This window comes from Oncorhynchus masou, chromosome 9 (assembly GCF_036934945.1).
Source record: "Oncorhynchus masou masou isolate Uvic2021 chromosome 9, UVic_Omas_1.1, whole genome shotgun sequence".
Classification (NCBI taxonomy): Eukaryota; Metazoa; Chordata; class Actinopteri; order Salmoniformes; family Salmonidae; genus Oncorhynchus; species Oncorhynchus masou.
In genome coordinates, this window is record NC_088220.1 from 56,917,349 (window position 1) to 56,989,437 (window position 72,089).

Sequence of the window (72,089 nt, forward strand, 5' to 3'; positions counted from 1 at the left end):
ATGTCTCCAACAAAACAATAAACATACAGAAACGACCGTGAAGCTCAAGGCTATAGTGCCAACAAACAAAGACAACTACCCACCAAGACAGGTGGGAGAAAGGGCTGCCAAAGTATGGTTCCCAATCAGAGACAACGATAGACAGCTGTCCCTGATTGAGAACCATACCCGGCCAAAACAAAGAAATACAAAACATAGAAAAATGAACATAGAATTCCCACCCTAATCACACCCTGACCAAACCAAAATAGAGACACAAAACGCTCTCTAAGGTCAGGGCGTGATAGTAACAATGTAAAGAAACAAGTTACTTTTTCCAAATTGGGTAATATTATTACAGCTGCTTTCTCAAGTAATGTGTGCATTACCTTTACATTACTTTCAGAAAATATTTTCCCACTGGTGTAACGGCCTTCTTCCTGGGAAAGAGAGGACCAAAGCGCAGCGTGGTGAGTGTTCACCTTCTTTCATAATAAATCCCAACTGAACACTTCAAATTACAAAACAACAAATGTGAAAACAGTCCTATCTGGTGCATAGACACAAAGACAGGAACCAATCACCCACAAACCCTAACACAAAACAAGCTACCTAAATATGGTTCCCAATCAGAGACAATGACTAACACCTGCCTCTGATTGAGAACCATATCAACCCCCCAAGGTGTGGACTCCGACCGCTCAACCTAAACCTATAGGGGAGGGTCTGGGTGGACATCTGTCCGCGGTGGTGGCTCTGACGCTGGACGTGATTTTCACTCAAAATCTCACGATACATGGCCCCATTCATTCTTTCCTTTACACAGATCAGTCGTCCTGGTCCCTTTGCAGAAAAACAGCCCCAAAGCATGATGTTTCCACCCCCATGCTTCACAGTAGGTATGGTGTTCTTTGGATGCAACTCAGCATTCTTTGTCCTCAAAACATGACAAGTTGAGTTTTTACCAAAAAGTTATATTTTGGTTTCATCTGACCATATGACATTCTCCCAATCTTCTTCTGGATCGTCCAAATGCTCTCTAGCAAACTTCAGACGGGCCTGGACATGTACTGGCTTAAGCAGGGGGAGACACGTCTGGCACTGCAGGATTTGAGTCCCTGGTGGCGTAGTATGTTAGTGATGGTAGGCTTTGTTACTTTGGTCCCAGCTCTCTGCAGGTCATTCACTAGATCCCCCCGTGTGGTTCTGGGATTTTTGCTCACCGTTCTTGCGATCATTTTGATCCCCCGGGGTGAGATCTTGCGTGGAGCCCCAGATCGAGGGAGATTATCAGTGGTCTTGTATGTCTTCCATTTCCTAATAATTGCTCCCACAGTTGATTTATTCAAACCAAGCTGCTTACCTTTTGCAGATTCAGTCTTCCCAGCCTGGTGCAAGTCTACAATTTTGTTTCTGGTGTCCTTTGACAGCTCTTTGGTCTTGGCCATAGTGGAGTTTGGAGTGTGACTGTTTGAGGTTGTGGACAGGTGTCTTTTATACTGATAACAAGTTCAAACAGGTGCCATTAATACAGGTAACGAGTGGAGGACAGAGGAGCCTCTTAAAGAAGAAGTTACAGGTCTGTGAGAGCCAGAAATCTTGCTTGTTTGTAGATGACCAAATACTTATTTTCCACCATAATTTGCAAATAAATTCATAAAAAATCCTACAATGTGATTTTCTGGATTTTTTTCTTCTCATTTTGTCTGTCATAGTTGAAGTGTACCTATGATGAAAATGACAGGACTCTCTCATCTTTTTAAGTGGGAGAACTTGCACAGTTGGTGGCTGACTAAATACTTTTTTTGCCCCACTGTATGTATGTCCTGTGTGCCAGGTGTTTGTGGAGTTCTCACCCTCAAAAGCAGTCCCAGGGGAGGAGACCACCCTGCAGCTCTCGTCCCAGCCCGGCTCCCTCTGTGGCCTCAGTGCTGTGGACAAGAGCGTTCACATCATGGAACCAGGGAAGAGGCTGGATGCTAACAAGGTAACAGAGACATATAAACAAGCTTTTGTGGTGCTGGCCACAACAACCAGCTTCAGGGGAATTAGAAGTGACGACAGTAGACTTGGAGTGGGTCTGTTCGCAGTGGGCCATTTGGTGTACTTTCATAGGTAATTGGCACTCATTCTCTGCAATGAGATCCACTCTTTGATAGAATCTCAGTAACTGAAAAGCATCTCCCTATTGGTACTTAATGAGGTAATAGTCTAGGTTGTGTTTGTTAGTGCAATTTTAACCCTCCTACCAGAACTCAGTAAAATGCACATGACAGCCCTCTTGTAGTTTGTCAAAAGGCACTTAACGACTCTCAGACCATGAAAAACATGATTTTTTTTGGGCCTGAATGCCAAGCGTCAAGTCTGGCACCATCTGGCATCATCCCTACAGTGAAGCATGGTGGTGGCAGCATCATCATCATTTTCAGCGAAATTACAGTTATTTAGCATATTCTGTAAAGTGAAAATATAAAATGTTCCCTTAAATAATTTGCTGCTTTTTTCCAATGTACTAAAAAGACAACTTACCATAATTTTATTTCAGCATCATTTCATTTTTAAGATTTTTGTAGTAAATAGTACTTTTGTGATAACAACAACTGCCAGTTATAACCCTCTGAGGATATGTATAACTTAATATTATATCTCCAGAGAAACCTAGATTAAAGTGTTGTTTTTTAGATTTGAAGTATTGAATAATCCATCTTTGGGATATGATTAAAAATATGGCTCAGGGGACAAATGGACCCCAGTTAGTACTATGAGGGTTAAAAACGTTGAGCAATGGAAAACGAAATTGAGCATCCAAGTGGTCCTTCCCGATTTCAGTCTGTTGTCTTCTGTTTGGTGCCCAATGAACAAGGTCATTTCACGTCTCCTTATTATCTCATTCCAGATATTTGATTTGTTACCAGTCAAGGAGACAACATACATTCCCTACGAGCTTGAAGATCCAGTGTCATGTTTACGTGTAATACCAAGGAGATATGTAATACCATATACCCAGATGGAACATCCGAGGAGAAAAATCAACCTTATGAAGTTTTTCAGGTAACTTCTTCCTTGTTTTCTGTTTACTTGAAACCTAATTTCTGCTCTTGTAAGAATCAGTCAACATACTGTCACCATCTTCTTAAATTATGAATTGCTAAAATACCCTGTTTGAGGCAACAACAAAAAAATACATACAGAATAGAAACATAAAACTCAGAGGTATTAATTAATATTGAGCTCTCTTGTTTTTGATTCTGGTATTTCTAGAAACGGGGAGTGAAGCTGGCAACTAACCTGGTTTTAAGAGTACCTTCCTACCTCAGCTACAAGGGGCTGCAGTACCATTTGCGCAATGGTGGGATATCCTCCTTACCACCTCTTGCTCTCGTCATTGCCAGACGTATTCGGTGAATCTTGGGAAATGCATGGCTTTTAGTTTGACATGGCTGATGTTAACACCAGAATAATGACTATGTTTTGTTTTATTAGTAGGCTACTATCCCTACCCTGTAACAATGACCAGATTTAACCCGTGTCCAACGATTCTGGGTTTAGGTCAAGCTGGACTTGGTGGAGTACCCGATGCCGGATTTAGTGCCGCTCCAGCTCCTTACCCCAAGGCAAATGTTTTGAGTACATTAGCCCACACAGCTAAAAGGAAGCAAGGTCATGGTAGGTTTAGAACGTCAAGTTGAAGCTTATAGAGACCCCAACTGATGTTATGAACGATCTTTAGATACAAGCATCATGAAACCTCTAACACAATAAATTAATTTGACTTGGTGAAGTTGCTTACCACTTTTTCAATGTGGTTTCTTCCTTTACAGACTCCCATCAAATGATGACCTCTTCCTAAATAATTGGTCAAATTAATCATTTTGTGTGTGGTTTCCTAGAAACAAAGGTGTCTAAAATTACTCCATTTGGCTCAACTTGCCCCACTCTCCCCTATGCCTGTTGTTTCCCAGGGAAAAGGTCCTCAGAGCTGTTTAGATTTAAGCTTAAATACATAAAAATACAAATAAATAGTGTTCAAAGAATTTGTAAAGTCATACTCCATTGTTCTCTATGGGACACTTAGATGCATTCTGTTTGAACTCTGACCTCTGTATTACAGGGAGTCTGGATTAGCAGACGTGCCCCTTACAGTCCCAGATACCATTACCACCTGGGAGACAGAGGCATTCTGCCTGGCCCCTGGCGGCTTCGGTCTGGCTCCTCCTGTGGAGATCACTGTCTTCCAGCCTTTCTTCCTAGAGCTCACCCTGCCCTACTCCATCATCCGGGGAGAGCATTTTGAGCTGAAGGCCACTGTGTTCAACTACCTGTCCAAGTGTATCATGGTACGGCACTGCATCATGATCGTTTCTTGAGTTGTTTCATGAGTTTCTCGAGTTGTATAAAATGTTGTGTTTTTTTGCAGTTTGCCTAGTCAGGGTTTTTATTTTCATTACACCCAGTGTATCAGTCTTGGGTTTGCCATGTTATCTTACAAGTGTTTCTATTGGGCAGGTTTCTGTGACTCCGGCTCCTTCCTTAGACTACACTCTCACACCCCTGAATGATGTCCAGTATTCATCATGCTTGTGTGCCAATGGACGAAAAACCTTCAGTTGGACAATGGCACCCTCAGTGCTGGGTAAGTCACCAGTCTCCATTCAACTGTTCAAACAGCAGAATGGATGTTAATCTGAGTTGTGTACTCTCAGTCACCGCATTGGATGTTGTGTAACCTGTGTTGTGCTCTGTCTGTCAATGTGTGTGTAGGGGATTTTAACATCCAGAGCCTGTCCAGTCCCACGCTGTGTGTGACAATGAGATTGTGAAAGTAAAGGAGAGAGGACGCATCTACAGAGTCACACAGAGCCTGCTGGTGAAGGTATGTAGCCTATTGTTGTGGTGGAACTTAGTGTTAGGTTGCACATATACCATTTTGTGTAACTGCCTCTGACTGAAAAGAATCTCCCTCTCTATTCATCTCCTCCAATTCTCTCCTTTCTCTCCTCTCTCTGAGCTCTATCACTCTCTCTCAGGCGGAGGGAACAGAGAAGACCGACACCTACAACTGGTTGCTGTGTAATGCATGAACGTTGAATGTTCACTTTTATTGAACTGATCATCTCCATTCATCTTATCATCTTTGTCCACTGGAGAAACTCTGACAGGAGGTGGAACTGCAACTCGCCAACAATGTGGTGGATGGAGCTGATCGAATTTCTCTCTCAGTCCTGGGTAAAATAAACCCTTGTATTGTTTAGAGAGACATAGTGAGTTTAGAGAGGCGTAGTGGTGAGATGAGCCATGAGGTCAAAGGAATTGTACGTTCAGCTCCGAGACAGGATTGCGTCGAGGCAAAGATCTGGGGAAGGGTACCAAAAAATGTCTGCATTATTGAAGGTCCCCATCATTCTTAATACATGGAAGAAGTTTCGAACCACCAAGACACTTCCTAGAGCTGGCTGCCCAGCCAAACTGAGCAATTGGGGTAGAAGGGCTTTGGTCAGGGAGGTGATCAAGAACCCGATGGTCACTCTGCCAGAGCTCCGGAGTTTGTCTGTGGAGATGGGAGATACCTTCCAGAAGGACAACCATCTCTGCAGCACTCCTTGGCCTGAATGCCAAGCGTCACGTCTGGAGGAAACCTGGCACCATCCTTACAGTGAAGCAGCATCATACTGTGGGGAAGTTTTTCAGCGGCAGGGACTGGGAGCCTAGTCAGGATTGAGGGAAAGATGAATGGAGAGAGATCCTTGATGATAACCTGCTCCAGTGCGCTCAGACCACCGACTAGGGGGAAGGTTCACCTTCCAACAGGACAATGACCCTAAGCACACAGACAGGACAACACAGGAGTGGCTTCGGGACACGTCTCTGAGTCTCCTTCCAACCTGGCAGAGCTCGAGGGGATCTGCAGAGGAGAATGGGAGAAAGTCCCCAAATACAGGTGTGCCAAGCTTGTAGCATCATACCCAAGAAGATTCGAGGTTGTAATCGCTGCCAAAGGTGCTTCAACAAAGTTCTGCGTAAAGGATCTGAATACTTATGTAAATGTTTTTAATTTTAAAAACATTTGCAAAAAAAATTCTAAAAACCTGTTATTGCTTTGTTATTATAGACCATTCTGTGTCGATTGATGTTGGGAAAAAACATTTAATCAATTTTAGAATAAGGCTATAACATAACAAAATGACAAATGTCAAGGGGTCTGAATACTTTTCGAATGCACTGTATACTCACGAATGAAAGTAGATTAAATTTCTTCCCATTACGGGACCTTCTATGTACGCACATGCTTATGGGCCTAATCAAGTGTCGTGTCTTTACTATCATTTAATTGAAGTTTTATATTTATCAAAGACTCTCTGTAATTAGTATTACACGATCAACTTAATCATGTATCTGTAATTAACTAGGCAGTCGGGGCACCAAGGAAAAATATTCAGATTACAAAGTTATCATTTCCTAAAAAAACTTTTCAGATATTTTAACTGATCAATTAGTCTTCGAATTAATAAATTATTTACTTTACCTCACGTTAGTCTCATTCCAAACGTCGTAAATTGTTGGTTATCTGCACGAACCCAGTCTTCACTATGAGTCATCCATACATCAATTGTCTTAGTAATAAATAAATTATTTAACTAAGTAATTCACAGAAATGCATAAACAAACAGTAAATATGGTTACAAGAAATGATAGGAGAATGTTAGACAAAAGGGGAAGTGGCGGTCGACTAAGAAGTCACTACAGAGTGATAATTATAACAATTGAAATGCTAATCCTTTGCACATGAACGCTCTCTTATTCGGGAGAGTTTGAGAGTTTCGTCCTCTCTCTCTCTCTGTCTTGGTTAGAGGGGATAGTTCAGAGTGACATTCATTCATTTGTTATAGAATGCATGTTTCGGCGGTTGTCGTTCTTCGCATTCAATAATACCGAATTCCTAGCTGCAGACTAGTAATTAATATCAAAGACTTATTCTTATTCTGTCGGTATCGATAGTCTAAGAGTTTAACCACGTGGTATGGTTAAAAGATTCAGCAATGTTCTACAACCTTTGCCTTCTCCTAATGGAGAAAAACATGGTCTGGTTGATAATTTCTCAAAGTTGGGTTTTATTCGGAATTGCAGAAAACAGCTGACCCAGGATGCCAGTATAACGGGTGAAACGCTAGCTTAGTTAGCGGTGGTTCGCGCTAAATAGCGTTTCAATCGGTGACGTCACTTGCTCTGAGACCTTGAAGTAGTAGTTCCCCTTGCTCTGCAGGGCCGCGGCTTTTGTGGAGCGATGGGTAACGATGCTTTGAGGGTGACTGTTGTTGATTTGTGCAGAGGGTCCGTGGTTCGCGCCCGGGTATGGGCGAAGGGACGGTCTAAAGATATACTGTTACACCAGACCCTAACTGGGCTCAGGGGCGGTCCTCTCAGTTCAAATCAAAAGGGAATTGTATTTTCCTTCATTAAACAGTCCAAAATCATATTACACAATTTTACAAACAGTATCATACTCATTCATTCATCTTATACAACAATTAGATGTAAACCTCATATCTGAGGCTATTATATAAACAGCGTTATGGTAATGTGGCCACACCGTCTCCCATGAGCTTCCCCAAGTTGTAACAAACGGACCAGTTCGTAGCTGGATTCTTCACCGATCTTTTATACTTTCTTCGGAACATCACATTTGTTCGTACCTCAAGTTCTGTGAGGTAGAATAAATTCATTTGTTCTCTATGAAAATTTGCTCTCTCTATACTGTGTGGCCATGAGGAGATCCTCAGGAATTTACAACGTCTCTCTGACCACAGCGGTCCGGAGGAGAGGTGCTGAGTACCGGTGGGGGACATTCTGGACCCTTCACTCCTGAGAGACTTCCACCGCCTCCACCCGGATCGCCCGGCGTATCGCCCTCCGGGTCGCCCTCGGCGCTCTGCGGGAGCCGGGGGGGGGGGGGTTCTGTCACGACTCCCGCCAAAGTTGGCTCCCCTGCCTGCTCGGGCGGTGCTCGGCGGTCGTCACCGGCCTACTAGCCGCCACCGATCCCTTTTCCTATTTGTTTTGTCTTATTAGTTGTACCTGTGTCTAATTGTGTTTTCCTGATGTGGGCTGGGCTGTGGAGGCGTACTGGAGGTCTGGAGTGTAGAGCTGACACAACCCTTCCTGGCTGGATGGCTATACCTGCCCTGCAAATGCAGGGCACTGGCACAGGACGCACAGTGCTGTGCAGACTCACAGTACACAGAGCCGGCGCAGGATATCCTGGTCCATGGAGGTATACTGGAGACCAAGAGCGCTGAGCCGGCACCCTCATTCCTGGCTGGATGCTCATTCTAGCCCGGCCAATGCGAGGAGCTGGAATATAGCGCACCGGGCTAGAAATGCGCACTGGAGACACCTTGCGCATCTCTGCATAACATGGTGCCTGACCAGTTACACGCTCCCCACGGTAAGCACGAGGAGTTGGCTCAGGTCTCCTACCTGACTTAGCCAATCTCCTCGTGTTCCCCCCCATTTCTTTTTTATTGGGGCTGCCTCTCGGGCTTCCGTGCTTGCCATATACCCATATATCGTCGCCGTTCCTCCTGTGCTCTCTCCACCTGCTTACATGGCAGTGTCTTGTCCCCTGCCATTACCTCTTCCCAGGTCCAGGATGTTATACCGTCCAGTATTTCATCCCAAGTCCACGATTCCTCCTTATCATGCTGCTTGGTCCTTTTACGCTGTCACGTTCGTTGAATGGAGGTGACTAAGGCACAGCGTGATGTTACTTTTAATAAAGACGGACACTAAACAAACTATACAAAATAACAAAACGAACGTGAAGCTATCATACAAAGGTGCAGACACAGGCAACTAGACAGACAATAACCCACCAATTACCCAAAGAATATGGCTGCCTAAATATAGTTCCCAATCATAGACAACGATAAACAGCTGCCTCTGATTGAGAACCAATCCAGGCAACATAGACATACAAAACACCTAGACAGTACAAAAACACATACATCACCCATGTCACACCCTGACCTAACCAAAATAATAAAGAAAACAAAGAATACTAAGGTCAGGGCGTGACACATCTCTCTCACTAACTTTAAGCATGAGCTGCCAGAGCAGCTTACAGATCATTTTACCGGTACACAGCCCATCTGTAAATAGCCCACCCAACTACCTCATCCCCATATTGTTATTTTTTTGTTGCTCTTTGCAACCCAGTATCTCTACTTGCTCATCATCTTCTGCACATCTATCACTCCAGTGTTAATGTTAAATTGAATTGAAATTATTTCACCAGTATGGCCTATTTATTGCCTTACCTCCCTAATCTTACTACATTTGCACACACTGAATACAGATTTTTCTATTGTGTTTTTGACTCTACGTTTGTTTATCCCATGTGTAACTCTGTTGTTTGTGTCACACTGCTTTCCTTTATCTTGGCCATGTTGCACTGGCCTACTTGGTTAAATAAAGGTGAATTAAAAAGTCTGTTTACTTTACTCACTCTTATCTCACATAGCCCTGAGCTATCCCACCCAGACCCAGCTACCCCACACACTCACACTTTAATATTTAAACCCACACATATAAATGGTCTTACACAAACCAATAAATACATACATATTTAACCTGAGTGTGTACTAGACAAATAATCACACACATCTGTTTAGAATATACATATACAGTACATCAATCAACACTCACATTCTTGAGTAAAGAAAAATACTTTTCACCAAACACATTCGCCTGCTCCTCTATCTTCACCGTACACGTGTACATATATATCTATAACGTATATGTACGTACAGTTGAAGTCGGAAGTTTAAATGTATTTGGCTAAGGTGTATGTAAACTCAGTTTTTCACAATTCCAGACATTTAATCTTAGTAGAAATTCCCTGTCTTAGGTCAGTTAGGACCACTTTATTTTAAGAATGTGAAATGTCAGAATAATATTAGAGAGGATGATTTATTTCAGCTTTTATTTCTTTCATCACATTCCCACTGGGTCAGAAGTTTACATACAGTGACACATGGACAGACAGTCATTAGGCCAATAGTTGCAAACAGTTTCTATTGGACAAATTCAGGTATGTTGATCCCAGTTTCGTTCCGTTTGCTTTCGTTTAAAAAACATTTTACAATAGAATCGGAGGGATGAATACACTCCTGGTCACGCGTGAACACAGTTTACATTCATAGCAGCCATGTTATATTCCTTCTTGCATCTATGCGCTCTCCTCTCACCTTTTCCCTTAGTTTGTGGATTTCAATGCACAACACATCAGCTGTATGTGACTAGGCGAAAAAAGCTTTCCAAGTCAAACCATGTCATAAGCGCTACACACAGCCTACATCGTTGTCCCCATATTAGCTAAAGTAACGTCATAGTCAACATAGCTAATAGAACTGTGTTCATAAACCCGCTACAATCATGCAGTAACTTTACAGTGTATAGTTAGTTATCAGTTCAGCAGTTACACCTGTGCGCCCAGGTGGCAATAAATTAGTAAAACCAAAAGCTTACTTCGACTTGGAAGAGTTCCAGTGTTGTGTTGGATAGTCATAGCCAGCTAGCTAACATAGCATCCCTCTGAGGGTGTTGTGAGTAGGCTACATTAGCTAGCTGATTTGCTTGCTAAGTAAGTGAAACCTACTTGCTTCTCCTTCTTTTGATTAAGTTAATTTCTTCAAAACTGTTCAACTATTGTCTCTCTTTAAGTCTCTGATCCTTTGGTTGGGTCGACAACATGTCAGTTCCTGCTGCAAAAGCCCTGATAGGTTGGAGGACGTCCTCTGGAAGTTGTCATAATTACGGTGTAAGTCTATGGAAGGGGGTGAGAACAATGAGCCTCCAAGGTTTTGTATTGAAGTCAGTGTACCCAGAGGAGGACGGAAGCAAGCTGTCCTGTTGAGGCTACTGTGGACCTTCATTGCAGAACAGTGTGTTTTAATACCTTATTTGGTGACGTGAATATATTTCGTAACGTTTTATCTAAACAGGATAACTTTTGTAATGTTTTACCATTTTTATTTGTATGAAATTCCCCTTCCTCCTCTGGGGATTCTCCACTGGTGTACGTGACCTTTGACATTTAGGTCGTAAATCATGGTCATAAACCATTCGTGTGTAGATTCTGTTACTACTACAGTGGTTCTAAACTTTTTTGTTTACTGTATCACCAATCACATATTGCACTGCCCATGAGTCTTCCCAAGTGTACCCCCTGTGGATAGACCAAGTACCCCAGGATGAGACCCGCTGTCTCACACAAAGCCTTTCACTATTCACCTTGTCTCCTGAGCCTGCACTTTGGAACTCATTGCTTGCCATAGTGTGACAAAACTGTCTGGAAAAAATGCTCAAGAATAGGGTTATAATGTAAAACTTTAATTCCAGTTACATATTTTACTTTAGATCTTGAAAGATATGTCAAGGTTTGCAGGTGTGACCTCTGTGAATGTCATGTTCTTCTTACATCTGCAGAAGAGTGCATACATATACTGTACATGTAAGGAATGAATGCTTTAACAAACTGACCAACTTTTTGGTAGAAGGAATATCAACATAGTTAAACTAAATAATGTATAGTACATGTATAGAGTATGCATGTATAGTATATGGATCAGTTATTTTAAATCTAATAATTCAACATCAATATTTTCACAATTAAAATAGCTCACCAGTTTGTAACCCCTACTTGCAAGGGAAGACATATTCTGTTTCTGCCTGGTCACCTGAATGAAACCATAAGACAGATAAGTCTCAGTAAATGAATACAAGTAACCAAATGTTACTAAAAAGGAAAAATACATATTGGGGAAGGTTAGATTTAAACTTACTCGGCTGGTAGTAGTCGTAGATCTTGACCACCGCTGGCTTTAGATTTTGTACTGGGAGCTCCTGTATGATGTCCAGGGTGTGGTTGAAAGGCAATAGTGATGGTAACTGTCGGGAGATTAAATTATTTATTTTTTAAACACGAAAAAAACCATATTGATCACAATTATTGAAATGCTCTAAGCAGAAGTTTCCGTTTCAGTAACACTCTACTTGACACCCAGCGTGTTAATAGTATTACCCACAAAACCTACCACATATGGCAAAACATTCCATTACACTATAGCCTCCATGTCAACTGCATGTTTATGTTATATACTTTTTAATTGACAGTATTATTGTAGTTGTAATTGCTCTGTTGCTGATAACTGGGATGAATGCAGGAATAGGTTTCAAGAACAAGTTATGTAAAATATGATGAAAGTGGCTGTAAAGAATTCATTACAACAACAAAGGATTTAAGAAACAAACTTTAAAACATCTTGGCAGGGAAAACACTGAATAAATGTGTAAATGTATTCAGACCCTTTACTTGTTGAAGAACCTTTGACAGCGACTACTGCCTTGAGTCTTCTTGGGTATGGCGCTACAAGCTTGGCGCACCTGTATTTGGGGAGTTTCTCCCGTTCCTCTCTGCAGATCCTCTCAAGCTATGTAAGGTTGGATGGAGAGTGTGGCTGCACAGCTATTACCAAGTCTCTCCAGATATGTTTGATTGGCTTCAAGTCCGGGCTCTGGCTGGGCAACTCAAGGACATTCAGAGACTTGTCCCAAAGCCACTGTCATGACGTTGGCCTCTTTGGGTATAGCAACCACATCCCCCTCTCCCTGCCTCCTTCAACTAGGCTGCTGTGGTCAGAGGTCGTAAATTCCTGAGAGGATCTCCACATGGACACATAGTAGAGAGAGAGTAAACTTTCATAGAGGACAAAGGAAATCCTTCCACCTCACAGAACTTGAGGTACGAACAAATGTCATGATCTGGAGAAAGTATAAAAATCGGTGAAGAATCCAGCTACGAACTGGTCCATTTGTCACAACTTGGGAAAGCTCATGGGAGACGGTGTGGCCACATTACCATAACGCTGTTTATATAATAGCCTCAGATATGAGGTTTACATCTAATTGTTGTATAAGATGAATGAGTGAGTATGATACTGTTTGTATAATTGCGTTATATGATTTTGGACTGTTTAAATGGAGAAAAATACAATTCCCTTTTGCTTTGAACTAAATCAGAGGACCGCCCCTGAGCCCAGTTAGGGTCAGACATCCTGGGACAGCCTTTTCTGCCATTCCCAATAAAAAAAACACTCGGGTTTTTGATCACCAGACCGAGCCTACCTCAATTACGAGATGGCTAAAGGTTGCAGACCATGTTTTTCTCCATTAGGAGGACAAAGGCTGTAGACCATTGCTGAATCTTTTAACCATAACACGTGGTTAAACTCTTAGACTATCGATACCGACAGAATAAGAACAAGTCTTTGATATTAATTACTAGTCTGCAGCTAGGAATTCGGTATCATTGAACGTGAAGAACGACAACCGCCGAAACATCCATTCTATAACGAATGTCACTCTAAACAATACCCTCTAACCACAAATGAGAGAGATGGACAATTCTACGAAAGAAATTCACTTTTCACCAGTGATCAAGATGACACACGTAGCGTAAATATATATATTGATTGCAATTGTTCCCGAATGAGTGAGCATTCATGTGCAAAGGATTAGCATTTCAATTGTTATAATTATCACTTTGTAGTGACTTCTTAGTCGACCCCCACTTCCCTTTTAGTCTAACAAGCCGCCATGCCGGTTTAGCCCACTAGGGCACATTCTCCTATCATTACATTTACCTTGTTTGTTTATGCATTTCTGTGAATGACTTAGTTAGTAATAAATAAATGATTTAAGACAATTGATGACTCAAAGTGAAGACTGGGGTCAATGCAGATAACCAACAATTTACGACGTTTGGAATGAGACTAACATGAGGTATATAATTCATTAATTCGAAGACTAATTGATCAGATAAAATATCTGAAAAGTTATTTTAGGAAATGATAACTCTGTAATCTGAATATTTTTCCTTGGTGCACCGACTTCCTAGTTAATTAGTTACGTGATTAATCAGTTGATCGCACAGTAACAAATTACAGAGAATCTTTGATAAAAACTATCAGTCTTCAGTTAATGATGGTAAAGACACGACACACTCTTGCGTTGTCTTGGCTGTGTGCTTAGTGTCATTGTCCTGTTGGAAGGTGAACCTTCACCCCAGGCTGAGGTCCTGAGCAGGTTTTCATCTTTGCTCCGTTCATCTTTCCCTCGATCCTGACTAGTCTCCCAGTTCCTGGCGCTTAAAAACATCCCCAAAGCATGATGCTGTCACCACCATGCTCCACTTGTAGGGATGGTGCCAGGATTCCCCCAGACGTGATGCTTGGCATTCATGCCAAACAGTTCAATCTTGGTTTCATCAGACCAAAGAATCTTGTTTCTCATGGTCTGAGAGTCTTTAGGTGCCTTTTGGCAAACTCCAAGAGAGCTGAAATGTGCCTTTTACTGAGGAGTGGCTTCTGTCTGGCTACTACCATAAAAGCCTGATTGGTGGAGTGGTCCAGAGATGGTTGTCCTTCTAGAAGGTTCTCCCATCTCCACAGAGGAACTCTGGCGTACTTTCAGAGTGACCATCGGTTTCTTGGTCATCCCCCTGACCAAGGCCCTACTCCCCCGATTGCTCACTTTGGCCAGGCGGCCAATTAACAATGAGATCACTGTGTTCTTGGGGACCTTCAATGCTGCAGACATTTTTTGGTACCCTTCCCCAGATCGGTGCATCAACACAATCCTGTCTCGGAGCTCTACAGACAATTCCGTCGACCTCATGGCTTGGTTTTTGCTCTGACATGCACTGTCAACTGCAGAACTTACTATAGACAAGTGTGTGCCTTTCCAAATCATGTCCAATCAATTGAATTTACCACAAGTGGACTCCAATCAAGTTGTAGAAACATCAAGGATAATCAATAGAAACAGGATGCACCTGTGCTCAATTTCGAGTCTCAGAGCAAAGGGTCTGAATACTTATGTTATTAAGGTATTTCAGTTTTTAATAAATTAGCAACATTTTCTAAAAACTTGTTTTCACTTTGTCATTATAGGGTAGGAAAAAATGGCTGTAATAAACTGTGGAAAAAGTCAATACTTTCCAAATGCACTGTATGTCACCACAAGTACATCAAAATGTATATACAGTCACTAGTGAAAGTCTCCACACTCCTTGCACATTTTGCTGCCTTAAATTAGATTTTTTCCTAACCTTGCCAAATTTTCCAAGAGAGAGAGAACACATACACTAAAACAAAAACTAATACATTAAACTTTTTGTGCAGGTTTAACCTCTTTCTTGCTCTGTATTTTCTTGCTTGAGAATCTGCTATTTTCTAAGAAGCAATTATTTTATTGACCATTTTAATTGCAAACAATCACATTTCTAAAGTGAAAGAAAATTCACAACCAAATTTACTGATCTTGACCAATTTTGACAAAAACAATGGACATATGTTGCCCTAAGAGTTGTGCAAAGTTGATAGAATGGATATTTTGGTTTTGGTCTCACCTCTGTCAAGTACATTAACACATGGTCATCTTCAGTATCAACACGATCCACTTGAAATGTCCTCCTCAGCTGTGAAGACAAGCCATACATGTTATTCATCTTGCATTGACAACAAAAGTTAATTTTCATGTGAAAGAGGCAAGAGCTACAATACATGGAAAAAGGCCACAGGTAACACCATAAAAGTATGTTATGACAAAAAAAAAAAAAAAAAAAAAAAAAAAAAAAAAAAAAAAAAACTTACCCTCTCCAAAGAGTCTGGGTCTGGAGCAAATCCAGACAGCATTTTCAAATCCACAATAATCATATTGGTGGTCAGCTCCTTTCCAGAATATCTGTGAAAGAACAGAGGCCCCTGACATCAAAGTTTGATTTTGACAAGTGCTTGTAAAAATCAAATTAATGGATACTTTGATTATTTTACCAATAAAAATACCAGGTTTCCTGATATGTTTTCTTACTGTTAGGTACAAACTAGAATTTAATAACCTATACATATAGTGCCCTCTAATTATTGGGACAGTGAAGCATTTTTTAACAAACAATGACTATGAGGTTAAAGTGCAGACTGTCATCTTTAATTTCAGTGTATTTGCATCCATACCGGGTGAACCGTTTGGAAATTACAGCACTTTTTCTACATAGTCCCCCCATTTTAGCGGACCAAACGTAGGCTATTAGGAAAAATTTACATATGTGTATTGAAGTAGTATAAAGTTAAGTATTTGGTCCCATATTCAGAGCATATAATGACTACATCAACCTTGTCACAACAAATGTGTTGGATTCATTTGCTGTTTGTTTTGGTTGTGTTCCAGATTACTTTGTGCCCAATAGAAATGTATTGTGTCATTTTGGAGTAACTTTAATTGCAAATAAGAATATAATATTTTTCTAAACACATCCATATTACAGACACAAAAGTTACAGATGCTAAAATATCACAACACCCCCCCCCCCAACGTCCCCTGTTATTGTAATGGTGAGAGGTTAGCATGTCTTGGGGGTATGATATTTGTGCATCTGTGACTGTCTCACTCATCATCATTCACAATTCATTCAGGATTATCTGTAATCATGGTAGCATCCACATTAATATACACGTTTTTAGAAACATATTCTATTCTTATTTACAATAAAAGTGACTCCAAAATGACAATACATTATTTACCATTAATTTCTATTGGGCACAAAATAATCTGAAACATGTTTCTTAGTCGCAATAATTACAAATAATTATGAAGGGCACTGTAGGTATAAAAACACCAATAGAATTGGGTCAAAAACATTTTTAGACCTGCTCTATAATAACACTTTGGAGTGTCATCAATGACCTGATTGAAATAATGCTTCAGTAAACGCAAATGTGTCATTCAATCTTACTGAGACTTGAGGTTCAGCGTGACTCTGGGTCTCAAAGAGTTGCTGTTGCAGTCCACCTCTGTCTTCACCTGGATGCTGAGCGTTGTGCTGTCAGTAGGAGTAGGGATGTTGTAGTGGAGCGCCACCTGGGAAAGAGGGAAGAAGGGGTCAGGGGAACAAGGTTGTCTAAAAATATACATTTTACAAGCTGGATTTTTTTAAACTTTTCATAAACTAGATATCAAGCCAGACAAAGCTTCTTCTTGTTTGGACTTCACAGTAATATATAAATCAGATCATGCAACATAGGATTGGGAGGAGTGTCTTCACTGACCTGCACTGAGGCACAAGCACTGCCCTTCACTTCCACTGTGTACTTCCCTTCTGTGTCCTGCAGCGCACTCTCCTGGTAGAGAAGCTTGTTGTTTTGGTTCACATTGAAGAGGTGCTGTCCCCCACTGGGAGACTGTACTGTCACTGTGCTGGTGCCCTCTCTACTGAACACCCTGGTGGAGTAGAGAGCCAGGGCCTGGAGGGCCACCACTGTGTCCTAAACACAAACAACAGACAAATGTGTTCAAAATGAATGGAGCTATCCCATTTTACATGAAAGGTTCATTTTACATTAGTTCAGTTCAAGAGTGGCTATTTCTCATATCCATTCATTATCATTTATTGCCTCCATTCCAGCGGAAGTTAGTTTCACCTGGCTTGACATGACAAGAAGCACATACATGTGGTGAAATCAAGGTAATAATGCCTCACTACTAGTGCACAGCACAGATTGCCATTTCGGACCAAATGTGTTTTGGAAGTATACCTGTGTGGAAGAGAAGCCTCCGTAGGCGTTCTGCTGTCTCACCAGCCACCTGACGATGTGGGAGGCATAGCCCAGGTCAGTGGTAGACAGAGGGGAGGCACTGAGGGAAGCCAGCAGAACGTAGGAGCTGATCTCCACTGCCAGGGAGGCTGAGGTCTCTGAGGAGGTCTGAGTCCAGTGCAGGAGACCCCCTGAGGGATGAGGAACACACAGAGACAGAGAGAGACACAGAGCCTAGCTTATTCATCATTATACATAATATGACAGACACCTGAGTTCTTTGAAATACTAATTTAATTGAGACTAATGTGCCAGATTTGCGGATGGTTTGCACTTTTGTAATTACTCCATTGCCCAGGTAAGATCAATCAAGGAAAGACAGCACAAACCTCTCTGGATTACAACCAAATTATGTGTACTATATTACATATTTCATCCTTTAAAAAATACAACTTTTACATTACTGGGTAGTTTACCAATAAAATGGTCTGACGATGATGTGGAACTCATTCTTCAGATCAACCTCCAGTAACCACTAAAAAACATATACTCGGTATACATATCCAGAAAGAAAGAAATACTCACTCCAATAAATGTTTATAGAAAGTTTGCAAAAATAGACAAGATCTTGCTACAATAGAAAGGAAAATATCTGTCTATTTGTGGAAAAATTGTTGACAGTGCATGTCAGAGCAAAAACAAAGCCATGATGTCAAAGGAATTGTCTGTAGAGCTCCAAGACATGATTGTGTTGAGGCACCGATCTGGGGAAGGGTACCAAAAATGTCTGCAGCATTGAAGGTCCCCAAGAACACAGTGGCTTCCATCATTCTTAAATGGAAGAAGCTTGGAACCACCAAGACCCTTACTAGAGCTGGCTGCCCGGCCAAACTGAGCAATCGGGGAAGAAGGGCCCGTAAAGTGGCTGTTCCACTGGATGTCAGAAGGTGAATTCACCAATTTGTAAGTCGCTCTGGATAAGAGCGTCTGCTAAATGACTTAAATGTAAATGTGGTCAGGGAGGTGACCAAGAAACCGATGGTCACTCTGACAGAACGCCAGAGTTCCTCTGTGGAGATGGGAGAACCTTCTGGAAGGACAACCATCTGTGCAGCATTGAATGTCCCCAAGAACACAGTGGTCTCCATCAATATTAAATGGAATAAGTTTGGAACCACCAAGACTCTTCCTAGAGCTGGCCACCTTCCAGAAGGACAACCATCTCTGCAGCACTCCACCAAATCAGGCTTTTATGGTAGAGTGGCCAGACGGAAGCCACTCCTCAGTAAAAGTCACATGACAGCCGCATGGAGTTTGCCAAAAGGCACCTAAAGACTCTCAGACCACGAGAAACAAGATTCTCTGGTCTGATGAAACCAAGATTGAACTCTTTGGCCTGAATGCCATGCGTCACGTTTGGAGGAAACCTGGCAACATCCATACGGTGAAGCATGGTAGTGGCAGCACCATACTTTGGGGATGTTTTTCAGCGGCAGGGATTGTGAGACTAGTCAGGATCGAGGCAAAGATGAATGGAGCAAAGTACAGAGAGCTCCTTAATGAAAACCTGCTCCAGAGTGCTAACGACCTCAGACTGGGGTGAAGTTTCCCCTTCCAACAGGACAATGACCCTAAGCACGCAGGAGTGGCATCTGGACAAGACTCTGAATGTCCTTGAGTGACCCAGCCAGAGCCCGGACTTGAACCCGATCTAACATCTCTGGAGAGACCTGAAAATAGCCGTGCAGCGATGCTCCCCATCCATCCTGACAAAGCTTGAGAGGATCTGCAGAGAATAATGTTAGAAACTCCCCAAATACAGGTGTACCAAGATTGCAACGTCATACCCAAGAATACTCTTGCCTGTACTCGCTACCAAACATGCTTCAACAAAGTACTGATTAAAGGGTTTGACTACTTATGTAAATGTGATATTTAATTCATTTCTATTAGCAAAAATATTAAAACATTTGTTTTTGCTTTTTCATTATGGGGTATCGTGTGTAGATTGATGTGGGTGGGAATGATTTAATAAATTTTAGAATAAGGCTGTAACCTAACAAACTGTGGAGAAAGTCAAGGGGTCTGAATACTTCCCGAAGGCACTGTATATAATGAATATGAATTCGGAGGGCAGAAATGATTAAATATCAAAGCATCAAACCTCTCAGCAAAGGCGTCAGTCATACAAAAGTTATACTTTGTTCCGAACTGGTTCTCTATCAGATTAGTAAGTATGTCTCACCCCATGTTCAAGAATGGCCTATTCCCTTTATTCAGATTACAACCTCTCACTTTCGGTTATTTGAAAATGAAATAATCTCCAAAATATCACAATTTTTAAAACAAGCCATAGAAAGTTGTTTGCAATTTCAGTTTAAACCACCAGAATAGACAGAACATATAATACAACAAATACTGTGGTTAAACTCAAATATACTAATTGATTAAAAAAACTACACATTAAGGAAAGAAATTCCACAAATGTACTTTAACAAGGCACACCTGTTAATTGAAATGCATTCCAGGTGATTACCTCATGAAGCTCGTTGAGAGAATGCCAAGTGTGCAAAGCTGTCATGAAGGCAAAGGGTGGCTACTTTGAAGAATCTCAAATATAAAATATATTTAGATTTGTTTAACACTTTTTTGGTTACTACATGATTCCATATGTGTTATTTCATAGTTTTGATGTCTTCACTATTATTCTACATTCTACTTAGTACCAACACGATCCACTAGAAGTGAACTCCTCAGCTTTGAAGACGTCTTCACTATTATTGTACAATGTAGAAAATAACAAAACAAAAAAGAAAACCCCTTGAATGAGGCGGTGTGTCCAAACTTTTGACTGGTACTTCATATATTTACAAAAGAATATATGGGGGATTGGAAATAATGCAGACAATTACATTGATGGAAGCTACAATCTGTAAGCTGATATACCCCCCTCCCCCCCAAAAAAGGATATGTCTCACTCTCTCGTAATGCTACCGTGTCCAGGTGCTGCAGAAGCTGGGCCCGGGTCTCCATGTCCCCTGCCAGGGTAAAGGTGTAGGCCAGCAGAGCAGTAGTGTAGGTGTTGGACAAATCGCTGGTGGAGTTCTTCAGGCAAGACAAACTGCCGTACAAAACAGGATCCTGGAGCACAAAATAACAGAGCAGCACATTAAGAGACATGTTAGCCTGGTCTCAGATCTGCTAACGGTAACACCTATTCTTATGCTTATTTCTTTGGCTATTTCCAGATAAAAAATATTTTGTGGAGATGCTACTTACCGACGCTGACATGTTGAGCTCCAGCATTGAAGCAGTGATGTAGGCCGTCAGTGTGACTTCATCCGTCACCCCACCCTATAAAACAATGTCAAAATACTACAATGTGTATTAAACTACAATTCTGTTGAAAGCATCATTCACAACTTCATGGCTGGTCTGATGAGACACACAACTACATCTTCTTCCATCTTCCTTCAGTTTATTATCAATTATACATTTGATATCAATAAATACCTTCATTCTGTTATTAAAGAGTTTCCCCAATCTGACAAAACACCCATGTTTGCCTTGCTGACTTTCCAACCAACTCGTGGACTCTTTCATTTGCGCCGGGTCAATATAAATGAAAGACTGTGCTTTGCCAAAGGATCGCAAGACAAAAGCAGTCAGCCTGAGGAAAGAGAACTTGATTTGAATGTCCCGTCATAATACCCATATAAGGTTGTCAATAACATGACTTAGAGCTTGACATTACATGCAATGACAGCTTATGTCACATCCATGGTCTGTCAGAGACAATGCTATTTGATTGGTCAATACTTAATTGAAACAAACAGTTATAATGTGTTTACCAGTAGTTGAAAAACACTATACTCACCAAGTATTCCCCGAGCCTTGGCCAAATGTGCTGTACGCACCATCAAAATGCTTGTAGTTCAGCTGCCTTTGGTAACCTGTCGTTGTGTTTTTAGAGTGGACAATAAAGTGACCAAGTGTTTTTTATAGTCACTGAGTGTATGCCCTAAGTAGCACTCTATTCCGTATATAGTACACTACTTTGCCAGGAAAAAACAAGTGCACTATGTAGGGAATAGGCCAGGTAGGGTAGATTACTTTCTAAAAGGTAATCAGTTACTAGTTACTTGTCCATAATTGTCATCAGTAACGTAAATTGTGGATTACCCAAACTCAGTAATGTAATCTGATTACTTTGTTACTTTTGGATGACTTTCCCCTTAAGAAGCATAGAAGATAAAGTATCCATCAAACACATTTGGTGACTTGTGGTCAGACATGCTCAGGTGGAACAAACTCAAACTTAAACAGCCTTTTCAATGCTGAATTGAATGTCATTGATGAAACAGAAAGGTGTCAATGTGTTTTTCAGCAAACATTCTTTCTGAATTTAAATTGGCAATAATCTAGATTTTGAAAAGTATCTGTAATCTGATTACAAAATTTTAGCTGGTAGCTGATTACAGTGACTGTTTGTTTTGGTCATCAGATTACATGGAACAGATTATAGATGTAATCAGTTACTCCCCAACCCTGGGTGTGCCATTTGGGATGCATCCTCAATATTCTCTGATCAAATTATTTCAGTGGGAAAACATCCCGAAGTCCCTGCATGTGCTGGGTCAGTGATGCACTGTCGATAAGACACTGTGATGTCATCTCTGCTGGAGCTCTATCATTTACATGATAGCAGGGTTATAGTCATTAGGGTACACTGTGGTGAAACGCAAAAAAAAATGTATTCAATGAAAAAAAAAAAAAAAAAAAGGTTCTGATTGGACAAATCCAGCCCTGTTTCAGTCAGTTTTCTTCCGTTTGGTGTCTAATCAATACGATCTATATGTTGAGGGACTCTTACCACTAGTGAGGAACTTGTTAGCCTTGTCTCGAATTGCTGGAGTGAGCTGCTCTGTGTTCCTCAGGTACTCGAGTATGTAGATATTGGGGGCGAGGAGGGCCATATTCTGCTCTCCACACCCATACGGCATCTGCAGCAGTCCATCCAGGTTCTTGAGGGCCCGACCCAGGATGTCCCCTACAGAGAAACATGGGACTTCTGTAAGACTGACCTCTTTAGCAAACAGCAGCATTATCGCTGGAGAAGGGTTGCTTTTCCCACCACTATGCCTCAAAAAACTCACTACACCTCTAAATGATACAATGGTATATTACCCAGGACTGAGAGAGAAATTCGATCAGACCCATCTACCACATTCTTGGGGAGTTGCAGTTCCACCTCCTCTGTCAGAGTTTCTCCTGTGGACACAGATGATAAGATGAATGGAGATGATCAGTTCAATCAAAGTGAACATTCAACATTCATGCATTACTGACCAGTTGGACACAGCAACCAGTTGTAGGTGTCGGTCTTCTCTGTTCCCTCTGCCTGAGAGGAGAGGAGATTGTTTTCAGTCAAAGGCACTAGATGGTATCTGTACATCAGTAAGTTCCATAACAGCAGTAGACGACATACCTTCACTAGCAAGCTCTTTGTAACTGTGTCGATTCGTCCTCTCTCTGGTACGTTCACAATCTCATTGTCACATGCAGTGTGGGACTGGACAGCCTCTGCACTAACGGACACATTCAAATCCCCTACACACACATTGACAGACCGAGTGCAGCACAGGTTACACAACATCCAATGTGGTGTCTGAGAGTACACAACTCAGATTAACATCCATTCTGCTGTTTGAACAGTTGAATGGAGACTGGTGACTTACCCAGCACTGAGGGTGCCATTGTCCAACTGAAGGTTTTTCGTCCATTGGCACACAAGCATGATGAATACTGGACATCATTCAGGGGTGTGAGAGTGTAGTCTAAGGAAGGAGCCGGAGTCACAGAAACCTGCCCAATAGAAACACTTGTAAGATAACATGGCAAACCCAAGACTGATACACTGGGTGTAATAAAAATAAAAACCTTTACTAGGCAAACTGCAACAAAACACAACATTTTATACAACTTGAGAAACTCATGAAACAACTCAAGAAACGATCATGATGCAGTGCCGTACCATGATGCACTTGGACAGGTAGTTGAACACAGTGGCCTTCAGCTCAAAATGCTCTCCCCGGATGATGGAGTAGGGCAGGGTGAGCTCTAGGAAGAAAGGCTGGAAGACAGTGATCTCCACAGGAGGAGCCAGACCGAAGCCGCCAGGGGCCAGGCAGAATGCCTCTGTCTCCCAGGTGGTAATGGTATCTGGGACTGTAAGGGGAATGTCTAGTGTTCCAGATTCCCTGTGATAAAGAAGTCAAAGGTCAAACAGAAAGCCACTGAGTGAAAATAGAAACATTTAGCCAAATGGGTAAATTGAGCCACTTGTTTCTAGGAACCCATACACAAAATGTATAATTTGACCAAATATTTAGTAAGAGGTCATCATTTGATGGAGTCTGTAAAGGAAGAAACCACATGGAAAAAGTGGCAAGCAACTTATGTCCAAAAAACAGATATTAATTTATTGTGTTAGAGGTTTCATGATCCCTGTATCTAAAGTAGATAATAAAGATTGTTCTATACATAATTTGGGGTCTCTATAAGCTACATCGAATAGATAGCACACTAGTTCCCAATTTGGAAATACTCACATTAATAAATAAAATAATGCTGTATTAGATTAATGTTTTTAAACGTTTTAAAATATCTGGTGTTAGGAGTGAAAGTAATCCAAAAGTAATAAAAGGCAATCGGATTACGTTACTCATTTTGAGTAATCGATTACATTGCTGATTAATTTATTTTTCAAGTACTGTAACGGACTACATTTTTCAAGTAATCCGCCCAAACCTTAATGCAAGTTATCGCTGGGATATGACGTAACAGGCCTGGCCTGTGTTAAAAGTGTTGTTTTTTTAATGTACAAAGCGTTTGTTAGGTTTTATACTTGTGTTAAAAAATGCTTAAAACGCTTAAAAGACAAAGCTGTTGTGTTTGTGTTGAATTGTGTTTCGGAAATAGAGAGATATGAACCAAGTTACCATCCAACTGTTTTGCACGCAAAAAGTACGTTGGATAAACATTTTTATGGCCTGATGGAAACAGATCATTTGTCTGTTAAAAATGTTCAATTGTTGACCCCATTAAATATGCTAGACAAGGTGGGACCTTTATGCGAGAAACGGCGGTAGAAACGCTTTTATGCGCAAATATTGATATAATAACCATCATATCCAAGTAAAACTTGGAATTATGCGGTCCTTCCACTACGACAAGGGAAAGCATGCAGTATTAGGCTACAGATTAAATAAATGATGTAGAACTTCATAAGGTGGTGAAAGTGCAAGATGATGAGGTTGATGCTCTTTTCCAATAAATATTGAGGGTTTTATTCTGGTGACATGATGATCGATGCTTGGCCGTCATTTGACAAATAAAAATAATGTCCATAATAATCTCATCATATAGTACATTTGATGGAAACAAATATATGCATGTTGTTTTTATGCAGATTTTTTTAAATATTTGCATGGAAATCTGTCCCCAATCGGATGGAAACCTAGCTATGGTTTTAAAAAGGAAGTGGTAATATTTTGTTCAGTACAGCAATGTGTAGGCAGCTTACTTACCCTGTACTGTGGGGTAAGTTGTGCCAAGAGAACATTTTTTGGGGGACAAGCTTTGTTTTCAATACTCTAATGTTTACATTAATTCTGATTATTTCCAGGGATACACAACATCCTGAAATATATGAAGATATCTTTGGTAGAAAGAATACTAGATTTCCCTTTACGGAGTGATGTTGAATGTAAAAAATGTATACATTTACACCACGCACCCCTCCTCTGTACTGCAGTTTAATGAGGTACAGGTTCCTAATGTGGACCACTAATGTATGTTTTGATATAGGCGGGTTGGTTGTTTTGCAACAAAACCGACACTTACGCAACTATGGGGTAAAGCAGGCGGTGTTGGCTTAGATTGTTGACACCAAGTAAACTATATTTTGCCTCCAAATGTTTATTGAAAACGTAAATACATTTGTACAATGAGAACTTGTTGTATCTCAAATGCATCGTTACAGTTGTTGGTTAGCTAGCTAAAGAATTTTTGCCATATTAGCATAGACATGACATGACTCAAAACATGGTATCAATAACAAGATACAACGAGCTAAAACGAGCCAACGACTATTCCCCACATGGCAGCATCTTGTCATTGTTGCTAACTATCTGACCGTTCAGAATGATAACATCACACAGCCTTCTGCCTCAACGATGCACAAGCATTATTTTTGTGATGTCCTGCCATCCAATCTATAAGGCAACAGCCTCACTGTGCAGTGCTCTTACCCAACTTCCACAAGATCCCATATCCATGTCTCGGGGAAGAAGGTACGGACTGTCTGTATGGGTGGTGGAGCTGGAGCGGCACCAAATCCGGCATCGGGTACTCCACCAAGTCCAGCTTGACCCATAAGGCTGTACATGGGTATAGGATCGGAGTAGTGTCTGTAGGATACTTGTAAAACAAAACAGTCATTCTCGTGTTAGAATCAGCCTGGTCAAACCAGACTGAATGCCGCTTTCAACGGTGATATGTGCAGCGTTCATACTGGTTTAATCAGGTGATGGGTTCTGACTTCTAAACTTGAAAAAAATTAAATATCCATATCACTGAGGGAGAGAGGGGAATGTAGAACATTTCCATTCTGTGATGATATGTTATTGTTAGACATCAGGAATCCCATGGGAAGGAGAAGGGCCACAGTCTGGTACAAGTCAACAGGACAGCCGTGAGTTCTTAAATTCCGGCGCCGACAAAGATGGCCGCCTCGCTTCGCATTCCTAGGAAACTATGCAGTTTTTTGTTTTTTTTACGTGTTATTTCTTACATTAGTACCCCAGGTCATCTTAGGTATCATTACATACAGTCGAGAAGAACTACTGAATATAAGATCAGCGTCAACTCACCATCAGTACGACCAAGAATCGCGAAGTGGATCCTGTGTTCTGCCTTTCAACCAGGACAACGGAATGGATCCCAGCCGGCGACCCAAAAAAACAACTTCGTAAAAGAGGGAAACGAGGCGGTCTTCTGGTCAGACTCCGGAGACGGGCACATCGTGCACCACTCCCTACCATTCTTCTCGCCAATGTCCAGTTTCTTGACAAAAAGGTTGATGAAATCCGAGCAAGGGTAGCATTCCAGAGGGACATCAGAGACTGTAACGTTCTTTGCTTCACGGAAACATGGCTCACTGGAGAGACGCTATCGGAGGCGGTGCAGCCAGCGGGTTTCTCCACGCATCGCGCCGACAGAAACAAACACCTTTCTGGTAAGAAGAGGGGCGGGGGCGTATGCCTTATGGCTAACGAGACGTGGTGTGATCACAGAAACATACAGGAACTCAAATCCTTCTGTTCACCTGATTTAGAATTACTCACAGTCAAATGTAGACCACATTATCTACCAAGAGAATTCTCTTCGATTATAATAACAGCCGTATATATTCCCCTCCGAACAGACACATCGATGGCTCTGAACGAACTTTATTTGACTCTTTGCAAACAGGAAACCATACATCCTGAGGCTGCATTCATTGTAGCTGGGGATTTTAACAAGGCTAATCTGAAAACAAGACTCCCTAAATTGTATCAGCATATCGATTGCGCTACCAGGGCTGGCAAAACCTTGGATCATTGTTATTCTAACTTCCGTGACGCATATAAGGCCTTGCCCCGCCCTACTTTCGGAAAAGCTGACCACGACTCCATTTTGCTGATCCCTGCCTACAGACAGAAACTAAAACAAGAAGCTCCCATGCTGAGGTCTGTCCAACGCTGGTCCGACCAAGCTGATTCCACATTCCAAGACTGCTTCCATCATGTGGACTGGGACATGTTTCGTATTGCGTCAGACAACAACATTGACGAATACGCTGATTCGGTGTGCGAGTTCATTAGAATGTGCGTTGAAGATGTCGTTCCCATAGCAACGATTAAAACATTCCCTAACCAGAAACCGTGGATTGATGGCAGCATTCGCGTGAAACTGAAAGCGCGAACCACTGCTTTTAATCAGGGCAAGGTGACTGGTAACATGACCGAACACAAACAGTGCAGCTATTCCCTCCGCAAGGCTATCAAACAAGCTAAGCGTCAGTATAGAGACAAAGTAGAATCTCAATTCAACGGCTCAGACACAAGAGGTATGTGGCAGGGTCTACAGTCAATCACGGACTACAAGAAGAAAACCAGCCCAGTCACGGACCAGGATGTCTTGCTCCCAGGCAGACTAAATAACTTTTTTGCCCTCTTTGAGGACAATACAGTGCCACTGACACGGCCTGCAACGAAAACATGCGGTCTCTCCTTCACTGCAGCCGAGGTGAGTAAAACATTTAAACGTGTTAACCCTCGCAAGGCTGCAGGCCCAGACGGCATCCCCAGCCCCGCCCTCAGAGCATGCGCAGACCAGCTGGCTGGTGTGTTTACGGACATATTCAATCAATCCCTATACCAGTCTCCTGGTCCCACATGCTTCAAGAGGGCCACCATTGTTCCTGTTCCCAAGAAAGCTAAGGTAACTGAGCTAAACGACTACTGCCCCGTAGCACTCACTTCCGTCATCATGAAGTGCTTTGAGAGACTAGTCAAGGACCATATCACCTCCACCCTACCTGACACCCTTGACCCACTCCAATTTGCTTACCACCCAAATAGGTCCACAGACGACGCAATCTCAACCACACTGCACACTGCCCTAACCCATCTGGACAAGAGGAATACCTATGTGAGAATGCTGTTCATCGACTACAGCTCGGCATTTAACACCATAGTACCCTCCAAACTCGTCATCAAGACCCTGGGTCTCGACCCCGCCCTGTGCAACTGGGTACTGGACTTCCTGACGGGCCGCCCCCAGGTGGTGAGGGTAGGCAACAACATCTCCACCCCGCTGATCCTCAACACTGGGGCCCCACAAGGGTGCGTTCTGAGCCCTCTCCTGTACTCCCTGTTCACCCACGACTGCGCGGTCACGCACGCCTCCAACTCAATCATCAAGTTTGCGGACGACACAACAGTGGTAGGCTTGATTACCAACAACGACGAGACGGCCTACAGGGAGGAGGTGAGGGCCCTCGGAGTGTGGTGTCAGGACAATAACCTCACACTCAACGTCAACAAAACTAAGGAGATAATTGTGGACTTCAGGAAGCAGCAGAGGGAACACCCCCCTATCCACATCGATGGAACAGTAGTGGAGAGGGTAGTAAGTTAAGTTCTTCGGCATACACATCACAGACAAACTGAATTGGTCCACTCACACAGACAGCATTGTGAAGAAGGCGCAGCAGCGCCTCTTCAACCTCAGGAGGCTGAAGAAATTTGGCTTGTCACCAAAAGCACTCACAAACTTCTACAGATGCACAATCGAGAGCATCCTGGCAGGCTGTATCACCGCCTGGTACGGAAACTGCTCCGCCCACAACCGTAAGGCTCTCCAGAGGTTAGTGAGGTCTACACAACACATCATTGGGGGCAAACTACCTGCCCTCCAGGACACCTACACCACCCGATGTTACAGGAAGGCCATAAAGATCATCAAGGACAACACCCACCCAAGCCACTGCCTGTTCACCCCGCTATCATCCAGAAGGCGAGGTCAGTACAGGTGAATCAAAGCTGGGACCAAGAGACTGAAAAACAGCTTCTATCTCAAGGCCATCAGACTGTTAAACAGCCACCACTAACATTGAGTGGCTGCTGCCAACACACTGACTCAACTCCAGCCACTTTAATAATGGGAATTGAGGGGAAATGTAAAATATATCACTAGCCACTTTAAACAATGCTACGTAATATAATGTTTACACACCCTACATTATTCATCTCATATGTATACGTATATACTGTACTCTATATCATCTACTGCATCCTTATGTAATACATGTATCACTAGCCACTTTAACTACGCCACTTTGTTTACATACTCATCTCATATGTATATACTGTACTCGATACCATCTACTGTATCTTGCCTATGTTGCTCTGCACCATCACTCATTCATATATCTTTATGTACATATTCTTTATCCCCTTACACTGTGTATAAGAAATTAGTTTTGGAATTGTTAGTTAGATTACTTGTTGGTTGTTACTGCATTGTCTGAACTAGAAGCACAAGCATTTCGCTACACTCGCATTAACATCTGCTAACCATGTGTATGTGACAAATTTGATTTGATTTGAGTTGGGAAGGAGTGAGGTATTTGGGCTGAGATCAGGTCAGATGAATTGAGTAAGAACAGATATCACTAAAGTTCTGTCTAGCAACTGGCTGTTCCGATGTGTGAGGAGACCCAGCATATGAAGAAGGGTTAAATACCAATGCGTGTGGTGCCGAAGACGATGTCTGACGTTTTACATGCCCTCAATCAGCCCGACTAACAGGTGTCTGTATGTAGCCTCGCTACTTTTATTGCCTCGCTACTGTATATAGTCTCACTACTATTATTTTTCACTGTCTTTTTACTGTTGTTTTTATTTCTTTACTTGCCTATTGTTCACCCAATACCTTTTTTGCACTATTGGTTAGAGCCTGTAAGTAAGCATTTCACTGTTCGGCAAATGTGACAAATAAACTTTGATTTGATTGTGCGATTTCGTTCGTTTTTTTCGCGTTTGTAACTTATGCTTTAACTTATGTTGTACATAATGTTGCTGCTACCGTCTCTTATGACCAAAAATAACTTCTAGACATCAGAACTGGGATTACTCTCCATGGACTGGAAGAAGCTTTTTTTTAACGAGTCGAACGAGAAAGATATACTGCTCTCCTGGGAACAGACCCAGATCCCCGTCATTTGCATGAAGAAAAGATGGAGGAAAAGAGGACGCAGATCAGGTTGCCTTCTGAGAATTCGTAGGCGAGCGAGTAAGCTCCCAATTCCATCAATTCTTCTTGCTAACATGTAATCTTTGGAAAATCAAAAAAATGGATGACCTATGATTACGATTATTCTACCAACGGGACATTAGGAACTATAATATATTATGTTTCACTTCTGCACCAGCAGAACAGAGAAGCTACTTTTGGTAAGACAAGGGGTAGGGGTGTGTGTCTTTTTGTCATTAACAGCTGGTGCGCGATGTCTAATGTTAAGGTCTTAACGTATTGCTCGCCTGAGGTAGAGTACCTTATGATAAGCTGTAGACCACACTAACTACCAAGAGAGTTCTCATCTGTATTATTCGTAGCCATCTATTTACCACCACAGACCGATCTTGGCACTAAGACCACACTCAACCAACTATAAGGCCATAAGCAAGCAAGAAAATGCTCACCCAGAAGCGGTGCTCATAGTGGCCGGGGACATTAATGCAGGCAAACTTAAATCAGTTTCAACACATTTTTACCAGCATGTCACATGTGCAACCAGAGGGGGGGGGGACTCTAGACTACCTTTGCTCCACACGCTGAGATGCATACAAAGTTCTCCCCCGCCCTTCATTTGCCATATCTGACCATACTTCTATCCTCCTGATTCCTGCTTTCAAGCAAAAACTAAAGCCGGAATTACCAGTGACTCGCTAAATATGGAAGTGGTCAGATGGCACAGATGCTACTCTACAGGACTATAGAGTCCCGCTTTCAAGGAGCGGGACACTAATCCGGACGCCTATAAGAAATCCTGCTATGCCCTCAGACGAACCATCAAACAAGCAAAGTGTCAATGCAGGATTAAGATTGAATACTACTACACCAGGTCTGACGCTCGTCGGATGTGGCAAGGCTTGAAAACTATTACAGACTACAAAGGGAAACCCAGACATGAGCTGCCCAGTGACGCGAGCCAACCAGACTAGCTGAATGCTGTTAATGCTCGCTTCGAGTCAAGTAACATTGAAGCATGCACGAGAGCACCAGCTGTTCTGGATGACTGTGTGATAACGCTCTCAGTATCTGATGCGAGCAAGACCTTTAAACAGGTCAACATTCACAAAGCAGCGGGTCCAGATGGACTACCAGGACATGTACTCAAAGCATGCACTGACCAACTGACAAGTGTCATCACTGACATTTTCAACCTCTCCCTGAGTTTGTAATACCAACCACCAAGTTTCAAGCAGACCACCATTGTCCCTGTGCCCAAGGAAACGAAGGTAAGCTGCCTAAATAATTAACACCTGTAGCACTCACGTCGGTAGCCATGAAGTGCTTTGAAAGGCTGGTCATGGCTCACATCAACAGCATCCTCTCGGATACACTAGACCCACTCCAATTCGCATACTGCCCCAACAGATCCACAGATGAAGCAATCTCAATCGCACTCCACACTGCCCTTTCCCAACTGGAAAAAAAGGAACACCTATGTGAGAATGATGTTCATTGACTACAGCTCAGCGTTCAACTCCATAGTGCCCATGAAAACTCATCACGAAGCTAAGGACCCTGGGACTAAACACCTCCATCTGTAACTGGATCATGGATTTCCTGACGGGCCACCCCAAGGTGGTAAGGGTAGGCAATAACACTTCCACCACGCTGATCCTCAACACTGGGGCCCCTCAGGGGTGTGTACTTAGTCCCCTCCTGTACTCCCTGTTCAGCCACGACTGTGTGGCCAAACACGATTCCAACACCATCATTAAGTTTGCTGATGACACAACAGTGGTAGGCCTGATCACAACGATGAGACAGCCTATAGGGAGGTCGTCAGAGAACTGGTGCCAGGACAACAACCTCTCCCTCAATGTGAGCAAGATAAAGGAGCTGATCGTGGACTACAAGATTATGGGGGTGCCGAACATGCCCCCATTAACATCGACGGGGCTGTAGTGGAGCGAGTCAAGAGTTTCAAGTTCCTTGGTGTCTACATCACCAACGATCGATCATGGTCCAAACACACAATGACAGTCGTGAAGAGGGCACGACAAAACCGTTTCCCCCTCAGGAGACTGAAAAGATTTGGCATGAGTCCCCAGATCCTCAAAAAGTTCTACAGCTGCACCATCGAGAGCATCCTGACTGGTTGCATCACCGCCTGGTATGGCAACTTCTCGGCATCTTCAGTACATCACTGGGGCCAAGCTTCCTGCAATCCAGGACCTATATAATAGGCGGTGTCAGTGGAAAGCCCATAAAATTGTCAGAGACTCCAGTCACCCAAGTCATAGACTTTTCTCTGCTACCGCACAGAAAGCGGTACCGGAGTGCCAAGTCTAGGACCAAAAGGGTCCTTAACAGCTTCTACCCCCAAGACATAATACTGCTGAACAATTAATCAATTAGCCACCGGACTATTACATTGACCCCCCCATCTGATTGGTACACTGCTACTACTCGCTGCGTATTATCTATGCATAGTCACTTCACCCCTACCTACATGTACAAATTACCTCTAACCTGTACCCGCACACACTAACTCGGTACCGGTACCCTGTGTATACAGCTCATTAACGTTATGTTATTGTGTTACTTTATAATTTTTTATTTTATTTGGTAAATATTTTCTAACTCTTCTTGAACTGCACTGTTGGTTAAGGACTTGCAAGTAAGCATTTCACGGTAAGGTCTACACTTGTTGTATTCGGCGCATGTGATAAATAAAGTTTGATTTGATTTGTGTGACTATGTCTTTGTCTGTTCAGCTGTCTGACCCTATGGTTGAATAAACTTGGCTTGAGCTTTTCATAGTTGTCCGTTTTTACTCTGTTGTTTAGAACCTAACAAAAGCTATGTTAGAATAACAAAAACCATACATTTCCCAAGATTCACCAAAGACGTGGTAAGGAGGACATCTCACCATAGGAGTGATGGTACTCATTCCCCTTGTAACTTAGGCAGGAAGGTACTCTTATAACCAAGTTAGTTGCCAGCTTCAGTCCTAGGTTCTAGAAATATCAGAATCACAAACAAGAGAGTTCAATATTAATGAATGTCTCCGTTTAATTTTTCTATTCTATATGTATTTTTTGCCTCAAAAAGGCTATTTTAGAAATGTATAATTTAAGAAGATGAATGCATGGTAACGGAATGGTAACTGATTCTTATGAGAGGTGAACACAGGCTTCAAGTTAAAAGAAAACAAGGCAGAAGTTACCTGAAAAACTTCAAAAGGTTCATTTTTTCTGTCAGTTGGTCCATCTGGGTATGGCATTACATATCTCCTTGGTCTTACACGTAAACATGCTACTGGGTCTTGAAGCTCGTAGGGAATGTATGTTGTCTCCTTGACTGGTAACAAATCAAATATCTGGAATGAGATAATAAGGAGACGTGAAATGACCTTGTTCATTGGGCACTAAACAGAAGGCAGTGACTACTTGGACTTGTCTAATAAAAAATGCTCAATGTCAACAGTGAAAAGGCAACCCCCGGGATGCTTGCCTTCTAGGCAGAGTTGCAAAGAAAAAGCCATATTTCAGACTGGCCAATAAAAATTAAAATATTAAGATGGGCAAAAGAATATAGACACTGGACAGAGGAACTCTGCCTAGAAGACCAGCATCCCGGAGTCGCCTCTTCACTGTTGACGTTGAGACTGTTGTTTTGCGGGTAATATTTAATGAAGCTGCCAGTTGAGGACTTGTGATGCGTCTGTTTCTCAAACTAGACACTAATGTACTTGTCCTCTTGCTGTGCACCGGGGCCTCCCACTCCTTTCTATTTTGGTTCGAGCCAGTTTGCGCTGTTCTGTGAAGGGAGTAGTACACAGCGTTGTACGAGATCTTCAGTTCCTTGGCAATTTCTCGCATGGAATAGCCTTCACTACTCAGAACAAGAATAGACTGATGAGTTTCAGAAGAAAGTCCTTTGTTTCTGGCCATTTTGAGGCTGTAATCAAACCCACAAATGCTGATGCTCCAGATTCTCAATCTCAACTAGTGTTATTGACTTATTTATTGTTTACTCCATGTGTAACTCTGTTGTTGTCTGTTCACACTGCTATGCTGTATCTTGGCAAGGTCGCATTTGTAAATGAGAACTTGTTCTCAACTAGCCTACCTGGTTAAATAAAGGTGAAATAAAAATAAATAAAAAAATCAGCACAACAGTTTTCAGCTTTGCAAATATAATTGCAAAAGGGTTTTCTAATGATCAATTAGCCCTTTAAAATTATAAACTTGGATTAGCTAACACAACGTGTCATTGGAACACAGGAGTGATAGTTGCTGATAATGGGCCTCTGTACGCCTATGTAGATATTCCATAAAACAATCTGCCGTTTCCAGCTACAATAGTCATTTACAACATTAACAAAGTCTACATTCTATTTCTGATCAATTTGATGTTATTTTAATGGACATTTCTAAGTTACCCCAAACTTTTGAACGGTAGTGTATGCTGCTGACTCATGTGAGTATAGTGTAGAGAATCATTGTGCCATCTAAACCACTGTGAAATATTGGTGTTTCAGCTGTTTGAAGATTGTGTACAAAACCAAAAGTAAAATAGAAATAGCACACAGAACAGATATACTGCTTCTTAGACTTGCATTCACGTAGATCTATAACTCACATTTCCACTTTAAGTACCAATATGGATATAATTTCCAGCACACCAAATGGCCCACTGCGAACAGACCCACTCCAAGTCTGCTAGTCTTCTAATTCCCCTGAAGCTGGTTGTTGTGGCCAGCACCACAAAAGCTTGTTTATATGGTGGTATGACTGTTGACATTCACTTCAGTGAGCTCTGTTACCTTGTCAGCATCCAGCCTCTTCCCTGGTTCCATGATGTGAACACTCTTGTCCACAGCACTGAGGCCACAGAGGGAGCCGGGCTGGGACGAGAGCTGCAGGGTGGTCTCCTCCCCTGGGACTGCTTTTGAGGGTGAGAACTCCACAAACACCTGGCACACAGGACATACATAGGTGTACATGATACACCTTTAGTGTGTTGTAAATATATACCATTTGTGTTAAAGTGGTCGCTAGCTAGCTCGCGTACTCCCTTTGGCGTCAGCATGAGCATTGCGGGGATGCATTACTATTTAGCATGCTTATTAGCGATTAGCATGTGTTAGCTTTTGTCTGTGGTGCTAGGCAACTTTCGGTTGTAGGTCGCTCATGCTTATGTTTTATAATGTGTTGATCTTTCTACATTGCTCCATTGTTTATTTGTGCATCTAGCATGTGTTTGGGTCCAGTTTAGTTTGTTGACATGCAAATAGGCATATTTTTCCCATACAGTTCTATAGCCTAAGTTCTCCTATATTTTCTTTTACAAAACCACAATTAACGTTAGTATCAGAGAGGGTGGTGTTGTATTTCTGTGTGTGGATCTTCATTAAACCCTAGAACTAGAACTACTGCTTCCTGCTCGTGTTCTGAACGGACACCTGTGGTGGTTGCTTCCAGCCTAAAATCCAGCACCTACGTTTTTTCATCGGTTCTTCGAATTCATAAACAACCCATATTTTTCACATACATATACACACACACCTTGTGTCTGAAGCATTTCTCAGTGGGGAAATTCATGCTGTGGGCGATTATAGCCTCGCTGGGTAGCATACTGTACACCAGGACCTGTACCAACGGCGTCATCTCTGGAACCACATCCAACTTCAAGGTGACTTCACCCTCAGTTACTGCAAAGCAAGAGTATATCACACTGAGTACATTTACATGCACCGTAATAATTCGATATTAAACGGATTATGGTTGAAAACAGATTATGCAATAGTCACTTTACTCTTTATCGGTGTAAAGCCAAACTCAAAGAAAGCATACACCGATTAAAACACCAGGGGCATATAAAACGTTGGGTATGCACAAAATATGCCCCTAAACATGCATGCCTAGATTTCACTCAAAAGTTGGTATTTATAAAAACTGAATTTGAAGTGGGAATGTGCCTGTCCTCCTGTAGACTTCAGACCATGCGTACGCATGGTCGATGTATTTTATCTTTGCATTCTAAAATATGTCTATTTCTAATGATTCATTTAATTACCATGATCATTGCAGAATAAATCCTCACCTTTTCTGGCTGTGACGGTTTCATAGGCTACCCACGAAATAGCCTATAGGCCTAGGATAGGCTACTTGAATTTCTCAAACATAATACAATAATCATGCAGAATAAATTCCTCACATTTTCTGGCCATAATGAGTTCATATTCCCGAAGTAGCCACACAAGAAATTACCATGTGCATCGCACATGTAATTGGGCTTATTAGATAGGCTATTATACTGTAATTTCACGTTTTTTTTACTTTTCGCATTGGACAGGGAGCGGGGTTTATATAACATACAGTATTTAACAGGTGAACAGCAGTTGATTGTTTGTATTGAAGTGTGTAGGCTACCACTAAGTAGGCCTACTGTTTTCATTTTAGACAATGTTTCAGAATTCGTGGGCAGTGCAGCATATTTATGTTTAGGGAAAAAATTATGCAAAACATTATTGCATTCAAACGATATTTTTGTATTTAACCTTTATTTAACCAGGTATGCCAGTTGAGAACAAGTTCTCATTTACAACTGCAACCTGTGATCTGTTTAGAAGTCCACAACAATTTTCAATTGGTTTTGTCTTTCAGAAATGGCCAAATGTCACTGCAAAATAAATAATTCTGGAAACACCTCCAAAGACATTTGATCAAGTTCAACATGACTATTTCCTGTAGCAACTGTCTTGGCCTAATTCCAATACCATAAAATATGAACGATGGGCGTTTCTTATGAGGAGTTATAATGCCCGTTGATGCGCGCGCAGTTTCATAACAGGTCTGATGTATAATCAGAAACATGCTTATGTATGGCATGCACCAAGTTTATGTATCTCAATATTTGTGTGTATGTGCAGTCTTTTCAGAAATGGTGCACGCAGATATTTAGTGTTACATTTACGCAACGGTTATGAATGAGGCACCTGGTTTTCTGTACAATCATTCAAATTATTAATATTTATAAATACCTTATTCGGTGATGTAAACACATTAATGGTGTTCCAGCAGTGTTTTTGATCTGCTCATGTGCTAGCACCAGCCGAGCAATCTGCCTTCTTTAGCGCAAGGGAATTGAGTTTGAATGTATGTGTTTTATAAGTCGTTTTCACATACAAACTTTAAATGTTCGAACTCAGAATCAAATATGCTTCCCAAAAATAGCATGGTGGCTGTGGTAAAAAGTTTATTTTGAACTTGGCTGAACGTTTTTTTTATCAGTAGCCTGATTTCAGACTTCCATGTTAACAGGATTATTAGGGAAAGTGTTCTTCTTGCAAAGCATGTAAACATTTTAATCTAAGTGTTATATTAATCTGCCTAGCCACAATAATCGCATGATTGTACGTATGTAACCTTACACACTGTCATTGTCATCAAGCACCTCTCAGTAGGTCCATAATTACTGAATAAATCATCCTCACCAGGACTCCCCTGCTGTACAGTAATCTTCATATGTCCATGCTGAAGTATCACCCCTCTGGATAAGGCCTGAAATAGGGAAAAACAGTTTTCCCATCAAGTCAGGAATAAGTAGATGATAAGTAGTATTGGTGTTGTATAGGGACATCCTTCCTTTAAAGGTGAGAGGCTGGGACTATGTCTGAATTGACCCTGTTCAAAATAGTGCAGTATGGAATAGGGTGCCATTTCGGATGCACCCTGGGTTTGCAGCTTGTCACAACTTGTTTCTGGTTCTACTCACCAGGTAGATGACATCCACGGAGCCCTTTGGGACGGTCTCCCCTACGATAGCATACTGGATGGTGATTGACACATCCTCCCCACATGCCAGTGGTTTCTCCGTCTTCTGAATAGCCAGAGAGCTGGACGTTTTACTGTGAGGGGCAGTGGGCTGGATCAGTGAGAGTACGTGGTGCCCCCTGTTGAAATAGGGGACCCTGTATCTAGTGTTCTCTGCTTCTGGTGTGTTGCTAACCTGGAAAGCAACAGAAATGGTGCACACAGATATTTAGTGTTAAATTATTGCATTCAAACTATATTTTTTTATTTAACCTTTATTTAACCAGGTATGCCAGGGAAGAGAGAGTATAACGAAAGGCCCAATCCCAAAATCGACCCTTAGAGCTCCACCTCACCCTCTTATAGGATAGGTGGAAGTTTCACCATACTGCTTATTATACCAATGGAATCTTCTCAGATCTCCACAAGAGCATGATAGACCTCAGGGTGTATGGTCAATGGGGTGATTTGGGATTGAGCATAAAGAGTCTCAGAATCTTTCAAAACCTTAGAAGGAATCATACTTACGATGAGGTTAATATCCTCTTTGGGCATAGTGGTTGTGTTGAGGGAGAAACTGGCAATACCATGACTGTCCGTGGTTAGGTTCTGGAGATGATGTGAGGACCAGCCTTTCTTCTCCAACAGGTAGACTAACATGTCAGAGATAGGTGTGTTGTTGAAGTGAACAACGTTTATCTGAGGAAAAAAGGAGTAATGTAATGCTACATCTGTTTGTCACTGTTACCTACCATTAGTAGTTAAGTAAACAGGAATGTCAAAGAACAAATGGCATCCACAATTCAACAAAGTACAAGGAACAATAACACTGGATCTGGACTTACCTTGCCCTCGATAATTGATCCATGCTCATATATTTTGGGTGTGTCGACAAACGTGAGTTTTCCAATCACATAGGAGAGCGCTATGTGTTTTTCCTCTGACCGTGTAATACCTGTCAAAGGAAAACAAATGAGAATAGGATGGTTTATTTAACAAGAATACATGCCACCATGATGCACAATGACCGTTCACAATGCAGAAGTCAATTGCAGTGCAATTTACACAATATTTTAAAACATGATTAAAAACATATATACAGTGGGGCAAAAAAATATTTAGTCAGCCACCAATTGTGCAAGTTCTCCCACTTAAAAAGATGAGAGGCCTGTAATTTATCATAGGTAGACTTCAACTATGTCAGACAAAATGAGAAGAAAAAAACCCCAGAAAATCACATTGTAGGATTTTTAATGAATTTATTTGCAAATTATGGTGGAAAATAAGTATTGTCAATAACAAAAGTTTCTCAATACTTTGTTTTATACCCTTTTATGGCAATGACAGAGGTCAAACATTTTCTGTAAGTCTTCACAAGGTTTTCACACACTGTTGCTGGTATTTTGCCCCATTCCTCCATGCAGATCTCCTCTAGAGCAGTGATGTTTTGGGGCTGTTGCTGGGCCACACAGACTTTCAACTCCCTCCAAAGATTTTCTATGGGGTTGGTGGCTAGGCCACTCCAGGACCTTGAAATGCTTCTTACGAAGCCACTACTTCGTTGCCCGGGCGGTGTGTTTGGGATCATTGTCATGCTGAAAGACCCAGCCAAGTTTCATCTTCAGTGCCCTTGCTGATGGAAGGAGGTTTTCACTCAAAATCTCACGATACATGGCCCCATTCATTCTTTCCTTTACACGGATCAGTCGGCCTGGTCCCTTTGCAGAAAAACAGCCCCAAAGCATGATGTTTCCACCCCCATGCTTCACAGTAGGTATGGTGTTCTTTGGATGCAACTCAGCATTCTTTGTCCTCCAAACACGACGAGTTGAGTTTTTACCAAAAATATATATTTTGGTTTCATCTGATCATATGACTGACATTCTCCCAATCTTCTTCTGGATCATCCAAATGCTCTCTAGCAAACTTCAGACGGGCCTGGACATGTACTGGCTTAAGCAGGGGGACACGTCTGGCACTGCAGGATTTGAGTCCCTGGCGTTGTAGTGTGTTACTGATGGTAGGCTTTGTTACTTTGGTCCCAGTTCTCTGCAGGTCATTCACTAGGTCCCCCCGTGTGGTTCTGAGATTTTTGCTCACCGTTCTTGTGATCATTTTGACCCCACGGGGTGAGATCTTGCGTCGAGCCCCAGATCAAGGGAGATTATCAGTGGTCTTGTATGTCTTCCATTTCCTAATAATTGCTCCCACAGTTGATTTATTCAAACCAAGCTGCTTACCTATTGCAGATTCAATCTTCCCAGCCTGGTGCAGGTCTACAATTTTGTTTCTGGTGTCCTTTGACAGCTCTTTGGTCTTGGTCATAGTGGAGTTTGAAGTGTTGTGGACAGGTGTCTTTTATACTGATAACAAGTTCAAACAGGTGCCAATAATACAGGTAACAAGTGGAGGACAGAGGAGCCTCTTAAAGAAGAGGTACACAGGTATGTGAGAGCCAGAAATCTTGCTTGTTTGTAGGTGACCAAATACTTATTTTCCACCGTAATTTGCAAATAAATTCATAAAAAATCCTACAATGTGATTTCTGGATTTCTTTTTTTTCTCATTTTGTCTGTCATAGTTGAAGTGTACCTATGATTAAAGGGCCTCTCTCATCTTTTTAAGTATGAGAACTTGCACAATTGGTGGCTGACTAAATACTTTTCCCCCCACTGTATATAACATTATTGTGTAGCACCGAAGGTCAAACACAGGTCTCCACAATCGAATTAAACATATTGACATCATGCCTTTCACTCTCAATTTAAAAAATGTGTTTTCATTTGATTGCAGGCAAATGTTGTCATCTCTTTTCCCAACTCTAGATTCTTGTGATAAATGACTTGCCTGTCCCCTCCTCCTCTACTTTTGCATTAAAACTAAACCTGTCTATGAGCATTTTCTCTCCAGCATTCTTTGTGAAAATGGACATGTTGAAGACATGAGAAGCACAGCCAGTTTTGTCCATCTGGGAAAAGCAAGCAAAACCACAGACATTAAGAACTGATTTAACCACATCACATTAAAATGTAATATGTTGGTAAAGACAATTATACTGATGATAGTTTCTTCAGGAAAGCATACAGACCTCTATTGACTCTTTGTGGCAGGGGGCTGTATAATCAGGAACTCCTTCTTGAGTTTCCACATCAAATCTCATTGATATCAATACATCGTTCCTTAAAGGTCGGCACAACTCTACCTCTGCTTTTCCAGGTACAGGCTGTCCATACGTGTATCTGATTTTATTTCATAATGAAAAGCATCAAAAACATCATAGATTTCCTACTTAGAGAGACATAGTATATTATAAACCTCATATGAGACATTACAAAGGCTCATACATGCTGCTTACAACAAGTTAAAATGCATTATACCTGCAGGCTTTCTTTAAGTCAAGTACTTTCAACATTGTCAATGCATCTAGACCTGTATTGATAAAGCCTCTCAGTGTATGAGTGTTGATTTAGGATCAGTGTAATCGTTTGTGTCACACGTCTCGGGAGAGACGAAGGCCGAAAGTCATGCGTCCTCTGAAACACAACCCAACCAAGCCGCACTGCTTCTTAACACAGCGCGCATCCAACCAGGAAGCCAGCCGCAACAATGTGTCGGAGGAAACACCGTGCGTCCTCTCTCTAGCAGCCTTGGTTGGTTGGCGCGCCCTGCCCCCGGCCCGCCAGCCACAGGAGTCGCTGGAGCGCGATGAGACAAGGATATCCCTGCCGGCCAAGCCCTCCCTAACCCGGACACTGCTAGGCCAATTGTGCGTTGCCCCACGGACCTCCCGGTCGCTGCCGGCTGCGACAGAGCCTGGGCGTGAACCCAGAGTCTCTGGTGGCACAGCTAGCGCTGCAGTGCGTGCAGTGCTCTAGACCACCCGAGAGGACCAAATACATGCATATTTAAGTATTTGTTTCCAAATACACTATTTCACAAATACCCCTAGGACCAAACAGACATGGGTTGAAATGTATGGAGTATTACAATATTTGGATGATTTCCAAATACATTCCAATACTGAATTACTTGTATTTTTTTAAAGTATTAATTTATTCAACTAGGCAAGTCAGTTAAGAACAAATTGTTATTTACAATGACTGCCTACCCTGACCAATTGTGCGCCACGTTATGGGACCAATCACAGGTAGATGTGATGCAATCTGGATTTGAACGAGGTACAGCAGTGACACCTCTTGCACTGACATGCAGTGGCTTAGACCACTGCACCACTCGGCAAATACTTACTTTAAGATGTATGCAAAATGTAATTAAAATAATTAAATTAGTATTTGACTCAAAGTCTACATTTGCTCAATGCGATTAATTAGACAGTGACATTAGTGGAGTTACACATAACAACAGTACATTGCAAAACGGCGATAGTGTAGACTCACGTTGCACACACTTCGACTTTATACTCCTCTTGAACAATGCTGATCTCATCGGTGAGGTTCATTTTGATCTCAAACTTTGGCAAAACTAGATATAATAGAACAGCAGTTAACTCATGAATGTTCCTGGATTGTGATTTAATGATTCAACTGCCAGATCCATAATATTACCTAGCATGAAAGGTAAATAAAGAAGCTCAACTTACCATATTTTTCTACCTTGAAGTGATGGTATATTTTGTTATCACCAATCCACACTACAATAGCATAGGATCCTACGGGTGCTTCAGAGTTCAGGGGGTGAGAAAGCTGCAGAATGTTGCCGCTAGATGATGTATTGACCCACTGGCCAATCCTGTTCTGATGAATATCCTGTTTATTCATAGAACAAAGGACACATTTAGCAGGGCACAAGACTGTGGAACGTTCAGATACAAACATGTTATGTAAGCCAAACATGCCTGTCTGACATGTAGAATAAGGAGTCAAGTCAGTTCTATTCAGGAAATTTCTATCTGCAATGTTCTGAAGTTTGCTTAGTGAAGGTGGCCCAGATGTGTTCACATAAATCTGATATGGAGTCTTCTGGTAACTGCCATGTGGAAATGAATGATGACCTACCTAGCTGGTGGAGTCATCGTCTTATCATGTTGTAGTATTTTTGACAAGACTAATAAGGGTCTTACCTCAAGTTCCACAACATTGTACTGTGAAGGGCAAAGACAAAATGTTGGTTAATGTTTTATGAATAACTAAAATTCCCCCAAAATGAACGGAGAAGCAAAGCTGTCTACAACTATAGGAATCAGGCAGGTGCTTGGGTTTATCTCCTCAACTAAATATCACAAGTAGTATTTGCACTGGGACTTTAATATAAATTCAGTAGATTAATTCAATCTCAGGAAAAAAATCCCATACATTCCAATCTGACGTACAGTAAATTAATTGAAAATCCCATGTCCTGTGGTGAATGTTTAAGGACCCTAAAATACACACACGCAGGTTTATTTAGAGAACCTCTGCAGAACCTTTGCACTGAGTGCAATGATTCTCCAATGTTTGTGTAGCCTTATCAAACAGACATGGCCTAAAGATTTGGATTTTGCCCCATAGTTGTTCAAAACATTTCCCATTTCCAAAGTCTTATTGTTCATGGAGTACTAACGAGATGTGTATAACATGTTGTGGCTACATTACATTTAACATTACATTTAAGTCATTTGGCAGACGCTCTTATCCAGAGCGACTTACAAATTGGGGAATTCACCTTATGACATCCAGTGGAACAGCCACTTTACAATAGTGCATCTAAATCATTTAAGGGGGGGTGAGAAGGATTACTTTATCCTATCCTAGGTATTCCTTAAAGAGGTGGGGTTTCAGGTGTCTCCGGAAGGTGGTGATTGACTCCGCTGTCCTGGCGTCGTGAGGGAGTTTGTTCCACCATTGGGGGGCCAATGGTGGAACAAACTCCCTCACGGCTAGTTGATTACTGAATTAAAATAACCATTTACAGTATATTGTCCATCATAAGCCTTGTCCCTGTCCATAAGGCAGGAGCCTATGTCCTGTTTCTGTAGAGTGAAGGAGCCTGGACAGGATGCTAGTCTATTGCTGGGCATTAACCTCAATCCATCTCCTTAATGTTCAGTGCCAAGTAGAGAGGCATCTGATCCCGTTCTTTGGTAAGGCTCGACACCCTAAATCTTCCATTCTCAAGGAGGACACTAACCACAAGTTAGTTGGTTGGACAATATTGTACATAGTGTTACATAATACCTGATTGCTACATCTATCAGACAGTAATGTGAAGCAATCCTTGAGATTCTTCTGTATTTGTCTTTTTTTAAGTGGTTGAGATACTGATCTAAATGAAGACGAAATAGATGTCATTGTTTTCAATATTCAATCATTTTCAAGACTCACCAGCTGATTGACAGGGCTAAAATTGGTATCCAAGGCGATCACTCTAAACTGCACTGTAAAAAGACAAAGACAAGCACTCAATGAGAAATTTAGAAGCATAATTTAGCTAACTTTCCCAGATTTTCAGAAATCCCTGTTGAAGGATTCCCAGATTCCAGGAATCTTTCGACCAGGATTTCTGTAAAACCTGGGATTTTTGGGAAAGTTACCAGAATTTTGCAAGACAAACTTTTGGCAGCTACTCTGGATAGTATTTTACACTGTTGGTACTAAGGCCCCAATTCAATCAATTGCAGTTAAAGGAAAACTGCACTGAGTTTGCTGAAAATATTTACACTATCAATATAAGTTGACTGAGAACACATTCTCATTAACCGCAACGACCTGGGGAATAGTTCCAGGGGAGAGTAGGAGTGATGAATGAGCCAATTGGAATCAACGGATAATGTCCAGGAGAAGAACAGTTTGTAACATTTGATATGTTGGCTCAAATGCCAGTGTACATATTCTGAGTGAACCTGCAGTGGATTTGTTCTTTATCTGCACCTGATGGTGCTGTTTCAAGTGTCTCTGGGATGACAGAGCAAACCATCATAGAAACATGCTCCCACCTAATTGTCCTGTTTCTTAGCAAGGAGACTAATTGTGTAGGTCACTGGCTCTGTGTAAAATTACCTGTTTGTCCTGGGTTGTAGATTGGTTTATCCATTTGGATGAATGTCATCGGACTGTAGGGTTTGATCATGACCTTTCTCTCCTCTGTCGATAGAAACGTTTCACCTCGAACCTCCACCTTAAAGTTTTGCACTTCGTCACTCTCCACCTGAGGGGCCTGTCAGTGAGACAATGAACCAATAACATATCATCCAGTGTGGCTTAGTTGGTAAGAACGTGCTGCAACAATGTCAAGGTTGTGAAGATTCAATCACTTCTCCTTTCATCAATGTGTTTTAAAAATGCTTTTTCTTTAGTAGTTAATGTAGTAGTTCATATTTTTTATGCCAAATTTCAGCTTGAATCCCAGAAAAGTTTTGGTAGGCCACCACATTAATATTTCCCATCAAATAAGATAGCATTGCACTAAAATGAAGAGATGCATCACAAAGCTGAGAAGTACTGTATACTCTTATTGGAATGGTTCTGGATGTCGACCAGTGCTGGCTGACCTGAAACTGGAAGCAGCGGTGAAACTCTTGGTCAGAACTTTCTTGGAGAAGAATTTTGCTCTGCTCATCAACAAGCAGAGATATGGTCATGACCAGGGTCTCGTTGGGCTGCAGAAGACTGGCACAAAGCTTGGCCTCTGAGCCTGCTTGGATCACTGCAGGAATGGCTACCATGTAAACCCTAGAGAGAACATATGCATGCACAGCAGCAAACATACAGGGAAATCAGTACAAAATGAGAGTGCACCTCTAAACAAGAAACTACAGATGTAGGATCTTAATTTAACAAGTATTGTTATAGCAAAATAATCCTGAAGCAACACGATTTGAATGTTTTGTCCATAATGTTGCTTGATATGTGATTCCGCAATTAGCTGGACAAAAGTAGGCTACAGGTTGCATGAAAAGTGCAATACTGTTAATATAACCATGTGTTCGTACAGGTTTTCAATTCATTTATGTCAAACACAATGCTCGTCTGCATTTCCTGCGGCGCCATGCAAGTAAAATGTGTGTACAGAGTACATGTAACAACAAAATAAAAACGTTTAATTTTGTCCTCCAAAGAGGAGGGGTGGGCCCAAAAAAATAAATAATAATAATTGAGATAAAAAAAATAAAGATTCCTTTTTAAAAAGCCTATACTTATAGGTGAAATGCACAGAACAAATATCTGCAGAAAGGGTAGATGAAAAACAGTTATAAATTTGCTCAGGACGAGACGCCACATCTGATTACTAAATTCTAACTGGCTGTGCAGATTTACTTACGGTCTTGGAGTTTCTTGACAGACACAAAGCCAGTGAAAGCAGGCAAAGAATATCCATCTCCAAACGTGAAGCCCAGAAGGAACCATGACTCAATGAGAGAAATAAAAAAACACCAAGTCAGCCTATGTCCCAGTATTCCTACTGGCAAGACTTCCCTACTGCACTGTGTAGAGTACAAGCAGGGGAACTGGTGTAGCCAGGTTGAATGATTGAAGTTAAAGCCTTGTGAATGTTTGACCAATTTGTGTCAACAACAGTGATTTTCAGTGATTGGCAGATTCTCTGGCATGTAGACTACACATGCACCATCAATATACATACATACAGTACAGTGCAGGACATCGGCTTGCACTATGACCTGATTACATCTCAATAGTTTGCATGCAATGCCTGTTTTTTACTTTGTCCATATTAAAAATATATATTTAACTTGGCAAGTCAGTTGAGAACATCTTATTTACAATGATGGCCTACCAGGGAACAGTGGTTTAACTGCCTTGTTCAGGGGAAGAATGACAGATTTGTACCTTATCAGCTCGGGGATTCAATCCTGCTACCTTTTGGTTTCTGACCCAACGCTCTATCCATTAGGCTACCTGCCGCCCCTTTATAATATACAGTGGGGTCCAAAATTATTGGATCCCTTGATAAAGATGAGCAAAAAAGACTATAAATAATAAATAATCTAAATAAATATTACAAACATTGAGCTACAGTGGCAAGAAAAAGTATGTGAACCCTTTGGAATTACCTGTATTTCTGCATAAATTGGTCATAAAATTTGATCTGATCATCATCTAAGTCACAACAATAGACAGTCTTTTTAAACTAACAACACACAAACTATACTTTTTCATGTTTTTATTGAACACACCGTGTGAACATTCACACTGCAGGGTGGGAAAAGTATGTGAACCCTTGGATTTAAAAACTGGTTGACCCTCCTTTGGCAGCAATAAACTCAACCAGACGTTTTCTGTAGTTGCGGATCAGACCTGCACAACGTTCAGGAGAAATGTTGGACGATTCATCTTTTCAAAACTGTTTCAGTTCAGCAGTATTCTTAGAATGTCTGGTGTGAACTGCTCTTGAGGTCATTCCACAGCATTTTAAATCGGGTTGAGGTCAGGACTGGGCTACTCCTGCAGGTGTATTTTCTTCTGTTGAAACCATTCTGTTGATGATTTACTTCTGTGTTTTGGGTCGTTGTCCTGTTGCATCACCCAACTTCTGTTGAGCTTCAATTGGCGGACATATAGCCTTACATTCTCCTGCAAAATGTCTTGATAAACTTGGGAATTCATTTTTCCATCGATGATAGCAAGGTGTCCAGGCCCTGAGGCAGCAAAGCAGCCCCAAACCATGATGCTCCCTCCACCATACTTTACAGTTGGGATGAGGTTTTGATGTTGGAGTGCAGTGTCTTTTTTCTCCACACATAGTGTTGTGTGTTCCTTCCAAGTAACACAACTGTAGGTTCATCTGTCCACAGAATATTTTGCCAGAAGCATAGTTGAACATCCAGGTGCTCTTTTGCAAAATTCAGACGTGCAGCAATGGGGTTTTTTGGACAGCAGTGGCTTCTTCTGTGCTGTCCTCCCATGAACACCATTCTTGTATAGTGTTTTACGTATCGTAGACTCGTCAACAGAGATGTAAGCATGTTCCAAAGATTTCTGTACATTTTAGCTGACACTCTAGGATTCTTTTTAACCTCATTGAGCATTCTGCCCTTTGCTCTTGCAGTCATCTTTGCAGGACAGCCACTCCAAGGGAGAGTAGCAACAGTGCTGAACTTTCTCCATTTATAGATAATTTGTCTTACCGTGGACTGATGAACATCAAGGCTTTTAGAGATCATTTTGTAACCCTTTCCAGCTTTATGCAAGTCAACAATTCTTCTGAGATCTCTTTTTTTCGAGGCATGGTTCACATCAAGCAATGCTTCTTGTGAATCGAAAACTCAAATTTATTTTATTTTTTATTTTTTATAGCACAGAGCAGCTCTAACCAACATCTCCAATCTCTTCTCATTGATAGGACTCATACTTTTCCCAACCTACACTGTGAATGTTTAAATGATGTACTCAATATAGACAAGAAAAATAATATAATTTGTGTGTTATTAGTTTAAGCACATTGTGTTTGTCTACTGTTGTGACTAAGATGAAGATCAGATCAAACTGTATGACTAATTTATGCAGAAATCCAGGTCATTCCAAAGGGTTCACATACCTTTTCTTGCAACTGTATATGGTAAGCATTTTTTTTGAACAATTATATTATTTTATACTAATACAATTGTTCAGAGAAATATATTTTGTTTAACAAGTAATACCAATAATCTCAAAAGATAAGGGTAAAAAGGATTGGATTCCCAGTTTTCAATAATCCAGCACCCTCACTTTATGAGATTGGAGAACACATTGGGAGGTATTTTAGACCATTCCTCCATACAGAATGTTTCCCGATTCTTGATATCCTTCATCTGCGCTTATGGACTTTCCTTATCAATTGAAACCACAGATTTCTGGAGACTGAGATGGCCATTGCAAAATGTAGATTTTGTGGTCAATTAACCCTTTTTGGGGGATTTTGATTTGTACTTAGGGATATTGTCTTGCTGGAAGATTCACTTTAGGTTGTACCATGTGAGTTCATATGTGTACCTTTTGACTTTTTTTACCTCAGGGAACAACACTGTACCCAGAGCCGACTCTACAAGGTGGCAAAGCAGGGCATGGACCCCCCAGATATAATTTGTGCCCCCCCAAGTTTTGTTTCCCCATAAACATAACAAATGTTATATGAATCACAGTACACCTGATGACCTGTTGGACTTTGTTACATCTGCTCCTGCCACGCCCTCTACTTCTCATCCGGTGTCTCCCTAACTTCTGTAGGGTAGGGGGCACTATTTTCATCCTGTGTCTCCCCTAGTGCTCTCTCCCTCTCTCTCTCTGTATGGGTATATGTGATTGCCACTTCCACGCTGCCAGACCGTAGCCTGTGCTCAGTTAGTCTGCGGTTCAAGCCGTTTGTTCCTGCATAGATCTTGTTATCCTCTTGTGCCTGTTTCAATAGCCTGATGCTGCTTTTCTCTCCACTACAGTTCCGTCTGCTCTGACTCTGGTCCCTGTCTCCAGTCCCTCGTCTCGTCAGTCCAGCTTCCCTGCCCCCACTCTACTGCTTCCTTGAATTCTGCTCCAGACCTTCTCCCCTTGCCCCAGCCTCAGTTCCTGGTTCCCTGCTACCCGCCCGAGCTTCCCCTGGCCTGCAACCGTATCTTACGACAGAAAAAGAGCTTCTGGATATCAGGACAGCGATCACTCACCTTTGATTAGACAAAGATGTTTTCTTCAACAAGCAGGAAGCACAGGACATTCTCCAAACATCTGACATGGCCAACATCCCCGCTATTTGCAAGAGGAGGAGACGCAGGTTTAGAGGACACAGAGCGGGATGCCTCGTCCCGACCCGCAGGACGCAAGTGGGAAAGCTGCCGTTACCGTCAATATTACTCGCCAACGTGCAATCATTGGACAATAAACTAGATGAGGTACGATCACGAATATCCCACCAACGGGACATCATAAACTGTAATATCCTATGTTTCACGGAATCGTGGCTGAATGACGACATGGATATTCAAGTAGCGGGATATACGCTGCACCGGCAAGATAGAACAGCACACTCCAGTAAGATGGGAGGGGTGGCGGTTTGTGCATATTTGTAAACAACAGCTGGTGCACGAAATCTAAGGAAGTCTCTAGATTTTGCTTGCTTGAAGTAGAGTATATTGTGATAAATTGCAGGCCACACTACCTGCCTAGAGAGTTTTCAGCTACACTTTTCGTGGCTGTTTATTTACCACCACAGACAGATGCCAGCACTAAGACCGCACTCAGCCAGCTGTATAAGGAAATAAGCAAACAGTAAACCACTCACCCATAGGAGGCGCTCCTAGTAGCCGGAGACTTTAATGCAGGGTAACTTAAATCAGTGCTACCAAATTTCTATCAACATGTTAAATGTGCAATCAGAGGGAAAACAATTCTAGATCACCTGTACTCCACACACAGAGACACGTACAAAGCTCGCCCTCCATTTGGTAAATCCGACCACAAATATATCCTCCTGATTCCTTCTTACAAGCAAAACTTAAAGCAGGAAGCACCAGTGACTCGGTCAATAAAAAAGTGGTCAGATGAAGCAGATGCTAAACTACAGGACTGTTTTGCTATCACAGACTGGAACATGTTCCGGGATTATTCCGATGGCATTGAGGAGTACACCACATCAGTCATTGGCTTTATCAATAAGTGCATTGACGACGTCGTCCCCACAGTGACTAAGTGCATACCCCGGCCAGAAGCCATGGATTACAGGCAACATTCACACTGAGCTAAAGGGTAGAGCTGCCGCTTTCAAGGTTTGGGACTCTAACCTGGAAGCTTACAAGAAATCCTGCTATGCCCTGCGACAAACCATTAAACAGGCAAAGCGTCAATACAGGGCTAAGATTGAATCATACTACACCAGCTCCGACGCTCGTTTTATGTGGCAGGGCTTGCAAACTATTACAGACTATAAAGGGAAGCACAGCCATGAGCTGCCCAGTGACACGACCCTACCAGAACAGCTAAATCACTTCTATGCTCACTTCGAGGCAAGCAACACTGAGGCATGCATGAGAGCATCAGCTGTTCTGGACGACTGTGTGATCACGCTCTCTGTAGCCGACGTAAGACCTTTAAACAGGTAAACGTACACAAGGCTGTGGGGCCAGACGGATTACCAGGATGTGTGTTCCGGGCATGTGCTGACTGGCAGGTGTCTTCACTGACATTTTCAACATGTCCCTGATTGAGTCTGTAAAACCAACATGTTTCAAGCAGACCACCATAGTCCCTGTGCACAAAAACACAAAGGCAACCTGCCTAAATGACTACAGACCCGTAGCACTCACGTCCGTAGCCATGAAGTGCTTTGAAAGGCTGGTAATGGCTCACACCAACACCATTATCCCAGAAACCATGGGTCCTCAGCATGGGTCCTCAGATCCTCAAAAGGTTCTTCAGTTGCACCATCGAGAGCATCCTGACTGGTTGAATCACTGCCTGGTATGGCAACTGCTCGGCCTCTGACCACAAGGCACTACAGGGGGTAGTGCGAACGGCCCAGTACATCACTGGGGTCAAGCTTCCTGCCATCCAGGACCTCTATAGCAGGCGGTGTCAGAGGAAGGCCCTAATTGTCAAAGACTCCAGCCACCCTAGTCATAGATTGTTCTCTCTGCTACCTCATGGCAAACGGTACCGGAGCGCAAAGTCTAGGTCCAAGAGGCGTCTAAACAGCTTCTACCCCCAAGCCATAAGACTCCTGAACATCTAGTCAAATGGCCATCCAGACTATTTACAGTGCCCCCCCCCCCATCACACACACCCTCTTTACACCACTGCTACTATCTGTTGTCTTCTATGCATAGTCACTTTAATAACTCTACCTACATGTACATACTACCTCAAATAACCGGTGCCCCCGCACATTGACTCTGTAACGGTACCCCCCTGTACATAGTCTCGCTATTGTTATTTCACTGCTGCTCTTTAATTACTTGTTACTTTTAGCTCTTATTCTTATCTGCATTTTTTTAAACTGTATTGTTGGTTAGGGGCTCGTAAGTAAGCATTTCACTGTAAGGTCTACACCTGTTGTATTCGGCATATGTGACTAATAGCATTTGATTTGATTTGAACTAGACCATGACATAACGTTCTAAGAACGTCCTAAAAACATTCTTGTGAACGTCCCTGGAACAAACCTGGAACAGCAAAAAACTTGCAGTGGACCATGACTGTTTAAATTGAATTAATGTAAATTATGCATTTAAAAGTAAAGTATTCTCATTGATATGATCACGTTAATTTCATGTTTTTTTTGTAACGGAACCACAGATCAAGCAACATTATGGACTAAACGGTTAAATCCTGTTGCTACAGGATAATTTTTCTATGACAATACTGGTCAAATTAAGATCCTACATCTGGAGTTTCTTGTTTAGAGGTGCACTCTCATTTTGTACTGATTTCCCTGTATGTTTGCTGCTGTGCTTGCATATGTTCTCTCTAGGGTTTACATGGTAGCCATTCCTGCAGTGATCCAAGCAGGCTCAGAGGCCAAGCTTTGTGCCAGTCTTCTGCAGCCCAACGAGACCCTGGTCATGACCATATCTCTGCTTGTTGACGAGCAGAGCAAAATTCTTCTCCAAGAGAGTTCTGACCAAGAGTTTCACAGCTGCTTCCAGTTTCAGGTCAGCCAGCACTGGTCGACATCCAGAACCATTCCAATAAGAGTATACAGTACTTCTCAGCTTTGTGATGCATCTCTTCATTTTAGTGCAATGCTATCTTATTTGATGGGAAACAACATACCAACATACCCCATGTTACAAGCTGTTCCTCTCCTGGACATCATCATTGGATATTGATTGAGTGTAAATATTTTCAGAAAAAACACAGTGCAGTTTTCCTTTATCTGAATTGGGGTCTTAGTACCAAAGGTCAAAAATATTATCCAGAGTAGCTGTCAAAAGTTTGTCTTGCAAAATTCTGGTAACTTTCCCGAAAATCCCAGGTTTTCCAGATATCCCGGTTGAAAGATTCCTGGAGTCTGGAAATCCTTCAATGGGGATGTCTGGAAAACCAATTAAAGTTAGCAAAATGATGCTTCTAAAACTCTCATTGAGCACTTGTCTTTGTGTTTTTACAATGCAGTTTAGAGTGATCACCTTGGATTCCAGTTTTAGCCCTGTCAATCAGCTGGTGGGTGTTGAAAATTTGAAATATTGAAAACCTTGATTTATTTGGTCTTCCATTAGAAGAGTATCTCCACTATTTCGAACAAAAAGAGTGACACAAGGATCACAACATAATAATACTGTGCGATAGACATGGCAATCAGCTATAATGTAAAACTATGTACAGTGTTGTTCAACCAAATGGTTACAGTGCCCCCCTTATGGTTAAAGTGTCCACGCTGAGAAGGGACATGTGGGGGTTCTTATACATCCCATTTGTACTACATGAACAATAAAGCTTCGGGAATGGGAAATGTTTTGAACAACTATTGGACAAAATCCAAATCTTTAGCTCATGTTATCTGTTTGATAAGGCTACACAAACAGTTGAGACATAGCACTCAATGCAAACATACTGTGCATGTCTGCAGAGGTAAGTAAACCTGTATGGGCTGATTTGAAGGTCCTCAGAAATCTACCACAGGACATGGGGTTTTCCATTCATACAGGTCAGATTGGAATGTATGAGAATGTTTTTCCTGAGATTGAGTTAATCTACTGAATTGACATTAAAGTCCCAGTGCTACTTGTGATGTTGAAGAGACAAAGACAATCACCTGCCTAGTTCATATAGTTGAATACATTTGCTAAATGCGGAATACACATTTCGGTTGAAGGCATTCAGTTGTACAACTGACTAGGTGTCCCCCTTTCCCTTTCTGTTGATTTCTGGGAATATGAGAGTTATTCATTGAACATTAGCCAATCTTTTGTCTTGCCCTTCACAGTACAACATTGTGTAACTTGAGGTAAGACCCTTATTAGTCTGTCAATATATGATGATTGTCACTAAATAATACAACACGATAAGACGATGACTCCACCAGCTAGGTAGGTCATCATTCATTTCCACATGGCAGTTACCAGAAGACGCCATATCAGCTTTATGTGAACACATCTGGGCTACCTTCACTAAGCAAACTTCAGAACATTGCAGATAGAAATGTCATGAATAGAACTGACGTGACTCCTTATTCTACATGTGAGACAAGCATATTTGGCCTACATAACATGTTTGTATCTGAACAGTCCACAAGGTTGTGCCCTGCTCAATATGTATCTTGTTCTATGAATAAACAGAATGTTAATCAGAACAGGATTGGACAGTGGGTCAGTACTTAATCCAGTGGCAGCATTCTGCAGCTTTCGAGTAAAGATGACCACACCCATGGAAAACGTCACCGAACTTGTCAGTTCCCGTCCTCCTTCGTCATGACTGCCCACTCTTCCATTGGTTGTGGACCAATACGGAGAAGCATGAGAGGGGCCGACAAGAGAAGAGGAGCTCACAGCACCGCATGGGCCAGGCACATAACCTGGTTTCCCGCCATAAACTCCGGGGGGAAACAGTAAACCACATGGGGCGACTAGATGGTCTACTAGGGGAACAGGAAGCAGGATGAGGACTCCACATGATTGCTGCAGCGGGTCTTCGAAGAGACATCCAGTGATGAGACGTGCCACGGAATCGAGAACCAAGGGGAAGAGGGATCCAGCCAGGCAGACGAGGATAGGAGGAAAGAGAACTGCTTTGACAGATCTTCCCAGAGTCCACACCAGAAGAGTCCTGGCCGGGGTTTGGCATGGAGACCAACGACCCCCACCCTGTCCGACAGTTCCCCTTACCGAAGACCATATGAGTCAGTTTGGCACGGCCCAACAGCGAGATCCGGAGGTGGAAAGGCTGGTGGACAAAGTGGCAATTATTGATGGGAAGAGGCTACAGGATGAGGGTGAGTTACGTTTTCCATATTTTGCCATACATAACTGCCTATTATATTGGGTATGTAGGAGAAGGGAGGGGGAGTTTGAACTATTGGTAGTACAGAGGTCATATCAAGACACTGTGCTGCACTTGGCCCTCTCCCATGTCTTGGGGGACATTTAGGATGGGAGAAAACGGCTGAGTAGGTACTCACCCTGTTCTACTGGCCGGGGGTGACCAGAGACTTAGCCAAATATTGCAGCTCATGCGACAGGTGCCAATGTACGGCCCCCAGGGCCCATTTTCGCAATCCCCTTGTATCTCTTCCCATTATAGAAACCCCATTCAAAACTATTGCCATGGACCTAGTGGGGCCACTGCCACGGTCAGCCAGAGGACACAATACATCCTTGTAGTAGTGGACTGCGCGACCAAATATCCCGAGGCTCCATTACGCACCATGGCGACAAAAGGCATAGCCAAGGAGCTGGTTATGTTTTTGCGAGTAGGATTACCCTCAACTATTTTAACAGATCAAGGCACTCCCTTCATGTCCCGGCTCATGAAAGACCTACAGTTGAAGTCGGAAGTTTATATACACTGAGCCAAATACATTTAAACTCAGTTTCTCACAATTCCTGACATTTAATCCAAGTAAAAATTCCCTGTCTTAGGTCAGTTAGGATCACCACTTTATTTTAAGAATGTGAAATGTCAGAATAATGGTAGAGAGAATAATTTATTTCAGCTTTTATTTCTTTCATCACATTCCCAGGGGGTCAGAAGTTTACATATACTCAATTAGTATTTGGTAGCATTGCCTTTAAATTGTTTCACTTGGGTCAAATGTTTCAGGTAGCCTTCCACAAGGTTCCCACAATAAGTTGGGTGAATTTTATCCCATTCCTCCGGACAGAACTGGTGTAACTGAGTCAGGTTTTTAGGCCTCTTTGCTCACGCATGCTTTTTCAGTTCTGCCCACAAATGTTCTATAGGATTGAGGTCAGGGCTTTGTGATAGCCACTCCAATACCTTGACTTTGTTACCCTTAAGCCATTTTGTCACAACTTTGGAAGGATGCTTGGGGTCATTGTCCATTTGGAAGACCCATTTGCGACCAAGCTTTAACTTCCTGACTGATGTCTTGAGGTGTTGCTTCAAAATATCCTCATGATGCCATCTATTTTGTGAAGTGCACCGGTCCCTCCTGCAGCAAAGCACCCCCATAACATGATGCTGCCACGCCTGTGCTTTATGGTTGGGAAGGTTTTCTTCGCAAGCCTCCCCCTTTTTCCTCCAAACATAACGATGGTCATTATGGCCAAACATAATATTTTTGTTTCTTCAGACCAGAGGACATTTCTCCAAAAAGTACAATCTTTGTCCCCATGTACAGTTGCAAACCATAGTCTGGCTTTATTATGGCTGTTTTGGAGCAGTGGCTTCTTCCTTGTTGAGTGGCCTTTCAGGTTATGTCGATATACCAATAGTGGATATAGATACTTTTGTACCCGTTTCCTCCAACATTTTCACAAGGTCCTTTGCTGTTGTTCTGGGATTGATTTGCACTTTTCGCACCAAAGCACGTTCATCTCCAGGAGACAGAACGAGTCTCCTTCCTGAGCAGTATGATGGCTGTGTGGTCCCATGGTGTTTATACTTGCGTACTATTGTTTGCACAGATGACGGTGGTATCTTCAGGCATTTGGAAATTGCTCCCAAGGATGAACCAGACTTGTGGAGGTCTACAATCTGTTTTCGGAAGTCTAGGCTGATTTCTTTTTATTTCCCCATAATGTCAAGCAAAGAGGCACTGAGTTTGAAGGTAGGCCTTAAAATACATCCACAGGTACACCTCCAATTGACTCAAATGTTGTCAATTAGCCTATCAGACGCTTCTAAAGCCATGACATCATTTTCTGGAATTTTCCAAGCTGTTTAAAGGCACAGTCAACTTAGTGTATGTAGACTTCTGACCCACTGGAATTATGATACAGTGAATTAGAAGTGAAATAATCTGTCTGTAAACATTTGCTGGAAACATTACTTGTGTCATACACAAAGTAGATGTCCTAACCAAAACTATAGTTTGTTGACAAGAAATTTGTGGAGTGGTTGAAAAACAAGTTTTAATGACTCCAACCTAAGTGTATCTAAACTTCTGACTTCAACTGTATGTAAGCTATACAGTCTATAGCAGATTAGAACGAGTGTTTATCACCCCCAGACAGACGGACTGTGCGAGAGGCTGAATAAAACCATCATGAGCATGTTAAGATGTGTTTTGGATAAGGACGGGAAAAATTGGGACATGCTGTTGCCCCACCTTATGTTTGCCCTGTGCGAAGTTCCTCAAGTCTCTACCAGGTTCTCCCCCCTTCGAGTTGTTGTATGGGCGACCATGCAGAGGCATTTTGGATTTAGCAAAAGAAGCCTGGGAGAACCAACCAATTCCCTACCGCTCGTTCATTGAGCACGTAGTCCTAATGTAGAATAAGGTTGTATTATATGTAGTAAATGTATTAAGTAGTGAATACTACAGTAATGTCCACAAAAACACAACAGTTTTTATACCACAGGATTTAATTAGCATTTACCCTGCTCATTCCCCTCCCCCATATCACATTTGTGCCACCCTTAAGTGAGAGACCTACCATATATTGTGTTCCCTACAGGTTATAGTTCAAAGCTTCTGCTCTTCTTCTGTTCAGACCCCAGTCCTACCGACCTACTGGTTATGGAACATTTGCTCTTGTTGTATTTCTCCCGGAGGTTTCCTGAAGGAGAAAGCCTCCACTTTTATATGTTGTGATAATTGCATTGTTAGCTCTATAAGCAGTTAGTTCATATGCCTTGACACTGTGATAGGCCGAGACAATAAGAAATCAATTCAACCACACCTTCATTTGATCACAAAACTGGAGAGCAACCTCTATCCAGTGAAGTCCACAACGCATATTGCATGTAACAAACAGTTGAATGATCAAGCAACTTAATGTTTCCTACATTTTCAGACTACTAAACAACTATTGATTTAGAATCAGTTACAGCAAGTCACAAAGAAAACAGGAGCTGCCTCCACTATTCCAGCACTACTTCAACATTTCAACATCATCAAATCACCTCTGCTTAGTCTCATACAATGACCAATCAAATAAACCAAAAAACGATTTAGTCCAATCAACATAAGGTAAATATTAAGGTAAATATGATGTGCCTGTCCATGGTTCCGATTTCTGTCTTTGTGTGCTCGTCGTCCTTCAGTGGGTCTCCTGCACTGGACTCAGACCTCCTCAGAGACCTCAGCCTCCCTGGCAGTGGAGATCAGCTCCTACGTTCTGCTGGCTTCCCTCAGTGCCTCCCCTCTGTCATTGCCACTGACCTGGGCTAGTCACTCTCGTAACTGATCAATGTAAACATCTACCCTTTCTGTAAATGGGGTATTTTCTTTCATTTTGAACTGATTTACCTGTGATCTGTTGGAGTCTAGCCCTCCCGGCCCTGGCTCTCTACTCCACCAGGGTGTTCAGTAGAGGGCACCAGCACAGTGACAGTACAGTCTCCCAGTGGGGGACAGCACCTCTTTAATGTGAACCAAAACAACAAGCTTCTTTACCAAGAAAGGGCGCTGCAGGACACAGAATGGAAGTGAAGGGCAGTGCTTGTGCCTCAGTGCACGTCAGTGAAAACATATCTCTCCTTCCAATCCAGTTGTGTATATATGACTGTGAATGTCAAACATAAAGATCTTTTCTGGCTTGAGTTCTAGTTTATGAAATGGTTATTGTTTTTCGATCTTATAAAATGGTTATTTTTAGACAACCTTGTTCCCCTGACTACTTCTTCCCTCTTTCCCAGGTGGCAATCCACTACAACATCCCTACTCCTACTGACAGCACAACGCTCAGCATCCAGGTGAAGACAGAGGTGGACTGCAACAGCAACTCTTTGAGACCCAGAGTCACGCTGAACCTCAAGTCTCAGTAAGATTGAATGACACATTTACAGAAGCATTCTTTCCATACGTTTATTTATGACACTCCAAAGTGTTATTATGGAACATGTTTAACAGAATGGACTTGACCCAAATCACTTGGCTTTATTATGCCTACGTAAATTATTTCACTTCTAATTTGTAGCTAGGCTTGGATCAGTAACAGTAATAAAACAGATCTGGTCTTTTTATGGCGAAAATTATCAAAGTATCCATTCATTTGATTATTACAAGCACTTGTCAAAATCTAACCTTGATGTCAGGGGCTTCTTTTCTTTCACAGATATCATGGAAAGGAGCTGACCACCAATATGATTATAGTGGATTTGAAAATGCTGTCTGGGTTTGCTCCAGACACAGAGACTTTGGGGAGTGTGAGTTTTATTTTGACAACATACGTTTATGGTGTTACCTGTGACCTTTACCATGTAGCTCTTGCCTCTTTCATCTGTGAACCTTTCTGAAACTGAACGTTTTTGTCCATGCAATATGAATAACCAGTGAACGGCTCGTCTTCAAAGCTGAGGAGTTCACTTCTAGTGGATCGTGTTGATACTAAAGATGACCGTGTTTTAACGTACTTGACAGGGGTGAGACCAAAACCACCAGTCAGTTTGAAACAGTGTACATAGTACTCGCAACGGAATTAATTTGAAATAATATATACAGTACCAGTCAAAGGTTTGGACACACCTACTCATTCCAGGGTTTTTCTTTTTTTTACATTTTTACATTTTCTACATTGTAGAATAATAGTGAAGACATCAAAACTATGAAATAACACATATGGAATAATGTGGTAACCAAAAAAGTGCTAAACAAATTTGAGATTCTTCAATGTAGCCACCCTTTGCCTTGATGACAGTTCAGAGGAGACTGTGAATCAGTCCTTCATGGTAGAATTGCTGCAAAGAAACCACTAGTAAAGGACACCACTAAGAAGAGACTTGCTTGAGCCCAGAAACACCAGCAATGGACATTAGACCGGTGGAAATCTGTCCTTTGGTCTGATGAGTCCAAATTTGAGATTTTTGGTTCCAACCGCCACGTCTTTATGAGACGCAGAGTAGGTGAATGGATGATCTCTGCATGTGTGGTTCCTACAGTGAAGCATGGAGGAGGTGGTGTGATGGTAAGGGGGTACATTGCTTGTGACACTGTCTGATTTATTTAGAATTCAAGGCACACTTAACTAGCATGGCTACCACAGCATTATGCAGCGATACGGCATCCCATCTGGTTTGCACCTATTGGGACTATCATTTGTTTTTCAACAGGACAATGACCCAACACACCTCCAAGCTGTGTAAGGGCTATTTGACCAAAAAGGAGAGTGATGGAGTGCTGTATCAGATGACCTGGCATCCACAAACACACGACCTCAACCCAATTGAGATGGTTTGGGATGAGTTGGACCGTAGAGTGAAGGAAAAACAACCAACAAGTGCTCAGCATATGTGGGAACTCCTTCAAGACTTTTGGACAGGAATTCCAGGTGAAGCTGGTTAAGAGAATGCCAAGTGTGTGCAAAACTGTCAAGGCAAAGGGTCGCTACTTTGAAGAATCTATAATATATTTTGTTAAACTCATTTTTGGCTGCTACATGTTTTCATGTGCTATTTCGTAGTTTTGATGTCTTCACTATTATTCTACAAAATAAAGCATAACTCTTGAGTGAGTAGGTTTGTCCAAACTTTTGACTGGTACTGTATATTTTGATGTACTTGTCGTGACATACAGTGGGGCAAAAAAAGTATTTAGTCAGCCACCAATTGTGCAAGTTCTCCCACTTAAAAAGATGAGAGAGGCCTGTCATTTTCATCATAGGTACACTTCAACTATGACAGACAAAATGAGAAAAGAAAATCACATTGTAGGATTTTTCATGAATTTATTTGCAAATTATGGTGGAAAATAAGAATTTGGTCACCTACAAACAAGCAAGATTTCTGGCTCTCACATACCTGTAACTTCTTCTTTAAAGAGGCTCCTCTGTCCTCCACTCGTTACCTGTATTAATGGCACCTGTTTGAACTTGTTATCAGTATAAAAGACAACTGTCCACAACCTCAAACAGTCACACTCCAAACTCCACTATGGCCAAGACCAAAGAGCTGTCAAAGGACACCAGAAACAAAATTGTAGACCTGCACCAGGCTGGGAAGACTGAATCTGCAAAAGGTAAGCAGCTTGGTTTGAAGAAATCAACTGTGGGAGCAATTATTAGGAAATGGAAGACATACAAGACCACTGATAATCTCCCTCGATCTGGGGCTCCATGCAAGATCTCACCCCGTGGGGTCAAAATTATCACAAGAACGGTGAGCAAAAATCTCAGAACCACACGGGGGGGCCTAAGTGAATGACCTGCAGAGAGCTGGGACCAAAGTAACAAAGCCTACCATCAGAAACACACTACGCCGCCAGGGACTCAAATCCTGCAGTGCCAGACGTGTCCCCCTGCTTAAGCCAGTACATGTCCAGGCCCATCTGAAGTTTGCTAGAGAACATTTGGATGATCCAGAAGAAGATTGGGAGAATGTCATATGGTCAGATGAAACCAAAATTTAACTTTTTGATAAAAACTCAACTCGTCGTGTTTGGAGGACAAAGACTGCTGAGTTGCATCCAAAGAACACCATACCTACTGTGAAGCATGGGGATGGAAACATCATGCTTTGGGGCTGTTTATCTGCAAAGGGACCAGGACGACTGATCCGTGTAAAGGAAAGAATGAATAGGGCCATGTATCGTGAGATTTTGAGTGAAAACCTCCTTCCATCAGCAAGGGCATTGAAGATGAAACGTGGCTGGGTCTTTCAGCATGACAATGATCCCAAACACACCGCCCGGGCCCGGGCTACATGTAATTTTCTGGATTGTTTTTCTTCTAATTTTGTCTGTCATAGTTGAAGTGTACCTATGATGAAAATACAGGCCTCTCATCTTTTTAAGTGGGAGAACTTGCACAATTGGTGGCTGACTAAATACTTTTTTGCCCCACTGTATCTCTACTCTGAAATTATTTATGTCGAATGTCCTCCAGTCAGCAAAACTGAAATTACACTTCTGCATAGAGCGTTTAAATAATTGTCGCCAATCCCTATTCCTACTTTTCAACCACAATCCAAAATCTAAAGCCAGCGGTGGTCAAGATCTACGACGTCTAACAAACTGCTGTCCTATCTAACAAACTGCTGTCCTATTTTAAATCTAGAATCGTTGGTCATCTTTTATAGCTGACCCATATACTATACATGTACTATAAATTATTTTATTTAACTGAGTCAATATTCCTTTTACCTAAATGCTGGTCAGTTTGTTAAAGCATTCATTCCATGCATGTATCTACAGTGCCTTGAGAAAGTATTCGGCCCCCTTGAACTTTGCGACCTTTTGCCACATTTCAGGATTCAAACATAAAGATATAAAACTGTATTTTTTTGTGAAGAATCAACAACAAGTGGGACACAATCATGAAGTGGAACGACATTTATTGGATATTTCAAACTTTTTTAACAAATCAAAAACTGAAAAATTGGGCGTGCAAAATTATTCAACACCCTTAAGTTAATACTTTGTAGCGCCACCTTTTGCTGTGATTACAGCTGTAAGTCGCTTGGGGTATGTCTCTATCAGTTTTGCACATTGAGAGACTGACATTTTTTCCCCATTCCTCCTTGCAAAACAGCTCGAGCTCAGTGAGGTTGGATGGAGAGCATTTGTGAACAGCAGTTTTCAGTTCTTTACACAGATTCTCGATTGGATTCAGGTCTGGACTTTGACTTGGCCATTCTAACTCCTGGATATGTTTATTTTTGAACCATTCCATTGTAGATTTTGCATTATGTTTTGGATCATTGTCTTGTTGGAAGACACATCTCCGTCCCAGTCTCAGGTCTTTTGCAGACTCCATCAGGTTTTCTTCCAGAATGGTCCTGTATTTGGCTCCATCCATCTTCCCATCAATTTTAACCATCTTCCCTGTCCCTGCTGAAGAAAAGCAGGCCCAAACCATGATGCTGCCACCACCATGTTTGACAGTGGGTATGGTGTGTTCAGGGTGATGAGCTGTGTTGCTTTTAAGCCAAACATAACGTTTTGCATTGTTGCCAAAAAGTTCAATTTTGGTTTCATCTGACCAGAGCACCTTCTTCCACATGTTTGTGTCTACCAGGTGGCTTGTGGCAAACTTTAAACGACACTTTTTATGGATATCTTTAAGAAATGGCTTTCTTCTTGCCACTCCTCCATAAAGGCCAGATTTGTGCAATATACGACTGATTGTTGTCCTATGGACAGAGTCTCCCACCTCAGCTGTAGATCTCTCAGTTCATCCAGAGTGATCATGGGCCTCTTGGCTGCATCTCTTATCAGTCTTCTCCTTGTATGAGCTGAAAGTTGAGGGACGGCCAGGTCTTGGTAGATTTGCAGTGGTCTGATACTCCTTCCATTTCAATATTATCGATTGCACAGTGCTCCTTGGGATGTTTAAAGCTTGAGAAATCTTTTTGTATCCAAATCCGGCTTTAAACTTCTTCACAACAGTATCTCGGACCTGCCTGGTGTGTTCCTTGTTCTTCATGATGCTCTCTGCGCTTTTATCGGACCTCTGAGACTATCACAGTGCAGGTGCATTTATACGGAGACTTGATTGCACACAGGTGGATTGTATTTATCATCATTAGTCATTTAGGTCAACATTGGATCATTCAGAGATCCTCACTGAACTTCTGGAGAGAGTTTGCTGCACTGAAAGTAAAGGGGCTGAATAATTTTGCACGCCCAATTTTTCAGTTTTTGATTCGTTAAAAAAGTTTGAAATATCCAATAAATGTCGTTCCACTTCATGATTGTGTCCCACTTGTTGTTGATTCTTCACAAAAAAATACAGTTTTATATCTTTATGTTTGAAGCCTGAAATGTGGCAAAAGGTCGTAAAGTTCAAGGGGGCCGAATACTTTCGCAAGGCACTGTATCTATCATTGTATTTACCCCTCTTGTAACGGCGTTCTTCTTTTGTTGAATGAAAGTCGGACCGAAATGCAGCGTGTAAGTTACTCATGTTTATTAGAGAAGACAAACGAACGAACTATACACGAATAACTAAATAAATACAAAAACAACAAACAGAACGAAACCTAATACAGCCTGACTGGTGCACACTACACAGAGACAGGAACAATCACCCACGAAATGCAAAGCGAAACCAGGCTACCTAAATACGGTTCCCAATCAGAGACAACGAGAATCACCTGACTCTGATTGAGAACCGCCTCAGGTAGCCAAACCTATTAAACACATACACCCCTAATCAGCTACAATCCCAACTACTACAAACCCCAATAAGAAAAATACTATACATAATAACCCTATGTCACACCCTGGTCTGACTAACTAATAAACTAAAACACAAAATACTAAGACCAAGGCATGACAGAACCCCCCCCCTAAGCTGCGGACTCCCGAACGCACCTCAAAACCATAGGGAGGGTCCGGGTGGGCGTCTGTCCATGGTGGCGGTTCCGGCTCCGGACGTGGACCCCACTTCATAAATATCAATGTTCCTCCCCTTCGCGTCCATGGATAATCCACCCTAACCGCCGACCATGGCCGAATAGTCCTCACCCAGAACCCTACATAACAGAGGAGCAGCTCGTGACTGAGGGGCAGCTCGGGACTGAGGCAGCTCGGGACTGAGGGACAGCTCGGGACTGAGGGGCAGCTCGGGACTGAGGGGCAGCTCAGCACTGAGAGGCAGCCCAGCACTGAGAGGCAGCCCAGTACTGAGATAATGCCCAGCCAGGTAGTTGAATCCGGCAGATCCAGGCTGACTGGCGGAACCTGGCTGACTGGCGGATCCTGGCTGACTGGCGGATCCTGGACGACTGGCGGATCCTGGCCGACTGGCGGATCCTGGCCGACTGGCGGATCCTGGCCGACTGGCAGATCTGGCAGATCCTGGCTGACTGGAGGATCCTGGCTGACTGGCGGATCCTGGCTGAGATCCTGGCTGACTGGATCTGGGATCCTGGCTGACTGGCGGATCCTGGCTGACTAGCAGATCTGGCAGATCCTGGTTTACTGGGCTGGATCCTGGCAGATCTGGAGTCTGGTTGACTGGCAGATCTGGAAGAGTCTGGTTGACTGGCAGATCTGGAAGGTCTGGTTGACTGGCAGATCTGGAAGAGTCTGGTTGACTGGCAGATCTGGAAGAGTCTGGTTGACTGGCAGATCTGGAAGAGTCTGGTTGACTGGCAGATCTGGAAGAGTCTGGTTGACTGGCAGATCTGGAAGAGTCTGGCTGACTGGCAGATCTGGCTGCTTCATGCTGACTGACGGCTCTGGCTGCTCCATGCTGACTGGCGGCTCTGGCTGCTCCATACTGACTGACAGCTCTGGCGGCTTCATGGAGACTGGCAGCTCCTTGCAGACTGGCAGCTCTAGCTGCTCCATGCAGACTAGCTGCTCCATGCAGACTAGCAGCTCAGGCTGCTCTATGCAAACTGACAGCTCTGGCTGCTCAATGTAGACTGGCAGCTCAGGCTGCTCTATACAGGCAGGAGGCTCTGGCAGCGCTGTAGAGGAGGAAGGCTCTAGAACCGCTGAACAGACGGGAGACTCCGACAGCGTAGGAGAGGGAGAAAGCGCTGGCTGCGCTGAACAGGCGAGGCGCACTGAAGGCCTGATGCGTGGTGCTGGCACTGGTGGTATTTGGCCGAGGACACGCACAGGAAGCCTAGTGCGGGGAGCTGCTACTGGAGGGCTGGGGTGTGGAGGTGGTTCTGGATAGACCGGACCGTGCAGGCGCACTGGAGCTCTTGAGCACCGAGCCTGCCCAACCTTACCTGGTTGAATACTCTCGGTTGCCCTGCCAGTGCTGTGAGGAGAAATAGCCCGCACTGGGCTATGTAGGCGAACCGGAGACACCGAGCGCAAGGCTGGTGCCATGTAAACCGGCCCAAGGAGACGCACTGGAGACCGGATGCGTAGAGCCGGCTTCATAGCATTAGGCTCGACGCTCAATCTAGCCCGGCCGATACGCGGAGCTGAAATATACCGCACCGGGCTATGCACCCGCACTGGGGACACCGTGCGCACCACTGCATAACACGGTGCCTGCCCGGTCTCTCTAGCCCTCCGGTAAGCACAGGGAGCTTGCGCAGGTCTCCTACCTGACGCAGCCATACTCCCTGATAGCCCCCCCCAAAAAATTTTTTTGGGGCTGCTTTTCGGGCTTCCTTGCCAACCGTGTTCCCTCGTATCGTCGGCTCCTATCTCTGGCTGCCTCTTCTCTCCTTAGTGCCTCCACTTGTTGCCATCCACGTCGCCGTGCTGCCTCCTCATACCAGCGCCTCTCCGCTTCAGCCGCTTCTAATTCCTCCTTAGGGCGGTGATATTCACCAGACTGAGCCCGGGGTCTTTTACCTTCCAGCACGTCTTCCCATGTCCATTCTCCGAATAATTCCTCCTCCCTTTGCTTCTCCAGCTGTCGTTGCCTGTTAATACGCTGCTCCTGTTTGGGCTGCACCTGCCTGTTGACACGTTGCTCGGTCCGAGTGTGGTGGGTGATTCTGTAACGGCGTTCTTCTTTTGTTGAATGAAAGTCGGACCGAAATGCAGCCCTAATCAGCTACAATCCCAACTACTACAAACCCCAATAAGAAAAATACAATACATAATAACCCCATGTCACACCCTGGTCTGACTAACTAATAAACTAAAACACAAAATACTAAAGACCAAGGCGTGACACCTCTGCAGTTATAAGAAGAATTACATTCACAGAGGTCACACCTGCAACCCCTGAGACATATTTTAAGCTCTAAAGTAAAATATGTAACTGGAATGAAAGTTTTCCAGTATAACCCTATTCTTGAGCATTTTATCCAGACAGTTTTTCCACACTATGGCAAGCAATGAGTGAAGACATCAAAACTACGAAATAGCACATGAAAACATGTAGCAACCAAAAATGTGTTTAACAAAATATATTTTAGATTCTTCAAAGTAGCCACCCTTTGCCTTGACAGTTTTGCACACACTTGGCATTCTCTAAACCAGCTTCACCTGGAATTCCTGTCCAAAAGAGTGCAGGCTCAGGAGACAAGGTGAATAGTGAAAGGCATTGTGTAAGACAGTGGGTCTCATCCTGGGGTACTAGTACCCATGGGGGTACCTGGTCTATCCATAGTGGGTACTTGGGAAGACTCTCATGGGCAGTGCAATATGTGATTGGGGGTACAGTAAACAAAAAAGTTTGAGAACCACTGTGCTAGACCACATCAAAGGGCAAAAAAACTATCCCTTCTGAAACAAATTATTGCATCTTAACAAATACAATGTGCTGTTCATCGGTGTTGCCAAATATACAAAGGTGTGTGGGCCAATGCTCTTTCTCAATTTTGCAGGTTCTCATCTTTTTCTTCCTCCATCTGTAATCATCATGGCCCCCTGTAGTTCTCATCTGTTTTCTTCCTCCATTTGTAATCATCATGGCCCCCTGTAGTTCTCATCTTTTTTCTTCCTCCATCTGTTATCATCGTGGACCCCCTGTAGTTCTCATCTTTTTTCTTCCTCCATCTGTTATCATCGTGGACCCCCTGTAGTTCTCATCTTTTTTCTTTCTCCATCTGTTATCATCGTGGACCCCCTGTAGTTCTCATCTTTTTTCTTCCTCCATCTGTTATCATCGTGGACCCCTGTAGTAATAATAAAGGCGTGGTTCTCTTTTATTTCTCATCAGGGAATGGGATCCAGGAAATCCACTCACTCTAAATTCCATCAACAAGGGGATGTGTCCTATACTGATCAAACCCATAATGAGTCCTGGCTATAATCTCCATTATGAATTTCTCCTAATAATTTATTGAGCTAATGGTGTGGACAAGGCATGGAAAGATGTAGTCGAAAACACAAATCCATTTAGAGAAAGAGTAACAGAACAATCGAGAACACAAACATATACACCCACAAAACAGATATTATAGAGCCCTGTTGTTGATAACACAGCTCACAAAACATATCAAAACTTATACTGAGAATTATGGACATATGAGTACGCTGTGAAAAACAGTACTTTTGAAGAGCACCAAGACTCTTCATGACCTAACAATGGGGAAATTAAAAACATCCTTGTTATGGGTTAACAAGTGTACCTGCTGAGCTGATATCAAGAAAGAGTATTCAATCACACTCCACTTTAGATGTCAATACAATACATCCTGTTTTTTGCTCAGAGAAGATGCAACTCATGCCCACTTGATTGGACAGTAGCTCTTTAAACCCCCCCCCCTCCCAACTCCTCTTATTTTTCCTCCTGCTCTCTTCATTTGTGCCCTGCCCAGCCTACAACAGTGATTCTCAGATTTCTGTGCTCTTATATTGCCATTGCTGAAGCTAGAACCAAGTGAACATCGAAGACAACCCTGAAATACAGTCAACAGTGACAACGGTAAGATAAGACATTTCCCTCTTGAAATATTGCATGTAAATAAACCTGTCGAATGGAGGAACTATCTTGGAATATTCTAAACAATACAAAATGTTGGCATGTACTCTTTGGGATCATAATACTATGGAAAACATTCTTTTCAGAGATGCTGTACAAGTAATAAATACAACTCATGGATATCTATATCTCTTTCAATTTTAAAATACTCAAATGGCCAAAGACATGGAGATGGTAACAAGCTTCCCTGTTAACAAGCTTCCCAGCTCTGGTCATTTTTTTAACAACATATTTTACAGTTTCTAGTGCCTTTTGACTTCCTGTCTATTTAATCCCGATTAGATAAACAATGGCAGGAATTATTGAATGATTTGAAGACCAATGGATAAGAATATCACACCCAGTGGTTACTGTTTTTAAGGGTAAAAGGAAATCAACTGTATTCTAACCAAAAGTTATTTTGGAACAATGATGTCGATTTTCAAAAGAGTCCACAAGACAAGGAACAATTCTGTGTGTTTTCAAAACATAGTTACCTTCTCTAAACACAAATACATTAATCGAAATTATTATACCGTCAAAATTGCTAATACATTCATCAAAAGAACACAACTGCCTGCAAAAAGATTAATGCAACCATACTTATCACGGCGCAGACAAAACAAAAGTTAGTCTGTCTTTAAAGATCCATGTTGATCAATATATTTTCTTGGCAGTCACTAAATCATGATGATCAAAAATTGGGACTTGAACTATCCAAAAGTTCAGAATTATGGGCAGTTACTCTCCCTTTATGCATATTTCACCAAACAATTTCAGGACTAGTAACCGAAAGGTTGCAAGATCAAATCCCTGAGTTGACAAGGTAAAAATCTGTTGTTCTGCCCCTGAACAAGGCAGTTAACCCACTGTTCCTTGGCTGTCATTGAAAATAAGAATTTGTTCTTAACTGACTTGCCTAGTTAAATAAAGGTGAAATACAAAATCTCATATTATTCCTGATTAATAAAAATAAGCACATTGTGTGCAGGATTCATTCATTGGTATCATCACAATACAATTCCATGTATTCAGTACATAGCCTGGTTTGTTCATAGCTTTGTAGACTTTCCATTTGCGCACAAAAACACAATCCACAAAAGAAATAGGAAAGGTGAATCACAGTAGATTGGTGGCACCTTAATTGGGGAGGACGGTCTTGTGGTCATGGCTGGAGTGGTATATATGGAATGGTGTCAAATACGCCAAACACATGGTTTGATATCATTTCATCTGCGCCGTTCCAGCCATTATTATGAGCTGTTCTCTCCTCCGTAGCCTCCACTAAGGTGAATACAATGGAGAAATGTATATGCCTCAATCTACACTCAAATAATGGAAGGTCACAATGTTGGAGAGTATAACCTAGGAGTAACCAAAAGTTATGTAGAAGTAACCCAACTTCATGTCCGCAATATTGTAAAATATCATACATTGCTGTTCTGCTATAGATACATTTCAACAGAGATCCAAAAATGATTTGTACGCGATTGAGAAAATTTGTAAGACTAGGACAGCTGTAGTCGATGTTGGATACGGTAATGCATTGTTGACCCAACCACCATGTAGGCTCATGGGGGATACTCAATCACCTGTGGACTACCCGTCTGGTCTACTGCAGCACGCTGTTGGCTGGGTTCCCCTCTTGTGCCATCAAACCAATGCAACAACCTTCCCAAGTTTTCTCATGTCACCCTGCTCCTCTGCACACTCCACTGGCTTCAAGTCATTGAATCACATCCACTACAAGACCATGGTGCTTACCTACGGAACAGTAAGAGAAACTCCCCCTCCCTTCAGGCTATGCTCAAACCCTTCATTCCAACCCAAGCACTCCGTTCTGCCACCTCAGGTATCTTGGCCCTCACACCCCTAAAGGAGGGCAGATCCCGCTCAGCCCAGTCCAAGCTCTTCTCTGTCCTGTCACCCCGATGTTGGAACCAGCTTCCCCCTGAAGCTCGGACAGCAGAGTCTCTGCCCATCTTTCAAAAACGTCTGAAACCATACCTCTTCAAACAGTATTTTAAATAATTCTCCTCACCCCACCCCCCCCCCCTTCTAGTTCTGACTCTACTGATAGCTACTTTATTGAGAAAAAATGTACACTCTATGCCTGTGATTTGTTGTTGTCCCACCTAGCCTTCTTAAGATGAATGCACTGTAAGTCACTCTGGATAATAGCATCTGCTAAATGACTAAAATGTAAATGGATAGATATTCATAGTCATTAATTATAGTCAGGATTATGGGGATAGCTTCAATTTGCTTCCAACGTTGTGATGGGTGGAAATGTTCAGACCTATTCAATTGTTTCAGAGTTCAGATCTACAGGGAGTTCCTAGAGTTGTAATTCAGAACCAGTGTGTTTTATCTCCCACAGAGCAACACTGGGGCGTCAAGAAACATGTTCCTCTTTTCCACAACACTTCTTTTCCTGTTTCTGGGTGGGTAAGCTAGGAAGCTGCAGACCAGTGCTGCACGCACAACAAGCTCATAAATCAGGAGAATCCCTGTAATCAAATCTGTCTGCTGATTGAATTACCTCGCTAGATGCATGTTAGACCAAAACCACCCGTCAGTTTGAAACAGTGTACATAGTACTCGCAATGGAATTAATTTGAAATAATATATACCGTACCAGTCAAAGGTTTGGACACACCTACTCATTCCAGGGTGTTTCTTTATTTTTACATCTTCTACATTGTAGAATAGTAGTGAAGACGACATCAAAACTAAACTGTCCCTTTTTCAGGACCCTTTCTTTCAAAGCTAATTCGTAAAAAAATTCAAATAACTTCACAGATCTTCATTGTAAAGGGTTTGAACACTGTTTACCATGCTTGTTCAATGAACCATAAACAATTAATGAACTGTCACGGCCGATGCTGGAAGAAGACCAAGGTGCAGCGTGGTGAGTGTACATTTTCCTTACAAAAAACAAACATGTCACCAACAAAACAAAAAAAACAATTGTGAAGTTTACAGTGCTATAGTGCCACTAACAAAGATAACTTCCCACACTGAAAGGGGGGAAAGGTTGTCTCTGATTGAGAACCATACCCGGCAAAACATAGAAATAAAGAAACATAGAGAACATAACGTAGAATGCCCACCCCAAATCACACACGGACCAAACCACATAGAGACATAAAAAGGCTCTCTAAGGTCAGGGCGTGACAGTACCCCCCCCCCGCCCAAAGGTGCAGACTCCGGCCGCAAAACCTGAACCTATAGCTGATCATCCTCGCAGTGGCAAACCACGTGTAACAACACCTGCACAGGATTGGTACATCCGAACAGCACATATGCGGGACAGGTACAGGATGGCAACAACAACTGCCCGAGTTACACCAGGAACGCACAATCCCTCCATCAGTGCTCAGACTGTCTGCAATAGGCTGAGAGAGGCTGGACTGAGGGCTTGTAGGCCTGTTGTAAGGCAAGTCCTCACCAGACATCCCCGGCAACAACGTCGCCTATGGGCACAAACCCACC

The 72,089-nt window shown here is 42.3% G+C and overlaps 1 protein-coding gene and 1 long non-coding RNA gene across 2 annotated transcripts in view; one reads left to right on the forward strand and one right to left on the reverse strand.

Annotated features, from left to right (window-relative positions):
- Positions 1-11,351: 11,351 nt before the first annotated feature.
- Positions 11,352-46,736, reverse strand: LOC135546297 (alpha-2-macroglobulin-like). The gene is made up of 36 exons (XM_064974627.1): positions 46,547-46,736; positions 45,777-45,957; positions 45,286-45,442; positions 44,611-44,663; positions 43,371-43,391; positions 42,891-43,056; positions 42,688-42,772; positions 41,379-41,529; positions 41,138-41,258; positions 39,136-39,245; positions 38,819-38,989; positions 38,253-38,486; positions 37,972-38,038; positions 36,041-36,186; positions 35,299-35,448; positions 33,697-33,849; positions 33,400-33,487; positions 25,940-26,108; positions 23,662-23,887; positions 23,366-23,492; positions 23,116-23,237; positions 22,977-23,028; positions 22,815-22,898; positions 22,501-22,677; positions 21,505-21,580; positions 21,141-21,297; positions 20,907-20,981; positions 20,606-20,768; positions 17,628-17,818; positions 17,142-17,357; positions 16,829-16,953; positions 15,690-15,780; positions 15,446-15,514; positions 11,820-11,925; positions 11,661-11,714; positions 11,352-11,457 (listed from the first exon to the last, which is right to left on the reverse strand). The coding sequence occupies exons 1-35, from the start codon at positions 46,630-46,632 to the stop codon at positions 11,674-11,676; spliced, it is 4,407 nt and encodes a 1,468-aa protein (XP_064830699.1). The 5' UTR covers positions 46,633-46,736; the 3' UTR covers positions 11,352-11,457; positions 11,661-11,673.
- Positions 46,737-68,460: 21,724 nt separating this feature from the next.
- The window catches only part of LOC135545261 (uncharacterized), a 5,070-nt gene continuing 1,441 nt past the window's right edge, over positions 68,461-72,089 (forward strand). The window contains exons 1-2 of the long non-coding RNA XR_010456434.1: positions 68,461-68,558; positions 70,975-71,038. This is a non-coding gene — a long non-coding RNA (uncharacterized LOC135545261). The remainder of the gene's footprint in view (positions 68,559-70,974; positions 71,039-72,089) is intronic.

Coding starts and splice junctions, on each gene's coding strand:
- LOC135546297 (XM_064974627.1), bottom strand. CDS start 46,632: ATGGTTCCTTCTGGGCTTCACGTTTGGAGATGGATATTCTTTGCCTGC. Junction 44,664..45,285: donor CTACAACCCAGGACAAACAG/GTAATTTTACAC, acceptor GTCTTTTTACAG/TGCAGTTTAGAGTGATCGCC. Junction 23,238..23,365: donor AATGGCACCCTCAGTGCTGG/GTAAGTCACCAG, acceptor ATGTGTGTGTAG/GGGATTTGAATGTGTCCGTT.